The 71,908-nt window shown below is 35.4% G+C and overlaps 5 protein-coding genes and 3 pseudogenes across 8 annotated transcripts in view; 4 read left to right on the top strand and 4 right to left on the bottom strand.

The window, feature by feature from the left end:
- The window catches only part of LOC143583929 (pheophytinase, chloroplastic-like), a 3,799-nt gene extending 360 nt beyond the window's left edge, over positions 1-3,439 (top strand). Inside the window, exons 1-5 of the mRNA XM_077066104.1 lie at positions 1-408; positions 895-1,121; positions 1,209-1,400; positions 1,534-1,690; positions 3,109-3,439. The exon at positions 1-408 is cut by the window's left edge and continues 360 nt beyond it. Of these exons, the coding sequence (XP_076922219.1) occupies positions 1-408; positions 895-1,121; positions 1,209-1,400; positions 1,534-1,690; positions 3,109-3,345 (1,221 nt within the window). The 3' untranslated portion in view covers positions 3,346-3,439. The remainder of the gene's footprint in view (positions 409-894; positions 1,122-1,208; positions 1,401-1,533; positions 1,691-3,108) is intronic.
- Positions 3,440-21,787: 18,348 nt separating this feature from the next.
- Positions 21,788-25,617, top strand: LOC143583928 (uncharacterized). 2 transcript variants are annotated; one of them, XM_077066102.1, is made up of 3 exons: positions 21,788-22,249; positions 22,798-22,923; positions 23,973-25,617. In XM_077066102.1, the coding sequence occupies exons 1-3, from the start codon at positions 21,863-21,865 to the stop codon at positions 25,395-25,397; spliced, it is 1,938 nt and encodes a 645-aa protein (XP_076922217.1). In that variant the 5' UTR covers positions 21,788-21,862; the 3' UTR covers positions 25,398-25,617. The 2 variants fall into 2 exon arrangements, with proteins under 2 accessions (XP_076922217.1, XP_076922218.1); XM_077066103.1 differs by lacking the exon at positions 21,788-22,249 and adding an exon at positions 22,624-22,718 and having other exon boundaries at positions 22,749-22,923; positions 23,973-25,612.
- Positions 25,618-27,962: 2,345 nt separating this feature from the next.
- Positions 27,963-29,510, bottom strand: LOC143583935 (OVARIAN TUMOR DOMAIN-containing deubiquitinating enzyme 2-like; annotated as a pseudogene). Its single transcript, XR_013144268.1, has 7 exons — positions 29,431-29,510; positions 29,197-29,242; positions 28,645-28,753; positions 28,463-28,553; positions 28,280-28,342; positions 28,033-28,183; positions 27,963-27,988 (listed from the first exon to the last, which is right to left on the bottom strand). The product of XR_013144268.1 is annotated as an OVARIAN TUMOR DOMAIN-containing deubiquitinating enzyme 2-like (transcript).
- A 2,272-nt stretch (positions 29,511-31,782) lies between these two features.
- On the bottom strand, positions 31,783-34,841 carry LOC143583941 (reactive Intermediate Deaminase A, chloroplastic-like; annotated as a pseudogene). The gene is made up of 6 exons (XR_013144269.1): positions 34,619-34,841; positions 32,585-32,700; positions 32,447-32,491; positions 32,247-32,320; positions 32,108-32,158; positions 31,783-32,017 (listed from the first exon to the last, which is right to left on the bottom strand). The product of XR_013144269.1 is annotated as a reactive Intermediate Deaminase A, chloroplastic-like (transcript).
- A 1,834-nt stretch (positions 34,842-36,675) lies between these two features.
- Positions 36,676-37,089, bottom strand: LOC143583940 (protein translation factor SUI1 homolog 2 pseudogene; annotated as a pseudogene).
- Positions 37,090-46,677: 9,588 nt separating this feature from the next.
- On the top strand, positions 46,678-48,350 carry LOC143583939 (CASP-like protein 2D1). The gene is made up of 3 exons (XM_077066113.1): positions 46,678-47,081; positions 47,190-47,301; positions 48,059-48,350. Exons 1-3 carry the CDS (start codon positions 46,918-46,920, stop codon positions 48,317-48,319), a joined length of 537 nt encoding a protein of 178 aa, XP_076922228.1. The 5' UTR covers positions 46,678-46,917; the 3' UTR covers positions 48,320-48,350.
- Positions 48,351-52,066: 3,716 nt separating this feature from the next.
- Positions 52,067-55,320, top strand: LOC143583927 (autophagy-related protein 8C-like). The gene is made up of 6 exons (XM_077066101.1): positions 52,067-52,159; positions 52,305-52,362; positions 53,995-54,050; positions 54,135-54,187; positions 54,301-54,419; positions 55,134-55,320. Exons 2-6 carry the CDS (start codon positions 52,326-52,328, stop codon positions 55,226-55,228), a joined length of 360 nt encoding a protein of 119 aa, XP_076922216.1. The 5' UTR covers positions 52,067-52,159; positions 52,305-52,325; the 3' UTR covers positions 55,229-55,320.
- A 1,558-nt stretch (positions 55,321-56,878) lies between these two features.
- LOC143583926 (uncharacterized) lies at positions 56,879-65,264 on the bottom strand. The gene is made up of 10 exons (XM_077066100.1): positions 64,872-65,264; positions 64,164-64,251; positions 63,999-64,077; positions 63,878-63,923; positions 63,691-63,789; positions 63,528-63,596; positions 63,080-63,422; positions 62,040-62,185; positions 59,681-61,329; positions 56,879-57,077 (listed from the first exon to the last, which is right to left on the bottom strand). The coding sequence occupies exons 1-9, from the start codon at positions 65,241-65,243 to the stop codon at positions 59,809-59,811; spliced, it is 2,763 nt and encodes a 920-aa protein (XP_076922215.1). The 5' UTR covers positions 65,244-65,264; the 3' UTR covers positions 56,879-57,077; positions 59,681-59,808.
- Between the last annotated feature and the right edge of the window lie 6,644 nt (positions 65,265-71,908).

Raw genomic sequence — 71,908 nt, 5'->3', positions numbered from 1 at the left:
AAGGTTATAATACCGGGATTACCTAATGATTCAAATGGTGATATTACCGCTCCTGTAAGCACGGGTCAATGGGAATGGAAACCAAAATTCAACATCCATTATGAACGTTCGGGGTCAAAAAACACAAACGCACCCCAGGTTCTGTTTCTTCCCGGGTTCGGTGTCGGGTCGTTTCATTATGAAAAGCAGTTGAAGGATCTTGGTCAAGATTATGGAGTATGGGCCATTGACTTTCTTGGTCAAGGTATGTCTTTAGCACACGAGGATCCTACACGTAAGCAACAACAGGATGATAGTCAAGTTGATGATCCGTTTTGGGGATTTGGAGATGAAACCGAACCGTGGGCGGATAATCTTGTTTATTCTATTGACTTGTGGCAAGAACAAGTGGCATATTTTATACAAGAGGTATGCATAATGTAAATATTACACAAGGCCGTCTCTATGAATTTGTATACCTCGGCCGAGCCGAAATAAAAAGGCTCATAGGGCCTAACGAGTAACAAAATATATAAGCTAATATTTTTATACGACATTAACATTATAATAATAAAAATTGCAAAAATATAGTAATAAAATCAAATACAATAAAAATTCTCATTTTTTTTATTATTGATTTTGTCATTTTCGTTTGGGCCCAATAACCTATATTTTATCCAATGAATTATGAATAAAAAAAATTTGTGCCCGATAATTTTAAGAGGGATCAAAATCCAATTATAATACATAAGAATTTTTTTTAATATATATATATATATATATATATATATATAATTTTGGCCCCCAAAAAAAGTGCGTCAGCCGAGGGCGCGGCTCGCACACCCTCAAGGCTGGCCTTGATATCACACAAAGTATTGATTTTTTTTAAGTTTAATTTGTATGAATATTTCACAGGTTATCAAGGAACCGATTTACATTGTAGGGAATTCACTTGGTGGATATGTTGCACTTTACTTCGCAGCGTGTAATCCTCATTTAGTAAAAGGTGTTACGTTACTTAACGCAACACCATTTTGGGGGTTTTTCCCAAACCCTGAAAGAAACCCGAGACTTTCAGAAATATTCCCATCGGCTGGGACATTTCCACTTCCTTTACGTGTCAGAAAAATCATAGAAATTGTGTAAGTTATGCTGATGTTATAATAATCTATAATAAGAAAAATGATAATAAGTCGACTAATTTGTTTTCTTTATTTGTATGTTTATAGTTGGAAGAAGATAAGGGATCCAAGTAGTATTAGGGAGATATTGAAGCAAGTTTACGCGGATCATTCAACAAATGTAGATAAAGTATTCACTCGTATACTTGAAATAACCAAACATCCAGCCGCTTTAGCATCGTTTGCATCAATAATGTTGGCTCCTCAAGGAAAAATGTCTTTTGGGGAAGCTTTATCTAGGTATATATTTTGTAGCATATGTTCATCTTCTTACTATTTAATGGCACTTATTGTTGTAATTATTATTATTATTATTATTATTATTATTTTATTTTTTTTTATTTTTTTATAATTTTTGTGTGTGTAATGTTAGATGTAAAGCTCAAGATGTACCGATATGCCTTATGTATGGAAAAGAAGACCCTTGGGTGAGACCTGTGTGGGGTCTACAAGTGAAGAAGCAGTTGCCTGAAGCTCCTTATTATCAAATAAGCCCCGCGGGCCATTGTCCTCACGATGAAGTTCCCGAGGTAAGTAACGTAACGTTTGCTTGACGTCTTGTTATTTTTGTCTTTAACGAGGTTATTTTCTTGCATTTGCAATTTAATCATGGTGTGCAGCATGTGTTTATGATCCATGACCATAATCCCTTGTGAATATGCCTGTAAACGAACCGAACATTCAGTGAACTGGTCGGTTATGTTCATGTATTTAATAACCAAACGAACACGAACAAGTTTTTTGGTTCATTAGTTAAATGAACGAACATGATTACATGTCTCGTTCTTCATTTGTGTTCATGAACATCCATTTACGTTTGTTAACATTCGTTCATCTACGTTTGTTTATGTTTGTTCGTTTAGGTATTCATTAAAACTTATAGGCCTGTTACAATTTATTTTAGTTTTGGGAAATTAAAATATCACCAATTATAGTTTAATCTAGTTCTATTAATTTGTGAGGTCCAGCATATGGTCATCTATGTTAAGTTAGTTCAATCGTTTGAGTTTGTTTACATAATCGAACCGTTCGTTTATACTATCAATGAATGCACATAAAGGAATGCGAACACATTCATTTTCTTGACGAACGAACATGAATAAGAAACTCCTTTCGTTTAATTGTTCATGCTTAATCTTTTGTTCAGTCAAAGTCGAATCAACGAACACGAACATGCCCCATTCGTGTTCTCTCGGTTCGTTTACAAGCATACTCGTGAACAACACCTTTTTATAGACACATGAAATATATTAACGGTTGCAATTTTATCTTTTAAGACATTTAGTTTTGAATGGATTGATTTTGGTTGTTTTAATCTCAAATGAGTTAAATTCTTTTGGGGATTAACCTTCTAAATCATTTTATTCAAATATTTAGATTTAAATTATTATTGAAATAAAAATTTTTTGCAGTCATAATTATTGAAATTGTAGGCCAGTTACAGTTAATTAGAGTTTTATGAAATTAAAATTATAATTTAGTCTAGTTTTATTAATTTGTGAGGTCCAACATACAGATATCCGTTCATCTATGTTAAGTTATGTTCTATCGTTTGTGTTCCTTTACGTTGGTTAAGCGTTCATTTATACTATTAACAAACGGACATATATAGATACGAACACCATTTTCTTAACGAACGAACACGGACAAGAAACTCCGTTCGTTTAGTTGTTCGTGTTCGATCGTTTGTCTGGTCTAAGTTAAACCAACGAACACAAACATTCCTCGTTCGTGTTCGTTCAACTCGTTTACATTGTAAACACCACCTTTTTATAGACACAATAATGAAATATATTAACCTTCTAAATCATTTAATTCAAATTTTTAGATTACTATTGTAATAAAATTGTTTTAGCAGTCATAATCTATGCATTAATTATTTATCAACATCTATAAATAAAAAAGTTATTTACACATAACTCATTGTAATGTCTTTTATATAATGTAGGTAGTGAATTATCTCCTACGCGGATGGATAAAAAACTTGGAGTCGAAAGGTTTTGTGGCATTGCCATTGGTTGATGAAAGTGGTCGGTTTGATGTGGCTAAGAATTTGGAATATATGAGAGACGGGAAGAAGAGATCGGTGAAGGTACAGTTTTACGGGTCCGAGACATCAGTTTGGAGCAGGTTGACTTCTTATTTCAACAGTCGATTTCAAGATGTCAATATTAAGTTCATGTGATGGATCTTGTTAAAGCACATATATGCATATAGTGTGAAATACTCATGTGTATTATTCATATTTTAGATGTATATAAATTAGAGATTTTTTATTTTATTATTATTGTTGTTATTTTTTTTGCAAGTAGGCTGTATATACCTACTAAAAATTAAAACCAATTTAAAATATACATACTTGTGAATTTAAACGAAAAAATAGTTTGTTACTAGATAAACTCGTTAAAGTTTGTTGACGCGAAAGTTTTTATTCGAATCAGTTGAAAATAGTTGCGCTAGTAGACAACACACTATTGTTTCTCATGATAAAACTATCGTAGCAGTAGCTGCGCATATATGAGTTTTTTAAGAACTGGGTCGAGATGGACATAGTTCCTGGTAGGACCGGGTTTTTGGCTAGTTCGGTTATGATTTTTGATCAAGTAGAGGTGGAATAGGTTCCGGTTCCGATTTCGGTTTCGTAAAACATATATAGAGAGCGAATATAGGTAGTAAAACCTATATAAATTTATTATTGTTGTTATTTTATTATTTTTATTATTATTACTTTATACTTTTAAAGAAACAAAATCAAATATATTTTATTCTTAACATGAAAACAGTGAGAAACAATTTGCTGTCATTATTAGGTTTATTTTTATAGGTGTTTACTGCTATTTTTTGTTTGTATTTGCTAATTTTCGATTATAAGACGTTAAAAATATTTGTTGATTTATATTTTGTTGTTATTATTTGATTTTTTCTTTTGCTGTTAAAAGTATTTGCTGGGATTTGCTGTTATTATTTAGTTGATTTTGATTCTTTTAATGTAATTTTTAGGTTTTTTTCTTTGTTATTATAAATAATTATTTATGTAGATCGCTATTATAGTTAGTATTGTTTCTTACGTTTTTATTATTTTTTTTAAATTGGTATTAGTTCTTACGTTCTCGTATAGTCATATTAACATTAAAATGTACATAAACATTTTAATACTTTTAAATTCAAATGATATATTATACTACATGCCAAACTTTATAATAGGCCCAAATGGTCAATGCACATTTAAATGCGTTATTAATAGGTTTTAAAGCCCAACTTAATGACCAGACAGCCCACGTATATCTTTATTGTTTTTTCCATCAATATTAAATCAACAAATAACATGATTTCCCTAAAATAATTAAATCTACATTTAAAAATAATAATTAATAAAAACCTACACAAAAATTAGTGTACTTTTAAATCAAAGTATTTATGAAGTATTCAAAAAGGGTTTATAATCATAAAATATATATTATAATTGGCAATTACTCTAAATTAATGGCGTTTTGATTTTGCTAACTTCAATTGTTATACCAAAATAACTAAAATCAGTGTAATGAAGCACGCTCAACTTTTACAGAGTTACATTGACGACGATACTAACAAAACTAAAGACTCTGATCGAAAATCTAACACTCTGACCCATATCTTGTATACAACATTCAGATGACGTTGTAAGAATGTTCACTTGATATGTAATTGTGCCTTTGTGGTCATGAAAATATATGTTCTTTTTTTGTATAAACTGTTGATTACATATCTAAAATCTTTTTTAACATGTCTTATAAATGTAATGAAATAATATTTAACCAAATATAACACATGTTTTCAATCATTTGCTAACCAAATCCCGTTCAAAATCTCAAAATATACAAGACATTTTGTTTGTAATTTGGTAATAAAGTTATTTAAATTAGATTTTAATAGTATAATCTACTAATATTTGCGTATAACATGTAAAAGGACTCGAAGCTTATTGGCAAACCTGAAAATTGAAATCGTAACGAGTATGAGATTACCATTAAATAATTCTCGGGTAAAGCATTAGGTGATATCATGTTCGATTACTTGAAATATACTCTCATTTACCCAAAGCATACACGCTAATCTATATAAAATCTAAAAAAACATATCTAAAAATCTAAATGATTAAATTTAACAAACTAAGTGAATAACTAATATAACAAGTACAAAATCGAGTATAATCCACATATTCTAGGGCTGACTCTTGACACGTGCAAGGGGTGCAGCCATAGAGGAACCACTAACGTCACGGACCTAGGGGTGCAAACGAGCCTAGCTGCTCGCGAGCTATTCAAGACCGGCTCGTGAAAAGCTCGATAGAGCCAAGCTTAAACGAGCCCGAGCTTCACTTCAAGCTCGAACATTCTCGCAGACCTAAACGAGTCTGCCAATTGTATAATTTTCATAATTTATATACATATATCTTTACCCGTGTTTATATATATATATAATAATTAATAAATAAACAAAATAACTTAATAATATATATTATTTTTATGGGAAAAATATAAAAATAGTTAGAATATATATATATATATATATATATATATATATATATATAAATTAATTAATAAATAGTAAATAAGTCATACTCAAGTTAAAAAACTACTCACAAGCCAAGCTTTGTTTAAGTTAAACAAGCTTGGGCCTAATTTGTTTGCACCCCATCCTCAGAAATTAGAGGTTTATATTTTTTACTCATATTAGGACGGCCTTGTAATATTCGACACAATTTTACTGACTAAATAAATACAAGCCGTCCAAACTCCAAACTCTCACTATCATGCCACTAGAAAGAGGAAGTGCATAGGATTCAATGAAACCTAACTAAAATAATAAATACATTTGTATATAATAATAATAATAATAATAATAAATTGAATATGACTCAATGTAGAGTACTCATTTTACAAGTGAGAGGTAGGGGGTTCACGCTTCAAACCTCACTATCACCAATTTATATGGGAGATATGAGGATGACCCTGACTTGCCAGGGTTCGAGTCCTGATCTCACCCGGTTTTATCGGCTCCTCGCTGTCGTGCCATTTGGCGGGCGTAGTGGTCGGGTTTTATCCGGTGAGTCCCTCAATAGGTGGACCGCTAGGATTTCCGTCTGTCTGGACTAGTGGCCGGTTCGGGCTACCTTTAACCAATGGGGGCCGCGTACAGAGTACGCGGCGTTACTTAGTTGGTCGAAAAAAAATAAATAATAATAATAATAATAAATATGCAAATGTATTATTATCTAATTATAAATTGAGTATCCAATGGGGAACACAACATGGCTACATGTTTCTGGTATAAACGTAGCAGGATCCTCGTGGGGGTCTACGTGGGTCCCATGCATCTGCATATACCGACGTTACTTTTTGTCCTTTTTTTCTTTCTCTTTTATTTTTATTGTTTTTTTATTTAGCCAAAGATAAATTTAAATATATTCAGAAACTTTAATATTTGGGTTAATTTAACATTTTTATTTTTAAATACAAACCTAAAGCGAAACCAGATAAAGATACTTAAATGAATCGAATTTATCGAATGTTCACGGACGTAAATGAATGAAAGTGACGTGTGTTCACAACTCTCTTCTTAATATGAGATACCCATATCTTGCCTTTGGGGGCATCGTACACCGTCTGGTGAGGCCCAGGAAACTCAGGCTCGAAGGACTCGAGCATGAACTTCTTGACGATGTACTGATAAAGGTCGACGGAAAGAGCACACTGGCACTCGCCAGCAGTACTCTTATCGTCCGTGTCAGACGTGGACGTCGGGTTCTCGGAATACACGTCGGACTCTTCAACAGTAACTTCAGGATCGTGAATGGAATACATGTTTTAGATGTAAAGAAGGAACGATTTTAGGAGAATGCTCGACAAAAGTTAGAGTATTCGCCGGAAATCGCTTAGAAGAAGAAGTGAAAGTGAGTTGAGATGCATCCTCTCCCCCCTTTATATACTCATCGCAATGAATGCGATGAATTTAATGCGGGGGAGAGAGAGAAAAGCGCAGGCACAATGAGACGACGACACGTGGAAAGCAAGCTGGCAACAGCTGTCGACAGGACGCGTGCCGTAAAATTCGCGCCCACGCGCCCTAAAACTCGCGCCCACGCGCCTGAAAAAGCGTCTGGATTGACCATATACTGTCACGTCACCATAACTTCCTGCACGTCTTGAAACTGTCAGAAGAAACCGTCGGAAGACGCTAACGTCCCTTCAACAGTTTGGACTGTTCTTATCCTTTCACCAACTCTTCGAATTTCAAAAAGATTCAAAAATAAGAGGGAATATACCCCCTCACCTTGGGAAGCAAAAAACCATAAGACAAGCGCGGGTACAGTGTCAAGGCGAAACCCTTCACATACTTAGCACTTGCAGGGAATTGAAGCCAAGAAGGATCTTATGGGCCATGCTTGCGGAAAGGGTAATAACACCTTCGCATGGTGGGAACGTTGAGAACCAGCTTGTGTGAAACTTCAAGGCGGAATTGGTGTTTTAATATAACTGATCACTATGTCCAAAACTACAAAAACCTCGTGAATAGCCTACACAAATAAAACTCAACGCTCCCAACTTGCGAAGAGGTTAAACACCTACCCGCATCATAACCAAAGATCAGGCAGAAAAGTCGGGAATTTCTGCAAGTGACATTAGGAAAACTGCGGGAAGAATCCCCACGGAAAACCTTAAAAAACAAAAACCTCTTTAAAAACCCCTTGCTTAAAGTCCAAAAGTTCACCTCATTAACAATTCATGAGAAGAACAATGGACTGGGGGGACTTGAAGAGGTAGGTCCCTGCAAAGCCCAGTTGGACCCGCAAGACACACCTTGATGAGGTACGTCTGCGCAAAGACCAACTGGTTCCGCAGGACCCACTTTGCTCAGAGAGATGAAGACCTTACATGCAGTAAGCCAGCTGTTCACGCAGGAAAGCTGTAACACCCCGACCAAAGGCGGATTATACATCGGGGCGCCACATATTGTTTCATTACTCGTGACACTATTGGGTGTCAATATTTAATAAATACATTCATTCGCGCACGCGCAAAGTAAAAGTAAGATAACATAAATCATCATAAATCAATATATTATAAATCATAATATTCGAACAGCAATAACTTGTCTTGATACATTTTAATCTAGGTCCAAAATAAAGAAAACTTCCTATGTGTCCACAAGCTCCAAAACAGCTACTGCAACCCTGAACATGTGTTAAAATAAACGTCAAACACTTGCGTGTTGGTGAGAAATCAAGTTTAATACAATACATAGATAACCATAAATCTGCGCGCAACATGTGTATGTCTGGTTTTCAACAAGGGTGTAATCTGATCGGGACCAACTCTAAGATTCATAAGACTGCCAGTGCTCACAATTGAGCTCACAAACAAGACAAACTGTGCATGTGTAAACAAAAGAGAAAATCATAAACGATAGTTCTCCCGTGTTCATCTAATGGTACCATGAAAACTGCGGAATAGACCGACAAGACGGTTAATGATCCACACATACAAATAAACAGCCAAGTCTACGTCCTCAACACATGGGATACTGCGCGACTAAAGTTCATAAACAGTTTAAGACTCTAAGTTTGTATGAACACATGAACATCCCAAAACATTAAAAGCAAAAAGGGATTAGGTACGAGATTACTCACTTGATAAACGATGCGGTGTAAGATAAAGCAAGAACCAACTTTAAACAAGCACAAGTTAACCTATAAATAAGATTATTGTTTTAATGATTTGTTTTAAGTCTTGATTATAAGTTAGCATAATTAATAAGTAAATTATTATATATAATATATATATATTACCGGAAAAGCAGGGCAGAACAGGGAGGAAGACGGAGGCAGAGAGGAAGACGGCAGAGAGAGCAAGGAGCAAGAGAACAGGAGAGATTAAGTGTTTTGTGTGTGTAGTGTTAAAACATTATTATTATTTATAGGAAAACCCTAGGAGACATAATCCCTAGAAAAGGGGAAAAGATCTTTAACAGGATCAAGCAAAAGATATCAAAAAGCATAAGAATCCAAAAGCAAAAGATATGGAAAGATATGGCAGCTGCAGAGGCAAGATAAAGCTGTCAGGGAACAGTAAAAAAAGGCATGGGCGGTTCAGATAAAGGTGCAGGTCAGGCATGGAAAAAGCAGATCTCCAAAGATAATGTCATTCACTTTTTCTGCCAACCAATGGGGTTGGTGCGCATGCTGCGCCAAAAGTGGTTTTTCAGACATAAAGCAGATTAGGTCAACAGCTCAAAAGATAAGACAACACAAAAGCAAACGGCTAGATTAAACAGAAGAAAACTCAAAGGGTTTAGCGCGAGAAGGCTGACACAAAAGGTCAAGAGAGCGCGAGCGCGGAGGCAGACAGAACTAACCTTAACGAGTCGCGGAAAGAACTACATTTCTAAGCGCGCCGCGGGAAGAATCACATTTCTTAGCGCGCCGCGGGAGGAACTAAAATTCCTAGCGCGCCGCGGGAAGAACTATAATTCTTCGCGCGTCGAGGGATGAACTACGATTCTTAGCGCGCTGCGAGAAGAACTACAAATCCTTAGCGCGTCGCGGGAAGAACTACCGTCCTTCGCGCGCTGCGAGAAGAATTACAATTCTTAGCGCGCTGCGAGAAGAGTTCGTCTCGCGTATCGCTGAAACAGGTGGTCTTCACGCAGGATTCCTTGTAAGGGGTCTGGCGCGTGGAGCTGCGCAGACAACCTTAGGCGGGAAGGAACAAAGGACAAGCAAAGAGTTAGAAGAAAAAGAGGGAAACCAGGCGTAAGGGCGGGATGGCGACAAGAGGGAAAAGAAGGCGGAAAGAGAGAAGGAGAGGGACGGGACGGCGGAAGGAAAAAGAGAGAAAGAGGCGGGAAGGAAAATATATATTATTATTAAAAGTAAAATATAAGTATAAATAAATATTAAATCATAAAAGAAAGAGATCGGATAAGAGAAACGGGTACCTGGGTCGGGTCGGATCAGGGCAGATGTTACAGTCTCCCCTACTTTAAGAAATTTCGTCCCGAAATTTATCTCGAAGTAGGTTGCGCAGAGAACAGGTGCGGGTACTTGATCTTCATTTGATCTTCCCTTTCCCATGTAAACTCGGCTCCGCGCTTGGACTCCCAGCGAATTTTAACAATAGGGATACGACTGCGCTTGGTTTGCTTTACCTCGCGATCCATAATCTCAACAGGCTTTTCAACGAAATGCATAGTTTCATCAACTTGAACTTCATCAAGTGGAATGTGAAGGTTCTCGTCAGCTAAACACTTCTTGAGATTGGATACATGGAACGTTGGATGCACATTACTGAGCGCGGGCGGCAGGTCAAGTCTGTAGGCAACTTTTCCCACACGCGCGAGAATCTTAAATGGTCCAACATAACGAGGAGCAAGCTTACCTTTCTTCCCAAAGCGGACAACACCCTTCCAAGGCGACACTTTGAGGAGAACAAGATCACCAACTTGAAATTCGAGAGGCTTTCGTCTGCGATCTGCGTAACTCTTCTGTCGGCTTCTAGCAGTCAGCAGATGATCACGGATCTTGGCGATTTTATCGGTTGTCTCTTGAACAAGTTCGGGTCTTGTGATTTGAGTTTCACCCACTTCGTTCCAACAAATCGGGGAGCGGCACTTACGACCGTAAAGTGCTTCAAATGGGGCCATACCGATACTGGAATGATAGCTGTTATTATAAGAGAACTCGATCAAAGGCAGGTGTGAATCCCAATTACCTCCAAAATCAAGAACACAAGATCGGAGCATATCCTCAAGAGTTTGAATAGTTCGCTCAGACTGTCCGTCAGTCTGAGGATGATATGCCGTACTCATGTCCAAGCGAGTTCCTAGCGCAGATTGGAGAGATTTCCAAAAGCGGGATATAAAACGGCCATCGCGATCGGATATGATGCTCAAAGGAGTGCCATGGCGGCAGACAATTTCCTTGACATAAAGCTGCGCGAGTTGCTCAACACGGTAGTTTTCACGAATGGGCAGGAAGTGAGCAGACTTAGTCAAACGATCCACTATTACCCAAATGCTATCATGTTTGCTTGCTGTCAAAGGTAACTTGGTAATAAAGTCCATCGCTACACATTCCCATTTCCACGTAGGAATTTCTGGTTGTTCGAGCAAACCAGATGGGCGTTGGTGTTCAGCTTTTACTTTAGAACAAGTCAGACATTTAGCTACGAACACAGCAATATCCTTCTTCATACCGGGCCACCAATAAGTTATGCGCAAATCCTTGTACATCTTATCAGCGCCGGGATGAATAGAATATCGAGATTTATGCGCTTCACTCAGGATATCAGCGCGAAGATTCTCATCAAAGGGAATCCAGATGCGATTGAGATAGCAGAGAATTTCACTCAGATTAGGGACAAAATGTGCTTCCGCGCCACACGCTAACTCGGCGCGAAGGTTACCATTACTGATGGATGCGCGCTGCGCGTCACGAATACGCGATTCAAGGTTGCTTCGAATCGGCGCAAAGTGAAGATGCGTGCGCGGCAAGATACAGTTAAGCTGGCAGGGTTTTCGGCTGAGCGCATCGGCTACCACATTAGCCTTACCAGGATGATACCGGATCTCACAATCGTAATCGCTGATGAGTTCGTTCCATCGGCGTTGCCTCATGTTGAGTTCCTTTTGATCAAAGATATGCTGAAGGCTTTTATGGTCAGTGTAGAGGATGCACTTAGTGCCATAAAGGTAGTGTCTCCAGATCTTCAAGGCAAAAACAACTGCACCAAGTTCGAGGTCGTGAGTTGTATAATTCTTTTCATGAACCTTGAGTTGCCTTGATGCGTAAGCGATAACCTTGCCTCGTTGCATAAGAACACAACCGAGACCTTGGTTGGAGGCATCGCAGTACACGACAAAATCATCATTACCCTCAGGTAACGCAAGGACAGGAGCTTCACACAACAATCGCTTGAGCGATAGAAAGGCTTCTTCTTGCTTCGAGCCCCAAATATATGGTTTACCTTTGTGCGTTAGAGCTGTTAAAGGCAATGCGATCTTCGAGAAGTTCGAAATGAAGCGCCGGTAATAACCAGCTAAGCCCAGAAAGGAACGGATCTCAGAAGGAGAGGATGGCGTGATCCAGTTCTTGATTGCTTCAATTTTGGATGGGTCGACATGAATACCCATCTTGTTTACAACATGACCAAGAAACTGTACTTCATCCGACCAAAATTCACACTTGGAAAGCTTAGCATAGAGTTGCTCGGTTCGAAGCTTTTACAACACCAACCGAAGATGTTGCTCATGCTCGGCCTTGGTCTTAGAATACACCAGAACATCATCGATAAACACAATCACGAATTTATCCAAGAAAGGCCTACACACCCGATTCATTAGATCCATGAAAACGGCGGGTGCGTTGGTTAAACCGAAGGACATGACCAAGAATTCAAAATGGCCATAACGAGTCCGAAAAGCAGTCTTCGGAACATCTTCATCGCGGATGCGCAACTGGTGATAGCCAGAGCGGAGATCAATCTTCGAGAAACAGGAGGCACCTTGGAGTTGATCAAAGAGGTCGTCAATACGCGGTAAGGGATACCGGTTTTTAATGGTGAGTTTGTTCAACTCGCGGTAATCAATACACATGCGAAACGATCCATCTTTCTTTTTAACGAACACCGGAGCACCCCAAGGCGAAGAGCTAGGGCGAATGAATCCTTTAGCAGTCAACTCTTGAAGTTGGCTTGCCAATTCTTGCATCTCAGCGGGTGCAAGACGGTAAGGAGATTTAGCTACGGGGGAAGCACCAGGGACAAGATCAATACGGAACTCGACTTCACGAGCGGGAGGGATACCAGGAAGATCATCAGGAAAAACTTCAGGGAAATCACGCACAACAGGGATATCGCGAAGCTTCTTCTCTTCAGCAGGTTTAACCACATGGGCTAGAAATGCAATACACTTCTTCCGCATGAGCCTTCGGGCTTCGGCGCAAGACATAAGTTTAAGACCGCAGGAGGGTTTCTCGCCGTAAATATGAAGATCACCATTTTCTCGAGGTATGCGAACCATCTTCTTGGAGCAAATAACTTCGGCGCGATTATTCGAGAGCCAGTCCATACCAATGATAACATCAAAGCTTCCAAGAGGCATGGGGATGAGGTCGATTAGAAAATCGTTTTCGTTAAGGTTAAGCGTGCAATCTTTAATCACTGAGTTAATTAAAACAGTTTCACCATTAGCCAATTCAACTGAAAAATCTTCTTTTAAATCGCTGCGCGGTCGCGCAAGCTTCTGCTCGAAGGCGCGAGAGATAAAACTTCGATCGGCGCCAGTATCAAAAAGTACAGAAGCATAAAATCCGTTAAGCAAAAATGTACCATTAACTACGTCATTATTCGCTTGCGCTTGGTGCGCGGTTATGTTAAAAGCTCGTCCACGCGTTACTTGGTTTGAAATCTGGTTCACCGGATTCGCTTGCGTAATCTGAACTTGTAGCCTTGGGCACGCGTTCCTGAAATGACTGGGATCACCGCAGTTAAAGCACGATCTGGGTCGTGGGTTTTGGTAGGTTAGTTGTGGGTTCTGCGGGTAGACTGGTGGTGTTGGCGCAATTGGATTGGCGAGAAGGACTCTACAGTTTTCTGCAAGGTGACCAGCGCGGCCACATCGGGTACAAAGTCGACATGGGACTTGAGGTGGGTGGTGGAGTCTACAGGTTGGGCAAAAGGGATGGTTTCCTGTGTAAGGTTTCTTAGTTGGCGGGGCAGGGAGTGCTGGATTGGTTAAGGCATAGTTGTGGACTACAGGAGGTGTTGGGTAAGCTGACAGAGGGTTAGGCGCGTAAACTGGAGGTTGATAAATGGGTTGCTGGGCAATGGGCGGGTTGGTAAGCGCATAGGCTTTGCGCCTGCGCTTGAGGTTGTTACGGTTTGAGGGTTCAGGTTTGGTTTCTGTTGGTTCAGGGGCAGTCTTGGTGAGTTTGGTCTTCTCAGCTCCCCGCAGGAACAGGGTTCCTGCTCTGACATGGTTGTCGCTGAGCACAGCGGCCAACTTGATGGCGTCAGAGAGGGTTGCTGGGTTTCTGGCCCATACAGAATCTTGAATTTCCATGGGGAGACCCCCAAGGAATTTCTCGATTGCTCGGCGTGAAGGGGTAACAAGGTGAGGGACCAGTAAGCTTAGCTCGTGGAAGCGCGTCGCGTACTCGCGCGCTTCACCGCTGTATTGCTTCAAGTTCCATAATTCTTCCTCCAGGCGCTTTACTTCGTTGGGGGGGGCAGAATTCTCGCGTCAAGAGATCCTTAAATTCCTCCCAGAGTATGCTGGAAGCAGCTTCTGCGCCACGCACATGGGCTACTTCATTCCACCATGTAAGCGCTCTAGATTCCAGGACACTGGAAGCATATAGGGTTCGTCTGTCATGAGGGCATTGGGTATGGAGGAAAGTGTTTTCAATCTTTTCGAGCCATTGGAGCATCACGGTGGCTCCTTCAAGACCTGTGAACTTTGGAGGGTTACCCGCGTTAAAGGATTTAATGTTGTAACTGGAGGTATTGTTTTGGCTCAAGGCTTGGGCTATCGCGGCGGCCATTTCCTGGGAACGTTGCTGTCTACGCATGCGCGAGGCTTCTCTTCTCTGAAATCGGCGAGATAGCGGAGGCATTCTATAAAAGTTTTAATTTTAGTTAATATCTTGGTTTTAGCGCAAAGTATAACTTTATAAAGCTTGGTTTCGCAGAGTTAGATACTATCAAAAGTTAAAGTAAAATAAATGACTTTAAATGCAGACTTAATTAAGGTAACAAATTCGAATCAAGAATCGACAATTCATGTATCACCATGACTTTCCGAATTTTCAATTTAAAATGTACGAGCAAACGAGTATTGGGGATTGACGATTCATGTATCACCATGACTTTTCAATCTTCAATATAAAACACACAAGAAAATGAGTATTGGAGGTTGACAATTCATGCATCACCATGACTTTTCAAGCCTCCAACCTCAGAACATAATCGTAAATGGAAATTGAAAATCAACTATTCATGTATCACCATGACTTTTCGGATTTTCAAACCCAACAAACGAATATGTAAGAAAATCAATAAAAATCGAAATTCAACAAAAATCGAAATATCGCGAAATAAAACATAAAATCATATACTGCGCAAGCGCGAGCATATTCATAAATAACGAGTAATTAACAATAAGCGTGCAAACATGAGATTTCTCTCATGCGCGAGAAGGGACTCTTAGGTATTCTAGGCCGTTACGTCTAACCACCTATCCTAAAGTCAACGAGCTCTGATACCAATCTGTAACACCCCGACCAAAGGCGGATTATACATCGGGGCGCCACATATTGTTTCATTACTCGTGACACTATTGGGTGTCAATATTTAATAAATACATTCATTCGCGCACGCGCAAAGTAAAAGTAAGATAACATAAATCATCATAAATCAATATATTATAAATCATAATATTCGAATAGCAATAACTTGTCTTGATACATTTTAATCTAGGTCCAAAATAAAGAAAACTTCCTATGTGTCCACAAGCTCCAAAACAGCTACTGCAACCCTGAACATGTGTTAAAATAAACGTCAAACACTTGCGTGTTGGTGAGAAATCAAGTTTAATACAATACATAGATAACCATAAATCTGCGCGCAACATGTGTATGTCTGGTTTTCAACAAGGGTGTAATCTGATCGGGACCAACTCTAAGATTCATAAGACTGCCAGTGCTCACAATTGAGCTCACAAACAAGACAAACTGTGCATGTGTAAACAAAAGAGAAAATCATAAACGATAGTTCTCCCGTGTTCATCTAATGGTACCATGAAAACTGCGGAATAGACCGACAAGACGGTTAATGATCCACACATACAAATAAACAGCCAAGTCTACGTCCTCAACACATGGGATACTGCGCGACTAAAGTTCATAAACAGTTTAAGACTCTAAGTTTGTATGAACACATGAACATCCCAAAACATTAAAAGCAAAAAGGGATTAGGTACGAGATTACTCACTTGATAAACGATGCGGTGTAAGATAAAGCAAGAACCAACTTTAAACAAACACAAGTTAACCTATAAATAAGATTATTGTTTTAATGATTTGTTTTAAGTCTTGATTATAAGTTAGCATAATTAATAAGTAAATTATTATATATAATATATATATATTACTGGAAAAGCAGGGCAGAACAGGGAGGAAGACGGAGGCAGAGAGGAAGACGGCAGAGAGAGCAAGGAGCAAGAGAACAGGAGAGATTAAGTGTTTTGTGTGTGTAGTGTTAAAACATTATTATTATTTATAGGAAAACCCTAGGAGACATAATCCCTAGAAAAGGGGAAAAGATCTTTAACAGGATCAAGCAAAAGATATCAAAAAGCATAAGAATCCAAAAGCAAAAGATATGGAAAGATATGGCAGCTGCAGAGGCAAGATAAAGCTGTCAGGGAACAGTAAAAAAAGGCATGGGCGGTTCAGATAAAGGTGCAGGTCAGGCATGGAAAAAGCAGATCTCCAAAGATAATGTCATTCACTTTTTCTGCCAACCAATGGGGTTGGTGTGCATGCTGCGCCAAAAGTGCTTTTCAGACATAAAGCAGATTAGGTCAACAGCTCAAAAGATAAGACAACACAAAAGCAAACGGCTAGATTAAACAGAAGAAAACTCAAAGGGTTTAGCGCGAGAAGGCTGACACAAAAGGTCAAGAGAGCGCGAGCGCGAAGGCAGACAGAACTAACCTTAACGCGTCGCGGAAAGAACTACATTTCTAAGCGCGCCGCGGGAAGAATCACATTTCTTAGCGCGCCGCGGGAGGAACTAAAATTCCTAGCGCGCCGCGGGAAGAACTATAATTCTTCGCGCGTCGAGGGATGAACTACGATTCTTAGCGCGCTGCGAGAAGAACTACAAATCCTTAGCGCGTCGCGGGAAGAACTACCGTCTTTCGCGCGCTGCGAGAAGAATTACAATTCTTAGCGCGCTGCGAGAAGAGTTCGTCTCGCGTATCGCTGAAACAGGTGGTCTTCACGCAGGATTCCTTGTAAGGGGTCTGGCGCGTGGAGCTGCGCAGACAACCTTAGGCGGGAAGGAACAAAGGACAAGCAAAGAGTTAGAAGAAAAAGAGGGAAACCAGGCGTAAGGGTGGGATGGCGACAAGAGGGAAAAGAAGGCGGAAAGAGAGAAGGAGAGGGACGGGACGGCGGAAGGAAAAAGAGAGAAAGAGGCGGGAAGGAAAATATATATTATTATTAAAAGTAAAATATAAGTATAAATAAATATTAAATCATAAAAGAAAGAGATCGGATAAGAGAAACGGGTACCTGGGTCGGGTCGGATCAGGGCAGATGTTACAAAAGCCTCCCTTGGTACAGTACCCGGCCTGTTCCCGCAGCTATGGGTACAAGCCAAGAAGGAAGGCTACCCGCACTAACAGTAAGGCTACACGCATAAGGCACTAACTCTTCAGCAATGTCACCTGAAGAAGGAATGAGCAAGGCGGGAATATTCCCGCTCAAAAGAGCCAGTCCGTACGCTTCTGGAAGATCTTTTGTACTATACCTGCCAAGGTATGGACAAAATAGACAAGATCTGACCAAAGCAGGCCATGAACCAATCACAGGGTGACAGCTCACTGACAATAGTACGAGGAGGAGCACGCTCCAGTACAAAATGTCACTATCAGCCGCTGCCTACCCACCAACTCCCATCGTGGCACGTACATAGCCTGTAGTTGGTGGAAAAGGAATATTATACAACTGGCCGTACCTGCTTGGAAACCTACATTCGGCTATAAATACTCCAACACCTTGGAACGGTATCATCATCATATATCATCTGATATTATCTTATATTCTCTAGCTATTTCTCTTAATATACACTTATATTCAGAGCAACCTAGTCTGATTCTCACGCCGGAGGGTGGTCACAAGGAGGAACCCCCCCTTCTCAGTGACGAGCTCACGGTGTCTGTTTTGCAGGACATCAGAAGAATAATCATCTTTGCCGGACCTAACCCTCGTGGGAAACATCTATTTAACCCTAAGATTATCCGTAATCTGCCGGGGTCACTTAGTGTTTCATCAGCAGGTGAAGCGATTAGCAGCACAAAAAGATTAGATCCCGGGCTGGACAGAGGAATAAGAAGAAAGCTATGAGAACCATTTATGTGTTTCAATCTTTGTCGTTAGCCTCGAAATCAAACTTATATGATGCCTATTTTTACGTCATTGTGAAAGAATCAGATGGAGAGAAGTCATAAGTGCATGATATGAGGATACCTATTCTGTTTATATTTACTCATTTTACAATGTCATGTGCTATGTTTACTTTTTAGAATAAATAATTTAATATTTTCTATATATTATTTACCATAGGGTTTTCATTTGCCACCGTTGTTATCGCTAGGGGTGTTCACGTCCTGTTTTCGTGTGGTTTCTATGTTAAATTGTGAACCAAGTTGTAGAATTTTTAAACTTAACCAAACCAAATCTTATAAATAATGGTTTGGTTCCGGTTTGATTTTCACGGTTTTGACTCCTTAGGTTTTTACACGACGTATCCAAAAAGATTTCGTAATTTACCAAGTTGTTAAAACATGCTTTCAAGTGTCCCAATATAAGCTGTTAAAAAAGTAGCAATGCTATTCAAGCTCCAAAATTTATAGAAAAACAAACTGCAGTGTCATAACTAAAACTAAAAAAAGTGCGAAAAGTGGAATTAAATTGATGTGCAATTGGGCTTAGCATATTTTTCTAATCACTGTATGTATATATTTCAAATATAGTTCATACAAAATTTTAATTTATTAGGTCTAATAATATACATGCATCATTTCGTTACTAAATTTCACAAGTAATGTTTACGACTTAAATAGACAACACCAACAAGGCGATACGATATATCATCAGCGGGTTAATTAACTAACAAAACAAGTATCATGTTGTAATTGTTGTCACCGCCGCATCGCGCGGGTACCTACTAGTATATTCAGAAATTTTATTATTCGGGTTAATTTAACATTTTTATTTTTAAATACAAACCTCAACAATATTATAATTGAAATGATTGGAGTTAAATGTTTATGATTTAATTGCTAGTATAAATAAAATAAGATCATTTTAATGGGTTGTTTGTACTTTTAAAATAAAATTTAATTATAACAAATAAATATAAAAGTGGAAAAAAAAGGTTGGAACAAAATCATGGAGTTAAAAGTATTTTTGGTAAAATATCTTTTTTATATCAAAGTGTTATATTATCATGTTACTATGGATTGTTCTTTCTTCGTGATTAGTTGGTTAACGTTTATCTTCCGTCACACACCTGTGATAAGATGAAATTGTAGTTGTTCTTTTTATAAAGTTAAATTTATAATCTTCTTGTTTTGAACTAATATCATGACTAGGGTTGTTTTTAAGATTTCAGATGCTCAGAGCTAGTACTTGAAAGTGGGCTTTATATATAATCTTTTTTACATAGATTCCGGGTACCCCGGAACAAAGAGTAATTGTGCTATGTTTATTTATGGTTAACGGTCTATTTCAGTATTTTGTGTAATAGGGGTTAAATGTGTGCTGGTTTTTTTTTTTTTAATTATTATTTTTGGTTTGAAATGGACAATTACTAATAAGCAAATTATTTAAAATTCTTGAAAGTTTCAGGCTTAAAGCGGGGTCATCCATCCCCGATCCCCCGCCCCATCTAGTAACATGGCCCTAATTTTAACGTGTCCACGGTAAATCTCGTGGACTAACAAGTTTCTATAACTTATTAAAAGTGACGAGATTATGAAAATAACAGGAGGAACAAAACTAGACTACTTAAGCATGAAACATAATAGTACTTCAAAGGTTTCTATATTAATTAATATTATATAGCATTTATTATGTTGAAGTTATGAAGTAGTGGTACACTTTATAATCGTTAGATACGTTGATAACTACGATTTATTGAAATATAAATTTTATAGAAGGGAATATTGTTTATTTTGCATGCCCATTCTCATTCATGTGTAACATATAAATACATGAATACAAACAATGATTTAGCCAAAATCTCGGGACTAATTGAGGCAACTAAATCATTTACAATAATCTATTCTAGTACAATAATATAGTCTAATATTTTATTTAACTAAAATTACATCTTTCCCATTGCATAAATTGATGTATTGAATTACGATGAAACAACAAACTGTAGTAAATGATGGCTACATATAATTATCGATATCAATATTAACTATATCATTTTAAATATAAGAATTATAATTGACTTCTTGAATCATATTTAAAAAAAAACCCATATATTTATATAAGCAAGAGTGTAAAAAAGCACATAGCCTAACACAAGAACTCTAACCAGCTAAGAAAGAAAGAAATAATGATAATGGTAATAATAATAATAACAATAATAAAGTAAAAAATATTTAATAACAAATACTAAAATATAAAAGTGTTGGTGAAAACATACTAATAATAATAATAAAATAATAATATAATAGATACAAAATATTAAAAAATGGTGTAATAAACATAAAAAAATAAAATATAAAGTTTGAAAAGTATAAGAGAATGACAACTCTGTATAAAGATAAAGTGAAGTTCTAAAACACTATTTTATCAAAACTTTTGCTCCCATTAAACCCATAATCCTATATCTCAAGAATTTATATCCTTAAAGAAATACAAGTCCAACAAATCATGTTTAGTTCTTTCATCACATGTCAATTTGGTCTATCTTTACCCCCCCTCTCCCCTTTATGGTAAGGTTTCCACTAGTCTAACAAGAGTTGCATATCTCATAACTCATATTCACATGTCCGAACCATCTCTTATATCATCCGATATACCAATCACCCATAATCTTTCTAAAAAGCATAATTCTTATTCAATCCATCCTTGTATGCCCACACATCGACCTTAGCATTCTCATCTCTGCTACCTCCAACCTAATGCTCATGTCTTCTTGATAACAACCTTATGCTCCGTATACCATTGCGGGTCTAACATAACATATAAACTTCTCCATTTAGTTAAGTTGCAAACCTCTTATCACACAAAACCCTTGCAACTACTCTTCATCTACGCTATCCTATCTAAATGCGACGGGTTTATACATTGTTATCTATATCACATTCGCTTTATACAAATGATACTAATTACTTGAACTTCATTAACTGAAAACCACTTTACCTTCGACGATGATCAAAACATCTTCATCCTCGCTCACCCCACTAAAACTACAATAAAAATACTCAATTTTAGATCAACTAAACTCTTAAAAACACCCATATTAATAAGCCCATTTATTTAATAGTAGTAATCCAAACAATAATCCCAAAACTCTCATTTATTCATCAAGGTTGATGATAAGTCATTCAAGAACCAAAAAGCAAACATAATTGTACTTCAAATATTTAATATTCAAAACTTACACTAAACCCCTCAAACTTCACACTATATACCCACACTTACACACACACACTTTAATAGTGTATAACAATATGTATAATGATAATACCATGTGTGATACTACTATATTCATGTGAGAGAAAAAAAATCGTCACTTTCCCAAGAAAACTTGTGTGCTCTCTATATTCAATAATAATAATAATAATAATAATAATAATAATAATAATAATAAGTTTTTAAATAAAGGGTTTTTACAAATGACTAAATCTTGCCGAAAAACATGAAGATAACCGGAAAACCAGATCTACCGGCCACTACATCACCCAAGATTCAAACTTTAAACCCGGGTTCGGATCTTTTTCAAAAACCCATTTCGAAAAACCAATCGGGTCGGAAAACCCGGAACTCCGGCGGCGGTGTACGGCTGAGACGCGACGGCGTTACGGCGGCCGGAAAAAGGATTTTACGGCCGGAGACGCCGTTGCTCCGGTGGAAGTTTGGTGAGGGTAAGGAGGAGGATTTGGAGGGAAAATATGGCCGGAAAAGTGGCCGGAAAATGGTGACGGCGAGGCAGTTGGCTGCCGGAATGTGGCGGTTGCAGCCGCCGGAAGTTGGCGGTTCCGGCGAGGTTTGTAATGGTGCTAAGAATAATGGGTTTTTGTCACAGGTAAAGAAATTATAATCCTTTTTGTGTTTATAGTTTATTAATTTGTTAGTTATTGATCTTCAATTACAATTTTCAAACCCTAATTAAAGATCTGTTAAATTAGTTTTTTTTTTATAACTTCAATATGTTAACCCAAATTCAATCTCTTTTGGGTTTTTCTAATCTTGAAACAAGATTAAATCTGTAAATGAAAGAAGTAAATAACAATACAATACTAAATTAGGGTGGTTATTATTATTATTATTTTAACTTCAATATGTTAACCCAAATTCAATTCCTTTTGGGGTTTTTTTTCAAATCTTGATACAAGATAAAATCTTTTTGATTTCTTGTATTGTTTCTTCAAATCTATAAATAAGATAAGTAAATAACCATACAATACTAAATTTGGGTGATTTGTGAAAAGTCAACGTTTGACTCTTTAGTAAAGAAGTTGCTTGTTTGAGAAGAAAATTGGAAAAAAGTATCAGTTTAGATTTGAATCTTGATGTTGAGTTAGAATATCAAATGAATCTTGATGTTGACTTTGAATGATTTATAACTTGCAGCCCGTGATCGAGCATTCGGGTATTCATTCGCCTGCCCGACACAATAGAAAATCATTTGATATGCATAAAGAAGTGCCACAAAGCCCGAATTCTGTTACCGGATTAAGAAATAAGTTTGCTCACAAGGTAAACTTATCGAATACTATGATAATCTTAGTACTGTCCTTCTAAGCAGTTAATGCGGAAAAATATCGAATATCGGTCGAGGACCGATATTTGAGATATTGGTTATCACGGTGGGATATCGGTAATTTTAGTATCATGCAAGTTGAAAAATAAGGTTTAAAACACTGATATCGGGAATATCGGTGATATATCAGTGAAATAACGGTCAAATATTGCCCCGATATTCTGGCCGATATTTCACACGAAGACCGATAACGAGATACCACTGATATTGACTGCATATAGTGTCCTTTGACTTTAAATGTCAAACTTGTATTTGCCAAAAAATATGCTTTTTTTTGGGGTACATTTATCAAAACAAATTATTTTATTATATGAAGTGATCAAATTTCTTTGGGAGATTGAATACTTGCATGTAATATTATTAGAAATTAAAAGTATGGGCATAAATTGAAAGTGACAGTTATAATGTACAATAACTGTTGGACTGTTGGTCATAATATGTTTCGGTTATTTAATGTTTTTTTTACGTGTTTTGTTTTCGACCTGTAGTTTGGATTATGAAGGAAACTGGTATAAAAGGATATAACTAAAATAGTATGGTGTTATGTTTTGGTCCCGGTTAGAGGTGTTTGGATGTGCGTTTTTAAAAACCAATATCAGATAGTCTGTTAACTGAAGTTTATGTATCTGTCGGGTAATCTACTCACGCATCCAAACGACCATAGGATATGCGAAATTTAGTCTGATTTGTGTTTTTTAACTCGCCGTCTTTTTTTGCCAAGAAAATTGCATTGTACTTAATTTTTTTATTAAAAATCCTCAAATCTCGCAAAAATTTCCTTAAAAGACCAATAAAGTTTATCAAAGTTTTTGTTTTTTAGGTAAAATTACAAAAAAAATAAATAAAAAAAATACTAATTTCTTGCCTGTATTTGTATTGCTTTAAAGTTATGATTTTTTTGTTCTTGGAAACAATCTTTCTTTTTCTTGAATTAAAATTAACGCCCAATGACGATAATCGAATCATATTTTGTTATGCTTTGTAGCTTGAACCAACATTCCATTTTTCCAACTCTGCCATGGAGGGCGCAACAAAGTGGGACCCATGTCTACGAAAACCTTCAGAAGATGCAAAACGAATCTATGGTGAATCAAAGCTTCTAGAAGAAAAAGTGTCGGTGCTCGAATCAGAACTCAAGTCGGCCAGGGCCCGCATTCTCGATCTTGAAACCGAGAGACGAGCTTCAAAAAAGAAACTCGAACAGTTTTTAAAAAAGTTAAATGAAGAACGCGCCACGTGGCGGAGCCGAGAGCACGAAAAGATCCGTGCGGTTATTGATGATATAAAATCCGAATTAAACCGGGAAAGAAAAGGCCGACAGAGATTGGAGATGGTGAATTCGAAGTTAGTTAACGAGTTAGCGGATGTGAAATTATCAGCCAAGAGGTATATGCAAGAATATGAAAAGGAAAGAAAAGCAAGAGAGTTAACGGAGGAAGTATGCGATGAATTAGCTAAAGAAATAGGCGAAGATCGAGCCGAAGTCGAAGCGTTAAAACGGGAATCTTTAAAAATGAGGGAAGAAGTCGACGACGAAAGAAAAATGTTACAAATGGCGGAAGTTTGGCGGGAAGAGCGTGTTCAGTTGAAGCTCGTGGATGCAAAAGTAACGCTCGAGGAAAAATATTCTCAAATGAATAAACTAATACGGGATCTCGAAACTTTCCTGAATTCGAAAAGATCCGATCTTGATGAAGAAGACGTTAAAAGAGCCGAAACCCTTAAACAGTTTGCTGATTCGGTGAGTATTCAAGAAATTCACGAGTTTAAATACGAGCCCACGGACCCGGATGACATATTTTCGGTTTTTGAAGAGGTTAACGCGAAAGACAGTCAACGGTTCGATAAAAACGGTGATATTGTTGAAGACGATGACGATGAAGAAGAAGATGATGAAAGCGGGTGGGAAACGGTGAGTCATATGGAAGATCACGGGTCGAATTATTCGCCCAACGAGAGCGATCCGTCTGTCACGAGAAGCACGCGACCAGAGTGGGAAGAAACCGGCGGGACCCCGGTAACCGAAATAACCGAAATCTTTTCGGCAACGAATAATAATAATAAGAATCCGAAAAAAGGGTCTTCGATTTCTCGGTTATGGAGGTCGTCTTACTCGAGTAACGGTGAAAACTGCAAGGTGATATCGATGGAGGGGCGGTTATCAAACGAGACGCATCTTTCGACCGGGACCCACCTGTCACCGGGCGGGAGCTCGGGGGTGAGCGCGTCTGAATGGAGTTGCTCACCTGGGTCCGGGAGTAACGTGCATTATAATACGAAAGGGATGAAAGGGTGCATCGAATGGCCACGTGGCGTGACGCAGAAGAACAGTTTGAAAGCGAAGTTGATGGAAGCGAGGATGGAGAGTCAAAAGGTACAGTTGCGCCAAGTGTTGAAGCAGAAGATATGACGGTAGTAATAAGTAAAACATGAGCGCGTGTTTGGTCAAAAGGCGGGGTTTTGAGTCGACAAGTGTATAAACAACATGTATTATGATTTGATGCGGGTGCTCGGAATCTTGAACATACATTTTTCAGGGATTAATAATATGATTAGATTAAATTTTATGTAATGTTCAAGAAGATGCAGACATTGTTTACTGTTGTAGGATTATATAAATGCAATGCGACATATCGAATGGAAACTGTTTTAGTTTAGCGGTTTAGCCTCTTCTTCGTGTTATATACACAACCGAACATGACCTGTTTAGCTAAACTTGTTCATATTATTATTATTATTATTATTATTATTATTATTAATACTACGACTACTACTACTATAACTATAATTGTAAAGTTTGGTGCCGCTTGGCCATCTATTGGTCCAAGAGGCACCACACAGTTGGTCACATCAACTTTCATGATTTTGTATTATTATAGTTCCGATATCGTAACGAACATAACTGAATTCACGTCAACAACGTTCGGGTTTTACCAATGCCCAAGTTTTACCGATTCACCGTTGTAGCGCTCAGGACTGACAACGCTCAGTTTTACCAACGCCGGGGTTTTTATTGATTTTTTTAATTCTGGTACTGTAGCGAACCTATCCAAAACTAACCGAATTCGCATTGACTTACCGCCGCGACGCGCGGCACCTACAATGTCCGGGTTTTTCTGACTCACCAGCAAAACACGGGGACTGCAACACTCGGGTTTAACTGACTGAATAACGTTGCTTTAAATATTTAGATTTTTATATGTTAATTTTGACGAATTTATATATTTTGGATTTTAATGATTGGGTTTTACCAACGTTGGGTATACCGTAATTGAAACTGACCAAATTCGTGTCGACTCGCCATCGTAACGCTTGTGTTTTCCAAACGTATAAACGCCATTTTTAAATAGGGTACATTATGGGTATGGAACATGATTTTACAACCGAATATGAGACTGAGATAATCCTATTCATCACGACTAGTTACCATCCCAACATCCCTAACAAGGAGCCACACGGTTTGCATTATAGAACACCTTTATAGCACATAGGACATTAGCTCGAGACATGTATTTGTTTTAAAATTTTGATCTTATTAACACTTGGTTTTTGGTAGCGTATCATCGTCAATCGTTTATTCGATGATAGTTGTTCGAACTAGGAAGAGTTTCATGGACTCAGATTAAAAATGAATATTGAATAATTAAAAGACTTCATATTGAATAATTATGACCAAAGTCCAAAGCTTTCTCAAAATTTTAAGATTAACAAAACATGAACATATGTAACCATGATGCATTCTTTATTTATGTCACAACGGTATATATCGTGCAAATAGGTGGCAATCATGGCCCGCTATTTAAATAATTGGTTAATTTTGGGAAAAATAGATTGTAAAGAGGTAAACTGTCGTAAAACTTGTTAATTTAAAAAAGGGGTTTAAATGGGTTAGCATCGCCCATGACAATTATTTGTCTCCACCACAAACCCATTGTTTCCACCACTCCAACACCGACGCCTTTAATTCGAAATTTAGTTATTCGTTGTAACCGAGGGTGTGCATTATTCCGGAATCTTATTCACCGAGTAAAACTTTTATTTTCAGTTATCGTTCGAAAATATTTCATGGGAGTGTTCTCAAAATATGTTTTTGGACTATCGAAATTGATAATGTCTGAATTTTAAATAGGACGGGGTCGGGTCAGTTTTTGGTCAAATATGTTAATGCAGTTAGTTCTGGGTCGAACCACTGAACACCCTTAGCTAAACGGGCCATGCACGGGTCTACCTAGCGGGTTCGTGGGTTGACATGTTTATGCACATTCATTTTTTTTCTTGGTAAAGTTGCAATTTAGAATAATATGTAAAAAGACCAAATAAAACAACTTTTTAGGGTTCATGTGCGTGACGCAATCTTTTGGATTCATCTTTAAGTTTCGGATTTGGCCCGTAAACAAGGCCCATTAATAACTAGGCGTGAAGTTGGTTCAAGTGGCATAAACAAGGTCACTTAAGAAACTAGAAATCCGAAAGATTTTCAAAGCGAACTACAAACTATTTAAAACTTGTAAGAAGATCAATGATGGCTCAGTTTGTAGCTAAAAAGAAGACGGTATCGTATAGACGAAACCAACGATTTCGCCCTTAAATTACAGTCAATAGTACAACAATTAAAAAGACAAAACTTATTAGGTACCAAACACAACAACAATTAAATGACAATTGATTCTTAATTTCTTCATTTATGTTCTTGAAAGTTGACATGTCCTGTTGCTTGTGCATGTTCCACAGCTTCCTATAAATTTTCAAAAAAAAAATAATAAAAATAAAAAAATATTATTCTCATTTTAATGGTTTTATAACAAAAAATCAATACTTTTATTATTTTAGTAACTTTTTTAACAAATGATTAAAAGTAAAACATAACCTGAGTCGACTCGTTCATAAATAAATATCTAACCTTTTGACCAATAACGCCTATCTGGCAAACCCCGCAACGCAACGTGAAACTGGCAATATCCGCATAACTCCTTTCCTAAAACATGTCAAAACCGTTATTTTCTTCACAAAATAATAAAAAAATATATAAAAAAATAAAAATTGACCTTTTTTTTTATAAACTACACATTTTTTATACCTTTGTTGATCCTTTACAAGATTTAAAGCAAGTGATTCATATGTCCCGATCGTCCTATCAGGATTTACACCAAAAATCGTTTGATCAAACTCTTCAGGCGCTCCGTCAGCAGGTGACATCTATAGCGACATTAGCATTATACAAAACATAAATTTCCTAATATTTATAACTATTTACAGTAATGAAATTTTAATAATAAAAATATAAACACATACAGCTAAAGCTTCATAATGCAGTCCATCATATATCAACATAACTCTTTCTCCATATTTCTTTTCCTGTTAAACAATAATAATAATAATAATAATAATAATAATAATAATAATAATAATAATAATAATGGGAGTTATTTATTTTTTTCGCCAAAACACGAGTATTTGACATGAATGCTGACTGACCTGTCCATACAAGTCACATCTTGGGTTTGAATATCATACGCTGCAATTTCACGACTGTAATAATCTGCTAATATTGAAAGCTCTATTGCGCCTTCATAAGAGTTTTATATATGTATTTAAGTCATAATACCGTAACCAACGATAAAATGTGATACACGAAGGGGTAGAAACTAGAAACATACCTCCCCATTTCTCCGGGTTGAGAATCCAAGCACAATATTCTTCATTCGGTTTTCCAAGAAACGCTTCGGAATATTTCGTTGGTTTACTGGCTACTGTAACAGCTATAACCTTTAAAAAACATAGTAAAAAATAGTTAACACCATAGCTTATTTAATATTTAGAAGAGTGAACTGCGGTTTCGTCCCAGTGGTGTGCCCAAATCTGCAGTTTTAGTCCAATAGTTTCAAATTTGCGATTTTCGTCTCTGTGGTTTTATTTCACTTGCCATTAAACCCGAATTCATTAACCCCGTTAAGTCTGGTCGTTAAAACATCAGCATGCCCCTCACGTGAGGGGCATGCTGATGTTTTAACGACCAAACTTAACGGGGTTAATGAATTCAGGTTTAATTGCGAGTGAAATGAAACCATATGGACAAAAGTCGCAAATTTGGAACTATTGGACTAAAACAGCAGATTTGGACAAAACACAGAGACGAAAACCGCAGTTTACTCTATTTAGAAAATAGAATACAAATTGAAAATAAATAAATAAAAACGATCGAATTTAACCTGTCGTAATTCTGGAACTTTATTTTTGTCATGGTCCATGACATACCTGCAAGAATATAAACAGCCAAAAATAGATACAAAAATCAGTAGTCTGCAACTCTGCAAAAATAAACAAATAATACGAAAAACGATTGTGTTGTGGTTTAGAGCTTTATCCAACGGAGTTAAAGAGGCAACTATTATCCGAAGGAATCACACGTCTAACTATACTACCTTCCATCTTGTAATATTCACCTGAAACCATCAGCTTTATGCAGGTTAAATGATTTACTCAGGCAACGAAGCCTGTTAACGAACTCAGCAAACACGAACATATAATTGAACAATATTTTTTGTTCATGTTCGATTGTTCGTTAATTAAGATAACAGGCATGTTTGTGTTCGTTCATTTAACTGAACACGAAAATATAATCAAACAACTTTTTTTGCTCGTGTTTATTCATTAAGAAAACAGCCATGTTCGTGTTCGTTCGTTTAAACCTAAACGAAGGCTTCTTGAACGTAAACGAACACGAACACGAATAGACAATCAGACATAAACAATTAAACAAACAAAAACAAATACAAACTCCTGCATATAATCACGATGATTAATATTTTTCAATAAAAAAAAAACCAAGTGAACATAAACGCACACACACATATACGAACGAATGTTATTAAACGAACAAAACGTGTGTTCATGTGCGTTTAACTAAATGAACAAAGAAAATTTGATCATGTTTTTTTTTCGTTTATTAAATAAATGAACTTCCAACCGAACAGTTCATAAATTGTTCAGTTCGTTTACCGGCCTACATGCAAGTATGCAACAACCTTTTTTTCACAAATTTACAACCAACTTACACATATGCTTAATATAATTCTTGAATATGTATTAAAGTAGCATAACTGGTCAATTACTTGTTGTAAAAGAATACACTTTACCACAAGAAACATAAAGGGTAAGATGGGAAAACAAAACAAAAGGTACTAAATTAATTAAGTCTTGTGTAAGCATCAAGTTATCAACTTTAATCAAACAAACATCATTACTAATTAAAAATAATAAACTAAATATTTTAGATATGTGGGATAAAGGGTACCTGTGAATTGATTCAATATATTGAATGGAAGAAGTTGGATGAAAATTTGAGAATATGAAAATTTGATTTGAGTGTTTAAAGAGAATTTGATTGCTTTCCAAGAAACACAAGCAAGCAGTATTGATATTAATCTATTATTATTATTATTATTATTATTATTATTAATGTTAAAAGAGAACTGTCGTTTTCGTCCTGTGGTATATTTAAATTTGCTATAATCCGAAAGTTTAAAATTTGTTATATTCGTGTTTAAGAATTCATTTACGTTGCAGTTTTCGTCCATAAGGTTTTGTTTTCATTGCGCTTTCCGTCCCTGCGGTTTGATAAAATATGCTATTTCAGTCCAAAATATGTTAACGAAAACAACGAAAATTGCAATGAAAATGAAACCTTAGCTCAGGACTCGAATTGACAACCTCGTAAGGCCTGACTCAAATTATTCATTGCCATAATCCACCAAAAGTGATACAAGTGAGGATCGACCTTAAGTCTCCATCGAAGAACCCAAGCCTCCTACCACTAGGCTAAAGTGATGGACTGAGGCGTCGGTTAAATGATAATTGATAAGTACAAATTTTTTATATGAAAATATATTATGTGATTCTAGACTTATAGTAATATTATTAATCTTTTAAAAATCGCACACATCCGATTCTCTATTTATATAATTTCATTAATAAACTCATTTTTCTTTAAACTTTTGTAAATTTTTTAAACACCACACACATCAATTCTCTATATTACAAACACTTATTTTATTGTTTTTTTCTCGATTTTATACACTCACAAAAGTATATAGATTGATGAATGGTAGCTCTATGAGGGTGGTCACTATTGGTTTCATCAAAACTTTATTCATTTTAGAGGGTCCCGGGGGGGGGGGGGGGGGGGTAGATGTTTTCTTTGTTTTATACGTTATATTATAGAGAAAATATAAGTTTAGGTTTCATTGTGAGTGCTCTAACATGTACATAAGCAATGAAATATCTTTACAACTTTCTTATATGAACAATATGTTATATTGTAAAAACCATTTTATTATAAAGAACAAACTATTAGTTTAACTGAACCATCTTTTCCAATAAGAGTGAGGGGGTGGAATGTGGATGCAGGACCGCATCGGCAAGGCAACATGGGTGAAGTAGTACTGCGCAGGAAAACCACCCGAGCAACCAAATTATAGAACCATCTTTTCTAATAAGAGCAAAGGGAATAGATGCGGGGGCAAGGCAGCATGGGTAACATGGCAGTGAGGTAGTACCGGTTGTGGCGGGATGGGTGCTGATATTGCAGCAGTGCCGGTTGTGGACGCAGTATCAAATATCAAACCCCTTCGATAACTGAATTAAGCCAATAAAAAAAGTAAGAAAAACTATAAACGAAAACATGGGTTATAGGTTCGATTTTAGCGTACAGCCAAACCGAACCAAGCTGATTATTTTTTTAAAGTTATTTCATCTAGAATATTTTTTAATATCTCCATGTCCAGACTACAGTCCTGTCAAAATAAGTACATTTTATTACAAACATGTTGCAACAATGCTCATGTTTGATTTTATTACGGCAACATCGTCCGTGTTTTCCGTGCCTAAACAACTTGAGACAAGACAAGATCCACTACAATAGAGAACACGAAAGAAACTACAATACTGCAATGCATTCAATCTCGATCTTTGCATCCAACGGTAATGCTGCAACTTGGTACGTTGAACGAGCAGGTGCTGGTGCAGGGAAATCTGAAAACAACCATTTTCGATTTTTCTCCACGTCAAAACGAAAGAATATTCAATCATTAAGAATTATTTTAAGACTTAATAAAAACTCACATTTCGCATAGATCTCATTAACCTTCTTAAAAGTCTTTCAAATCTGCCAACCTGCAAACCAAAAAGACCATTAAAAACAATGTTCAACATTTTTTTCTAAGAATTAAAGATGACGACGACAATAGATTTGCATGATTACATGATGGTAGTTTTAACCACTGAAGAATAGCTAGCACCGCTTGCTTTCAATATCTCTCCTATATTCTTCATAACCTGATAATGCAAGCAAAGTTCAGATAACAAAACAAATATAAACAAATATTAAAATTCAAAACGTCTCGCCGTTACAATTTTTTTTTTTCCAACAGATTTTAAGTAACTTGCATATGTATAAATTACCTGTTCTGTTTGGTCCTCCACGCTGTCGGAAACAAACTTTCCAGTCTGCACAAGTACCAAAACATGGAGTATTTATCAGTGAAGGGTAAATATATGATTAAAGAAACATTTATTGATTATTCAGAAAATGTAATTAACCTCTGGAATAAGACCAAGAACACCAGATAGAAATACAGTGTTATTGGACTTTATGGCTTGTGAATATGGACCCAAAGCAGCTGGAGCCTTGTCGGTTTTAACAGCCTCCTTTATACCTGCATTGAATATGAACAAACTTAATATTCTAATCACACCTATGCTTAATGCCTTAATATCTCCTCAAAGATTTTCTCTATTTCATTCTTTGAAACAAGCCTTCTGTCGATTACAATCCTATTAAGATGAAAACTCACAAACAACTAGTCACACCTATGCTCTTTTCTTTGAAGACTTTGGAGCAATAAGTTTGTCGAGTCTAGAATATGAAACATCAAGTCCGTGTAAAATACAAAGTTGTATTTTTTCATTTCCAATTAAAGTCCATTTGCTTGGTTAACGATAGCAAAAGTGAAACCTTATTCTTCAACATATTCAAGCACAACCATAACCGATGGACATAAAGGAACAAAACCAGAAAGAGTTTTATAACGTGAATTTTAACGTGTATCTCCGGGCCTTGTAATAAATAGCTTTTTATTCAACCCCACTCCTGGTAGCAAAGTTATTTTCCAAATGCTTTTTACTTGTGCAAAGTTTATCTTGTTGTTTGCATGATGCACAAACGACATTTCTTAAACACGCTACTGTTTAAAAAAATCTCCAAACGTCCATACATTTGTTCGCCACTCCACAACAAGTTGAATTTGGTGAGCAAAACAATGTATATAGAATGTCAAAACATTTTATTTTAAGATTAAAGCTCTTAATCCGTCAAACTCAATTGACATATTACACCCGACATATTACTTGCATCATCATAACATTGTTAGCCAAACTAAGTTCATGTTGGGCAAATAAATATCATCAATGGCATATTTGAGAGTTAATGCAGACATCTCCACGACATGAACAAGCCCAATAACCGTTCCTTAACTACCACGTATCAAATAACCATAACCGTTTTTACCTTTTCAAATACTTCACTTAATTCATCAACTAATAAAAAGAAAAAATCATCACCAAAATCTTCAAAAACTTGTTTTGGTACCTCCTGGCATTATAATGTTTGATATTTTTGTAGATTTATAGGACATGTCATTTAGTTACTCTTAGGGGCGTTCATCGAATCGAATAACGAATTTTCAAGTTAATCTAATCGAATAATTTATTTTTTTGCTGGTATTCGCATCCATTCGTATTCGTTTAAAAATTGGATTATTTGATTCGTATTCGTATTATATCCCATATTCGAAATTCGATTCTATTCGTATTTGAAACTCGAATTCGAATCGAATTCAAATAAATTCGAATGGATTCAAGTTCACCTATGTCAAAAACTTTAAAAACCATAATCATCAAAGTAAAACACATAAATATAAGTTTAAAGTAGCTACAATATCACATGATAATAAGTTCAAAATTAAGTATTGGCAAAATTAAGAAATATCAGTATGGGTTATTGGGATTAATTATTATGTTTTGGACATTTATTATTTACGGATTTGAACAAAATTAATAAATTAAATATATATTAATATACTATATAATTTGAATTCGAATTTCGAATCGAATCGAATAAAAAATCATGAATTCGTATTCGATTCGTATTTGATTACTATAGTCGAATACGAACCGAATCGAATTCGAATATTCATATTCGAATTCGAATCAAGACGAATTTCGAATGTTTCGAATTCGAATCAAATTTTGAACAGGTTTGTTACCATTTTTTTCTTTTTATAACAGGCATATCAATAAACAAATAGCAGAAGAAGCTCTAGCTAGTAGATAGAAGAAACCATTACAACAACAAAGAAGCTCTAGTTAATTTAATTTGTATTTACATTACCTATAAAGTATAAATTCAATCAACTATATATACATTATTAAACATAGAGCTCGAAAACCTAATTCGGAACAGAAGGTAACAACTTCTAAACGTTACACGACTTAATATTCAATCAACGAATTATAAAACAAATAGCAATGGAACTTGCAAATTAATTGAATAAGCACGAAGAGTTAGTTACTCACTAGCGTCAGTAGAAACGGCTAGGCAGGTGAATTGATTAGATCGGTGAGGATGATACGTTACGGAAGATGTACGGAAAGTGAAAGTGATCGGAGATCGGTGGCGGAGTGTGGCCGGAATATTGCAGGATATTGTTACGGCGGAAATGGATGACGTCATTGTTGTAGTAGTAGTAGTGGTGGTGGCGGCTAGTGTTGGGTGCGCCGCTAACCTGTAATTAAAGCGAGAGGGATGTGTTGACAATGCCTTATAATAATAATAATAATAATAATAATAACAAAACAGGTGACGGTGGGCTTGGGCTACCAAAGAAGCCGTCATTTTGTAATCACGGGTGTGTATGATCACATCTTGTTATTGGGTTATCTGAGTGGCTGGACTTTATTCATTAGCTATTAAGAAAACAATTGTATTAAGTTTTTTTTAAAAAGTATATTGTTTACTATGTATCTTTCGTGTTGTCAAACGTGGTGCAAGTTGTTTGGGCGGGCGGGTGCACCAAGAACGTGGTTGTGTTGAACCTGCACTAGTTGGGTCGTCAGTGAAAAAACACTAGCTCAACTAGTAATAGTTAACCTTATATCTCAGCTGGTGAGTTTTCTTCAGGGTCGACATCAACCTAATCCGTAAAATAGAACATCGTGACTCGTTACGAGAAGGGAAATGGGGGGTGTCTTATCGTAACCATCATTCGGTATGTCAATCAGTAAAATGTATTGAGAGTAATTGAATCCTTTAACTATTAGTCAAGTGTCCTATTTATAGCCCAAGAGATAGATAAGATTTGGACATGTTGTCATCATCAGTGAAACCTTTCATTCCTCTTGGGTGAGCACGTACGAGACCTCTAATTGGTCGTGACAACTGGTGGATAACGATGCATGTCGCCTGAAGGTGCAATGTTAGTGTCCTCTTATAGGTTTGTCGTGCGTTCGTTGTTCTTTTTGTACCATCTCTCCATAAGGATCTTCACACTGTGATTGGCTTCAGATGTAATCGTTGCGTACTGTTTGTATCCTCCACGGGTGGCAGTCCTTGTGCACGCGGGACTGTGTTCGCGGGCTTCAGGTGTTTTACTGAGAGTTCATCTTTGGGGGTGGATGGGTTTAGGACCCTATCTCTACACCCGACTATTTTAATTTTACTAACGGTATTTGGTTTTTTGAGAACCCTTTTCAGTGATTAAACCAGCTTGAGAAAGAAAAAAAAAGATTATATAAAATATTAATTTTAGATTACAAGCAAGTATCAAGTAAGATTTCACATGTAACAAAACTATTTGATTAGAAGACTAGAACAATTAGACTGTTTCTGTTTCTTATATATCAATGGTTGGGAGATTATTCTAGGGGGTGCAAACGAGTCTTGATAAGCTACTCAAGCTCAAATCAATAAAAAACTAGAAACAGGCGAGTTGTATTGAACCCGAGCCTAAAATAAAACTAGTTTAGTGATCGATCTTGAGCGTGTAAGGAAAGCTTGTTTAAGCTTAATGAGCCATGTGCGTTTTTAAGTTTAATTTATGTTAGACTACCATGTATTAGTCTTCGCACCAACACAACCAAGCTTGAGCCAAGCTATGGCTTGTTTAGATACTACATGAACCGGAACCAAGCCTGGACTCCTTTAAAGTTTTTCTCAAAATAGTAATTAAAAACAAAACATATAAAAGTTAAATAATAAGTAATACATGAGCGAGACCGTGCTTGAAAAGAATTCACTAGTCAAGCTCGTGCTAAAACAGCTCAAAACAAGCTAGACTCGAGCTCAAGAAACACCACTCGAAACAAGCAAAGCTCTCGTTATGATAGGAGCTTTAGAAAAACAGCTTGCCGAGCACAAGTTCTCGTAAGTCCACAAAAGCCAGGCTCAAGCCTAATCGAGTCCGGGCTTGGCTAGCTTACACTCATTATTTTATTTCTTCTCACAAATGGATCAAATGGTAAGCTTTTATTTCATTATAACCAAACAAACTTATGAACATCATCCATGAACACATGATATCAATCACTTAAAAGATCTTAAAACCAACACAAAACATAAACACAAACCGAAATCTTCAAAAACCATGAATCTTAATCTGATCTTTCTTCACAATGCCCGCACGAGTCAAGAACGCCGACACGTTCTTGCGTTAATAGCCTTGAAGTTGAATCACTTTACCAAGCTCTTTATCTTGAACAACCGTACCATTGCAGCAAAACTCTTTCTTCAAGTCTTTTAATATTTTTTCGTAACTGAGTTCCTTTTTCAGACCCTGGACCGTCGTTAAGCTTTTTCGACCGTTTCGTTGTTGTATGCGGATATGAACATACTCTTTCACCCCGGCACCGCCACCACCTGTCTCTTGCTCAACGTCGGCGAATGGATCGAAAGACGATGGGATTTGTACTTCTATGTCAACCATGAACTTTGTTTGAATGTTGTTGATGATTTGCTATTCATAAACATAAATTCAAATAATTAGCCTAAATATTTTTAGCAATTTATTGATCCGATTAAAATAAATCGCATATTCGCCTAAATATTTTTAGCTTGTTGTCCGTTCGCATGCAACTTTATTATAATCGCTTTATAAAAAAAGTTATTATATATAAAATTTTATTCCAATTAATACGGATTATTCCCTGATTAATTGCTAGTCGGCAATCAACTAATGTTCGATTAATCGCTATTTGGTTAAAATCGTTCAAAATTGAAAATTTTATATATAAAATTTGATATGTGTGTATGTATAATTGAAAAATTACATATAAAATCAAATCCGATTAATATCGGCTAATCCTTATTATCGCTAGCCCTTACCTCACCACTCGGCTAAAAATAACGCCTAGACGCCGATTAATCCCCAGTTAATTGCTAGTCGGTACACTGGCGACAATTAATAGCTATTTGGTTAAAATCAGTCAAAATTGAAAATTTATATATGAATCCCGGTTAATTGCTAGTCGGTAACCGGCGAAAATTAATAGATATTTGGTTAAAATCGGTCAAAATTGAAAATTTGGTATACATATGTAAATTTGAAAAAGTACATATAAAATCAAATCCGATTAATCTCGAATAATTCTATTATCGCTAGTCCCTATCCCACTTGACTAGCGCCCTAGCGAATTCTAGGACCCGTGTTTTTGTACTTGCATAAAATAACATATCGCATCGGTAGAGCACTGATTAGCGATTAATCACTAATTTAAATTTATTATGTGATATTAATTGTCGTTTAATCCCGATTTTCGCTTTTAACAAATATATCTTCTGTAGTTATGTTCATGTAACAAATTTTTTTTTAAAAAAGTAGCCTATGCACATCTTCCACTTTTACCAAATCACTAATAATCAAACCAATAAAAACAATAAAAGATTCCACAATTCAACATAAAAACATACTATAAAAATAATAATATTGAGAAGATTGGAACTAACCGATGAACTCATATTCTCTTAATATGAAAAAAAAATAATAATAATAATAATAATAATGCAAAAAGATTTGATGAATATGTGACTTTGAGAAATTAATATGATGGATGTGGGTTTTTATAGAGAGAACCGGGTTATTTCTATGGCGGTGGGTTAAAGGTATTCGGGTCGGGTTATGACAGCTCATAGTATTTTCCAGAGGTTACGAGTCATCATAATCTATAATATATATAAACGAAGATCCAAAAATCCTATGTGTCGCGATGTGGTCGCTCCCTCTTTTTTTGGAGTCACCAGATTTGCTTGATTTTTAAATGAAGGCTTCTCATGCATTTGACCCGAATTCATGGGTATGGGTCTTACCAAACCCAGATATTCCTTAAAGGGGTTATAACATCTCATTAAATTAAAAATTATTCTCACCAAATTATTGATGTGAAAATCCTATAAAATAGGATATACTAAAAATTAATATATGATTTATTTTAAAAATATATATATATTATTTATAATTAAAAAACCGATTTATAGTAAAAAATAAATAAATAAACGGGTTTTGGATCTCATCATACCCATATATCTTTTAAACCGGGTTATAACATCTCATTTATTTGTGAAACAATTTATCATCAAACCATAAGTATATTATTAACTTTCATTAAATAAAAAAATAAAATAAATATTAAAAACAAATAATATAAAATAACCCCGTAATACGGGGAATAAAAACTAGTATAATAATAATATAGAAGAGTTATGATTTGTTACGATTTCTTTATATTAACCAATGACTTACGATTTGTATTATTATTATTTTACAATATAATTTTGACTATTTCTTGTGATGTCATGAAATGTTTTTTTTTTTAAATGAAACTTGTTTAATTATCAAGCATGAGAACGAGCTTTGTATGGAGAGCTCGTTGAGTTTGAGGTTTGTGTGCTTTTAAGTTTTACATTCTTTTGGACTTATTTGTATTACTTTTACACTGGGTTATCAAGCTAGAGCTAGTTTTGGCTTGTTTAAAGTTTTTCTTCAAATATGTAAGAAGCTAAAAATCATTAAGATTGTATATATGTTAATTAATTAATAAAGTTGAGCCTGAGTATGAGCCCGAGCTTGAAAAACAAGTCACGAACTGAGATCGAGATTTAGAAAAAGAGCTCGAAATGAACCGAGCTCGAGCTATCGTAAGTCAAAATGAGCCAAGCTCGAGATCGACACGTTTACACCCCTTAAAACGACTTGCTTATAATTGGTCACCCAAAGGTTAATCTTGAATTGTTAATAGAGTTAAGGGTTTATTTTGTTATTTTTATTTTAGTTAATTGAATTATAATAAGTTTTGCCAAAGTTCTGTCCTTGAGAAGAAGTTTAGTAATTGGTTTGGAGATCGAGCAAGTTTAGTAAGACTATACATAGGGGTCTAGGTAAGTGTTTTTGTGTGTCAAAGTGTCTCTACTCCTTGTAAATTGGTTTGTTAAGTTCGCTTGATTATATGAAAAGAGTCAAAGGTTGTCACCTCAATATCTCGTGTTTGTTTATGTAATCTGATTGTTTGATATGTCTGGACCAACACCCGTATCACCACTATGTCGAGAGTTCGGATTCATATCATCCACGTACATAACTTTAATCATCTTAACCCAAAAGCTATGATTATCTAAAACAAACCTTCACTGCCACTTTTGTTTTAAATGATTTAAAAAAATGTGAGTTGTGAGAGGAAAAAATATTGGGGACCAATTTGTAAGTATACCGTATACCTTATATTAAAGTACAACTCCTAGCTAAGAGCATTCCCAACACATTCCTTAAATTTCTGTGAGGAGAGTTTGTAAATTATAAGGTGTGGTTTTGCGTGGTTGTTAGTGTAATTATATGGTGGAGAGAGAAACTCTGGTGTTTTTTTGTAAATTTAGGGAAACTTTGTTTGTGCGTATTTATTTTTTAATATTTGTTGAATTGGTTGTGAGTAGATGAAAAAGAAAACTGTAATGATAAATGTATAAAAAATATTATTTAATTAAGCATAAGAGAAAAATGTAGTGTTTTGTAGTGTAATTATAGAGATAAGGATGTGAGACGGGCTGAGAATGCTCTAAAGTTATGGTTAGACTTCTTCAAAATGTACCACAGCCCACGGGAGTATTATGGTTTACAAATTTAGCACACATTATCATCTACACATGAAGCACACCATCCTTTCAAGAAGTCTCATGGAAATGGAATATAAAAATATGAGGTTAAAAAACTACCATGTTAGGCTAACGATTATGCTTTGTGAAACATTACTAATGGTGCTGAGGTGACATAGATAATCTTATTGAAACAATGCACCCGCTCATCCCCAGACCACTAATGGCAGGATCCTAATGGCCCTACCCACGCACACCACACCTAATTAGATTTTTTGTTTTAATTTCTATTTTAATCTAGCAAATATAATCAAATGGAATTGTTGAGAATAATAAAGAATGAAGTATAGATAGTTTGAATGGTCCAGACTCCAGAGTGGTGAATAGTTGAATATAACGCATAGCCTTATCATTGGTTGTAAAACCCTTGCTAGGCATTGATTAATCTTCGATTAATCCCAGTTCATCCCGATTAATCCATAGTCTTTACTCCACCAGTCGACTAGAGACTACTAGATAGTACAACATTGACCCTTTATCCAATGGGGTTTTCTTGAACGAACTTTCTTCATGTTTGTTCATTTATTAAATGAACGAATATAAACAAATTTTCCGTCAAACGATTCACGGACTATTCGTTAAATGTTTTGTTCATTTACAGCTCTATGTGTGCTCTTTTTCTGTTCTATTTATTTCCTCATATTGCCAAAATCCCTTCTCTTTTCTTTAATCTCGAGCCCTTCTCTTTCGGTCCACTAGCACAGTTCATCATGTCAAGCCCAATGATTAACTAGCCCAATCATTTGATTATTATAACTAGAGGTGAAAAAAAAACCCGAAACCGGACCCGATAAAAATACCTGAACCCGGTTTCTATACCCGGGTTTTTAATACGCAAACCCGTACCCGACGCTACCCGTAGGGTACGGATAGGGTATGCACTTCAGTACCAAAACCCGTACACCGGACCCGATTTGTACCGGTAATACCCGAAAACCCGAACCGGTTTCATACCCGAACCGGGTTTTACAGATACCCATAACTAGGTTTTTCAAATATCCGATATTACCCGAATAATACACGGAAAAATAATCCTAAAAGGTGTAACCTCATAAAAATCCAATATATATCCGAAAATACCTGACAAAAACCCAAAAATAGGGGTTTTCAATACCCGGAAATAGGGTATTCAAACCGGTTTTAGAATACACGGTTCTATACCCGATCCGAACCCGATACATAGGGTATGATTTTTAGAGACAATACTCGGACCCGAACCCGGCCCGGTTATTGCACCCGATTGTCCAATAGCCGGTCATACCCGAACTCGGTTCCATACTCAAATTTGGGTATTTGAAAAACCCGATTTTTACGCCTCTAATTATAACTCAATTAACTCATTACTGATTACTTGCGTTCTATTTCAAAAGCAAGCAATCTTACAATTAAATATCAAATTAATATATTTATTTACTCTATTTATATAAATTGTTATGGCATACGTTTGTTATTGAATAAATTTAAAGAGATTAATATGATAAGCACATTAATGTTATAAGAGCCAAATTGAAAAAACTCTAAAAAATAAAAACACGACCAATGTTGGTTTCTTTATCCTCGCAGCGGATCATCCCTATGGCAATCAAAGACGACACTACGGTCTCACCAAGAGTTTTGGCACTACATTCCGTCTACCCGGTTATGAAACATGCAAAATAAGGTCCGTATACTCAACGATACTAAAGTATTGTATTCATCCTGGATTAAGTTTTTCAAGCTTCATGCACGAGGTTACAAAGTCCTTAATCACATTAACAGAACTCCGTCACAAGATAAAGACCATGTGACTTACAATTATTTTATTTATTATATTATCATAATACCCTTAAGTAATTTGTTTTTCACATGGTTGTTTTGTAAGTTAAAAAAATTAGAAAGTTAACAAATATATATATATATATATATAAGTAATAGTGTGCATAATACAAGATATTGAACAAATCACTATTGGTAGCAAAACTGCGATACACCAATAAATGAATATTGCCATTTTAATGAAAACATTGATGATAGGAAATATGGTGACAAGTGCTAAACATAGTTATGGTAGTTGGGATATTAAAGACTACTTATGACTTTATTAGCAATTTATGATTGACTATTTGAGAACCATAAATTCTAAAGTTAACGATCAAATATTTGACTAAAAGGTCTATAAGGTGTAGAAGTCACTTACCTCTTGTTCTTGAGTTTTTTAATCAAGGAAATAAAAGAATAGGAAAGGAGAGGGAATAATAAAAAAGGGAGGGAATGGAATAAAATTATTTTTAATTAGGTGTGTTTTTGCGTTTGAAGAAAATTAGAGGAAAGGAAATGATAACTATGTTAAAAAATATTAATCCTTAGTAATCATCCCATTTTTGGGAGGATAACTTATTAGGAAAATACATTAATTTAATCCATCCTAACTCCTCATACTCCTTTCCTTTCCATCCTAAAAAAAACTCAAGAACATCCATATTTTAATTATCCTTAGTTTTCCTTTCATTTCCCTCATTTAAAAAAAAACTCAAGAACAGGGCGTTAGCCTATGTGTAGTGGACAATAAATCTGGGCGACAAGGGGCGGAAACACCGCCCCGTGAGCGACAAAAGGGGCAAGGGGTTTTTGTCGCCTATGTGGGTTTGGGATTTAATAATATTATATTAGTATGTGTTTGTGTGATATATATATATATATATATATATATATATATATATATATATGGGCTACAACACCATAACCCCCTAAAACAAAAATCATTCTTTGCTGATTGGGCGCCACATGACACAAAACGCTCCATTTTGTAGCACCTCCAAGCTAATATATATCAGTCTCAGCTTGGTGTGCACGGTTCGGTTATTAGCCTAAACCAAAAGCGCACTGAAGTCATTGGTTAATCTATTTTATTAACCATTTGATTTTCAGTTAATCGGTTAGTTTGTCGGTTCGGTTAATTTTGGTTAGTAACCAAGCCAAGCCGGAACTAAAATTTTTGCTTCAAAATAAACAAAATTGAGGTGTAAATACGTAAGGTACAAAATTAATAAATACATAAAATGAAGATATAGATATGAAATAGATGTATAAAAGTCAGAATTATATGAAAATATGATAGTTCGATTAATCTTGGTTAAGCGGGCATATACAAAAATGACGATAACCGATTTCTCGATTCGTTTCGGTTTGATATTATTGGTTTTCGATGATTGGTCACCCGCACTTAGCCCTCAGGCCACTCTCATGTTCACACTAGTTACTGGTTAGTGTTGTGCCACCTCAAGAGGGTTCTTTTGGCCACCTAATTTCATTATGTTTATTTAGAGGTGACAATTTTGATCCAAACCCTTTCAAATGAGTCAATTTGAGTTGTTTTAAAAGTTAAATGAGTTGGTTTGGGTAAAAGGTTTTAAATAAATGGGTCAAAATGAGTCATTTGAAATTCCATCCTTTTATTTTCGGGTCAAAATGGGTCGACAAGTTCAAAGAAATGGGTCGATGTGGGTTAGTGTCCTAAGGAAATGCGACAGGTTTCGGATCGGAACGGGTTTTCGTACAAGACACGTTTCGGCACGAAACGGGTTTCATATCGGAACGGGCTCGTTTCAGGTTTCAAGTTAACACGAGTTTTCACCCGTGACGTGTTGGGTTTTGGTTTCTTTTGTTTCTTTCTGGTCGATTCTGGACTCGTTTTTTAAGTTTTGTTTTTGTTCGGTTTGAATTCTTTTAGTTTCGTTTTGATTTATTTTTTCGATTTCGATTGATGTGGTCCGGTTTTGGCTTTTTGTTTCTTTGTTTCATTTTCGTCGATTCTTTCGGTTTCGGTTCGATTCTAGATGTATTTTTTTTATGGAACGAGGACAACGTATGAAACATTTTAGTGTTTTTACTTTTTTGGTTTATGATTTATATTTTGAGTTATAATTTTTTATTATTATTTTTGAATATTTTTTTGAGTGTTTTTTATCTTAATAGAAAACCCCTCAAAAAGATAATTAAAAAAAAACAACTTAAAATATAAGTAAAAAACGAAAAATCTAAAAAAACAAAAATGTTTCCGCCGTTATTCTCGTAAAAAAAAAAAAAAAAAACCCGGTTTGCCCCTAACATATTTTGACCCAAACCAAAACAACCATTTTTTTAATTGACTCGTTTTGACCCAAACTCATTTTAACTCATACCCGTTTTGACCCATGACTCGTTCGACCCAACCCAACCCAACCCATTTGCCACCTTTATGTTTATTGCACTTTTTACCACCCTCAAACCACTTAACTTGTTTGAGATATTATAAATTACACGACTATATATATTATTAGATTATTATTATACAATTACTGTGTAAAACCATTTGACGATCATAGGAAACACATGGTTATGTTCGGTGTGTAAATGAAATCATGAGTTATGACCCTGAATACTGTACTTTCTAATATTGTCATTTTTTATATATAAAAATAGCATAATTCGGGATTATCCACTTTCAAGTGTATTCGAATACGCTTCTTGCCAGAAGTTATCATCCACCAAATCTTTGGTGAATTGTGTCTTAACAGCAGGTTATGAATAACGAAACCAACGTACTCTCAATAATCATAATCGGTTGCTAGTGCCTTATAACGTGGCATCGTTTTAGTTTGTGACATCATAGGCTATTAAATGAACTAAACCGATTGTTCACGATCACATTTTTGTGTGTGTTGAACCATCGGTTTTATCATACAATAATACGAGTATATGATTATTAGTCTATGACTCTGTGTCATATGGTAGAGCGATAAAAGATACCTTACATTTTGGTGTTTTAACAATGGCTATCTATTTTTCATTTGGAGCAACAAGCCATATGTGGGGCAACAATATCCGATATAAGAATGAAATAATACACGGACGTGTTTATCATATGCAAGCATACACCGTATATTACCTGTATTTATCGGTAAAAACGGGTTATGATGATATGTGAGTTAAAGGTGATGCAAGACTACTCATCGTGTAAACAATGCATTCACGAACTTATTAACGTGAATGTGTTGATGATAGAGTGATAGACGAGTGAAAGTAGATACGTTACCTGCGTCCTGACTAGTGACAAGTGGTGATTTTATTTTTCTTACATTGCTATATGGAGCAATTTTTTTTCTTTAAAACAACTACTTTGGTATTTGTTTTTAAAAGTATGTTACAAGTAAACATCCATATCAAAATTATATGGGAGTACACACTAATAAAAGAAATATTAACATTTTATTGAAAAACTTTAATACCAAGAAAGATGGTGCCAAATACCAAACATAGTAATTGTAGTTGTGATATTAAAGACTCCTTGTTAGCTAACACTCAATAATGTACTCTCCTACGGGATGTAGTAATAAGAAACATATTTTTTTAATAGAGACTTGGGTTTAATTCTTTTAAATAATATTACGAGGAGAACATGAGCGACTCAATGAAGGAAGATCGAGATTTTTGTGATCTTCAGTTTGATCATGAGGGCGCCCAGGTTTTTACCAGCAGTGGACCTTCAGGCATGTGGGTTTTCTCCGATACTAAAGATAACTTGGAGGCGCTTAAGTGCTCCATACGGCTAGCGGTAGAGGTGCACAAAAAACCTGAACCCAAAACCGTACCCGAAATAAAAACCTGAAACCGGTTTTTTTATACCCATTTTTTTATTTCGGGTATGCATTTCGGTACTAAAACCCGAACCCGGGTATAAAACCTGAAACAAAAAATTTGTATGGTACGGATGGGGTATGCATTTAGGTACTAAAACCCGAACCCGAACCAGACCCGATTTGTACTCGATAATACCCGAAAACCCTAACCGGTTCCATACCCGGAACCGAGTTTTTCCAATACCGAAACAGGGTATTTCAAATACCCGAAAAATACCTTAAAAATACCCTTAAAAAGTGCAACATTTTAAAAAATCCAATCTATGCCCGAAAAAACCCGAAAATAGGGTTTTTTAATACCTGAAAATAGGGTATTCAAATACCCTGTTTTAGAATACCCGGTTCTATGCCCGACTCGAACCCGAACCACATATGCATAGGGTATGGTTTTTAGATACAATATCCGGACCCGAACCCGACCCGGGTATTACCAACACCCGATTTTTCAATACCCGGTAATACTCGAACCAGGTTCGATACCCGAAACCGGGTATTTGAAAACCCTGACTTGTGCATCTCTAGCTAGCGGGCTAGGTTGGGCTAGCTGACGATTGCCTTTTATCGTTAAATCATCACGCACAAAGTATTTAAACAATTCTTTATTTATTGACCGTTAAAAAAACTAAGAGTGAGTGTTCAATTAAAAGGTCATACATACCCCTATGAATATACAACTATCAAAACATATTATACAAGTTTAGATATAGAAAATACAAAAAGTACACCTCTCACAAGCACCATTTACATCATCCTTAAGTCACCTCCACTAACACACTACTTACTCATTTTCTGCCACTTGGACTCCATTATCTTTCTTGCACTTTTAACCAACCTCAAGCCATGCTTTTTATCCCCAAAACACCCTACAAATTTCCCAATTTCTTTCATTCATTCACACCCATTGTTCTTGAAAACAAACTCACCACATAAACAAACCATCTTGGACTCTTGTCAAACTCAAAAGTCAAAATCTTGATCATATTATATTATTATTATTAGTTTCTTGTTGCAGATTTTGAAAGATGATGATTCTTGGTGAAAATGTGAGCATACTTAAAGTTATAGATTCTTCACTAAGGTTGATTGTGATTCCTCTAAGTATTGCTTCTTTGTGGTTGACTTTGACCAATCATCAAGAAAATGATATCTATGGCAGATTAGAGTTTAGTAACCTCAAGGGTCTAAAGTAATCAACTTTTTATCTTTTTAACATGTTTTAAATAATACCCATCAAGATTTTTTAAAAATTTTAATTTTTTAATTTATTTTAATTTTTTATGTGCTTTTTTGACAGATTCTTTGCCAGCATTAGTGCCATTTCTGCAGGGTATGCTTTGATTACTGTTGTTTCTTCGTGGGTCAAGAATTTGATGAACAAAGCTTGGATCTTTTTTGTATGTGATCAGGTTTGTTTCTTATGTCATTTATATATTTTATTGTAGTAGTTTTACATTATTTTTATAATTATTAGGGTGACGCATATCTTGTTGTCCGCTTATCTGATTCTCTGCTGTAATAACTGATTTTTGTTAATAAAAAGATCAACCTTTGGCTTCTGAAAAGAAAAATTATATTATAACTCTTTTTTTAATGTTAATAAAATCACTTTTATTTAACAATAAATAGTTCTTATTTATGGAAAACCTATGACAAGTAGGTAGGTAAGATATACATAATCGGTTCGGTCTTCGGTTTAATCAGTTTTGACATTAGTATAAACTAGAGACCGAACCGATACATACAGTACTGGACCGGTATATACCATCCGTAAGTATGTTACATCCCCCCTATGAGGTTGTAGTTCTCTTTTAGGTACACAAAAATATTTTTTGTTGGACCAACTTGACTCGACTCGTTTTTAAACTTTAAGTGACCTCACCAGGCGCTACTAGAAAATTGACCATTAATGACAGAATATTCACTGACACATGGGTTTAGTTGTTACTACCAACATAAGCTCGACGAAATAGCCCAAATATAAGAAAACATATTTTTAAATGTCCATCGGTAATACCTGACAGACTTGTAAAGCCCAATATAAAATAAAACTTTGTCCACGTCGGTCAGTGACTCGTCTGTTGCTAGAGGTCCTCTTATTTATATTTTCGTGTAACTTTTCGGGTGTTTTACAATAATTTGATTATATTGAATTTATGATTTAAGGTGGTTGCATATTTGATGGTGGCATGTGTGGGTAGCATTGGAGATATAGTGTATTTGGTTTACAAAGGCAACCAAAAGGTGACATGGAGTGAAGCATGTTCTTCATATGGAAGGTTTTGTGGAAGATTAAACCTCACTTTGGTTCTTCATTTTATTGCTTTGTTTTGTTTCATTGCCCTATCAATAATTTCATCATTTAGGGTTTTCACTAGATTTGAACCTCCTCGCTCTTCCAAAGAAGTCGAAGATGAAACGACCTAGATTATGCATTGACGGGTTGTACTATACGATCAAATAGTTTCACAGACACACATGGTTGATTCTGATTGTCTATTTTTCTATCGATCAAGTCTACGAAACCCGAATGTTTGCTTGATTTTTAATTATTAGATGTCAAATGTCATTTTTTTATCTTGAATATGCAACATAGTTGTGAGTTGTGACCACTTAGTTGTTTATTTTGGTCCCTACATAAAGATAATGCATCTATTTTGCTTAGAATGCAAGTGTGGTATCATGTGTACATTTGATTTTTAATAATGCCTTATTATTTCATTTCTATATGTCACTTTTTTTATTGTTTTGATTTTAGAATGTAGAGTTTCTTTTACCAAAAAGAAAAAAAAGTTGTATTGTATAGTTTGAAAAGTGATGTAATGTTTATATAATATTTTTATTAATGTTTGATAAAATAGTAAAACCTTAATAAATGAATGCTTACGAATTAGAAAAAAATATTACTGTCGTTTTTAATGTGATGTAGCGGTAGGAAACTTAGTTTCTCAATAAAGACCTAAGTTCGATTTCTACGAAAAAAGTTGTATTGTATATTACTGTCATGAGGGCGTTCGGGTTTTACCACCAGTGGGTATTCGGGCGGCCAATAACTAGAGATAACTTGAAGGTGCTTAAGAGTTTTGTTCGACTGGGTTGGACCAGTTAGAGGTGACTTAGTGTCATTGGGTCATCCTGTATGAAGTAACTAGGCAATTCTTTGTTTGTTAGCTGTTAAAAAAATTATTATTATTTACTTGATGAGGTTGTTTTTTCTTTTCTTTTCTTTTTTTAAGGGGGGACGGGGCACCACGTGATGGATCACCCATCACGCGTGGTGGGTTTTTCAACACCGCCAGCACTACCTTGTCACGCGAAATGGAGAGGCTTTGCGTGATGGTCATCACGTTGTTGATACCGAGATTGTGAACGTTGGGGTTTTTTTTGACCGTTGGGAGGGGGTGGTTATGACCATTGGGGGGGAGCCGTCGCCGGAAGTGATGGGTCACCGGAAAAAAAAACAGGGAAGAAGGAGTGCTGCGTTTTGTTAGTATTATTATTATGTTTTAAATACAATTTACACATTTAACCCCTTAACTTTCACATTTCTTTTGAACAAAATTTAGAATAATTTACGAATTAAACCTTGAACTTTTGAATTATAAAAATGATATAAAAGTCGGCTAAGTTGGCGGAAACGTGACGAGGCCTATATCAACCATTTTTTGTCGGTTTTTATTTATTTATCTTTGTAACATTTAATCTTGCAAAAAAAAAAACAAAACAAAAACAAAAAAATTTCATCACACACCACCACCTCTAGTAAAAAACCATCACATGTGGATTTGGGGTTGGTGATGTGACACCATTTGATTGGGTGGAGTGTGTGATGAAAAATTTCATCACATCCACCACCCCTCCCCTAGGGCTGTAAATGAATCGATCGAACACGAACAAGGCCTTGTTTATGTTCGTTCGTTAAGAAAATATTGTGTTCACGAACGGTTCACGAACACTTACCGAACGAGATTTTATGTTCGTGTTCGTTCATTAAGAAAATTAATGTGTTCACGAACACAAACAAACACAAATAGAATCGGTAGAGGCTAGAGAATAAGATTGATGTATTCATCAATGTGAATATTGAAAGCCCGTAAATGAATCGAATGAACACGAACAATGGCATATTCGTGTTCGTTCATTTAACTTTATAATTAATCGAACAAATATTTATGTTCATGTGCGTTTATTTAAAATTTGACATTTGTGTTCGTTTGTTTAAAATCTAAACAAACATAACTAAACAAAGATAAACGAACATAAATAAACATATGAACTAATGTGAATGAATATAAACAAACATAAGCAAACTTATATCTGAAAACACATAAATGAACACAAACTAACAAATATAAAACCTTTAAGCAGATGGCATATCCAGATAATATTTAATTATTTTCTCTTAATACATAAACGAACGTTCATGAACATAAATGAACGAACGGAACATGTGTTCATGTTCGTTCATTTAGTGAAACGAACACAAATTTTGTGTTCATGTTCAATCGTTTATTAAATAAACGAACATAAACGAACTTCCTACCGAACGGTTCACGAACAATTTACCGAACGTTCGGTTCATTTACAGGTCTACCTCCCCCCCTAATAATAAAAATACCTATAAAGTAATGTGATGTAATTATTGTGTTTGCCCATTAAGGGAATAAGAAAATGACATTTGTCGTTTTCTTTGTTTTCTTATGATCAAACATGAAAGAGACGAATGGTGACAACATTAATTTATTATATGAAGTCTTGTTATAATCAATCGTAGGATATTAAATTAAAATAATAACATTTAAAAAATAAAATCATTATTGCAAGAAACTACAAGTTCTACCATTATAAAAAAAAAACTTATTATTTCACTTCAACTTCTATTATGAAGAATAAGCAATTGGATGCTATAATGATAATTTAGGGTGAAGAATAACTAGTCAAAACTCGAATATGAAATTACTATTATATAACGTTCCTCTTCGCTCCGAAAAGACGAATATATGAACACGAAGTCTAGACGATAATTTGTTTACTATATTTAGCAATCATGCCAAAGAGGCAAAGAGATTGTCTAGGTCATAATTGGTAATGCTTCAATTATGATGCGTAATCGATAAGGATTGGTGATAATGATATGACTATGAAGTGTCTGAAACATGATGGACCAAACGATTTTCCAAAAGTAACTAACTACCGAAAGAAAAGTATATGTATAGATGCTCAATACAATATAATGAAGTCACAACGAGAGTCTCTTAGAGGGCCTGATTATGGCAAATATGACGAAAAAATAAGTATATGTATAGATGCTCAATACAATATAATACCGATTCAAGTTCGTGTTGACTAGCCACCGCGACAGTGCAACGTCTGTTTTTTTTCTTTTTTACTTATATATGTAAATATGACGAAATTATTTTTTTTTGTCTAGTTCTAGTACCGTAATGTACCTATCGATACCAACCAAATTCATGCCAACTCACCTCTGCGACGCCCGTATTTTACCAGCTAAATAAACACTAATTTAAATACGTTATTTTTGCTCGTATCAAAACCTATACGAATGTCTCTACCACTCCGAGCATTCACTATTTTATTTTTCATATTTAGTGACACTTTACCTAACTAATACTGACCAAATTCGTATCGCTTCGATCATAAATAAGTCGTACGTGTGCCAATACTAATTTAGCCTTTTACATATTCAATTTTTTTTACTTACCATGTGTACTATAATAAACTTAATCGATACTTACTGAATTTGCGTTTGGTTACTTAGTTTATATTATTTAAAGGTGCAAAACCGGGTGTTATTCGGGAGTTGAACCGGGTAGGAACCAGTTCCGGGTATGGTCAACAAAAGTTAAAACTGGGTCGGATAGGAACCGGTTTCGGGTATAGTCGGGTACTTGGCCAGCTTTTGACCAGATCTTTCTTGTTTCAGGTAGAATGGGGTCGAGTTTTGACCGGGTAAAGGCGAAACCAGTTTCAGCAGATTCGATTTTGGGTACACGTACAAGAAGAAACCCAATACCATGTCATACATACGGGTCAGGTAATAGTAGAAACCAGTTTTGGGTCGAGTCTAGAACGGGTATTACCGTATTAATGGATATATAATGGGCCAGAAAAAAAGGCCCATAGAGACGAAGATATTATTATTATTATTATTATCAAAACGGTAGCGTATCACTATAACCCAGTTTCCTCTTTTCTATACGCTGTTGCCCTAATCCACAAACAAACAAACAAATATCTTCTCCTTCGGTACGATTTTCTTTCAATTTATTATTTAAGTTTCATTTGCAATTCCAGTTGATTTATACGATTTAATGTAATTTAATTAATCAAATCCTTGATCTGATCTGTGCTTATTGATTATTATTATTATTGATTTTTATTTTTTTTGCAGTTGTTTTGTCGATCGATCGCCATGGCCAAAAGCTCATTCAAACTCGAACATCCTCTCGGTATTATTATTATTATTATTATTATTATTATTATTATTATTATTATTTGAATCTGAGATCGTATCTGTGTGTTTTAAGTTATAACCTAATTTAGATATTTTTAATCATGTTATTATTATTATTATTATTATTAGATGAATAAGATCTAGGCGGTGAATTTAATTCTAATGTGATGATTATGATTTATGATTAGTTAATTACTTCAGTTTTAGTTTTGTTAATATATGTAGGCCATATTTGTCTTTTTAAATATGTTTGTAGCCTGTAATATTGAAACATATGAAGTTATACAGCTTAAGGAAATAATGCTTTTAACTGTTGTAAGAACCGGTCTAGGTCGGCGAGTACTCAGGTGCTCGTTAGGGTACCGAGGTGAGTTTCTTCAACTCGGCCAACATTATTTGGAATCGGTCGAACTCGGAAAGCTCGTTCAAGTCGGATTTAGTTATAATCTAGATCCACATTCGTTATTATGTGTTTCAGGTTATCGTAATTTAAAGATGATTAAATCATGTTATGATTTATGGTTAGTTGATTGCCTTGATTATTGTTCTGTTAACTATAGATTTTTATGGTGGATTTTGATTATTAACTTAGGGTTTACGTACATGAATGTCTATCTGTTCTTTAAATATGTTTGTAACCTGTAATATTAAGTCATGTAAAGTTATGCAGCTTAGAAAATAATGTTTTTCATTTTGTGTACTTTATCTGAAATCCGAAACTTGAACATTCTCTTAACCGAGATTGTTATTGTGTGTTTTAAGCTATCGTAATTCAGAGCGTTCGAAATCATAACTTTTGATTAGTTGATTTTATAGGTTTTCATGATAACTTTTGATTGTTAGGTTATTTAGGGTTTATGTAAATGAAGGCCATATATGTCTTTTTATCATATTTGTAACTATTAATATTGAGTTATGTGAAGGTATGCGGCTTAGGAAATAATGCTCTTTAATTTTGTGTACTTAATCTGCAATATTAGACGTTTTTGAGATCTTGTTTTTTAAAAGAGACACAAGGTAATGGCCTTGGTGTTTTTGTCTAAACACGGCAACAAAAGTCCAAAAAGCACGGGTGAGGTGCGCTTTTGTGACATAAAATGCGCTTTGAGGCCCACATTTTTTTACACGGATCATATTATGCTTTAAAATGTTGCACCACGTGCTTTTTAGGTTGTATATGTAAGTAATATGTATACTAAGTTCTATGTGATGCTAATTTATAGCTAAATGGTGGATATAGCATGCTTTGCGCTTCGGTTTTAGACTCTCGTTTTTGTGTGTTTTTTGGATTTTTGAAACCAAGTTTGAGATTGCTTATCTGCTTTTTATGTTTGATATCGTGTTATTGAGGATGTTTGGCTGTTTGGGATTGGTTATCCAAACTGTTTATCATGTGTGATTTGTGAGTTAAGTAAGCAGTTTGAAGTTGGTTACTGTAAGCTACTTATTTAAAAAAGGAACAAGAAGATAAACCGTTTAATAAGTAATCCCAAACACTCTTAATGATCTAATGTTTTGCTTGATTTAATTGCATAAGAAATAACTTATTATTACTATGGTATGATTCATTATACAATCGGAAATATGTGACACATCGTATCTTATATATATGTGAATTTGTTTTCAGAAAGGCGCCAAGCTGAAGCTGCTCGTATCAGGGAGAAATATCCCGACAGAATTCCGGTAATAAATTTGATTCTGTGTTTTTATTTATATGCTTACATGTATAGATTTGTATTGTTTTTTCACTCTTGTTCTGCTTTACAGGTTATTGTGGAGAAGGCTGAACGAAGTGACATACCTGACATAGACAAGAAAAAGTTTGTCACTGTTTTGTTGTTTATGATATTGATTTAATTGTTACGTGCTTTTCACCGATATCATATGTTGTTTTTAAGTTATAATATATTTTTTTAATAAATGATGGATGCAGATATCTGGTACCTGCTGATCTTTCTGTTGGACAATTTGTATATGTGGTTAGAAAGAGGATTAAGCTCAGTGCTGAGAAGGCTATCTTTATCTTTGTCAAGAACATTCTCCCACCTACTGGTTAGTACACAATCTTTAGTGCAATAGTTACTCGTTGCAAACTGGGCAAGTTGAAATGGTTCAGGTCGGAGGTCGTGTTAGTTATCGAGTAGAGGCTACATCAGATGTCAACAAGAACTATGGCTTATTGTTGATATCTACACATTGCAAGTCAAGAATCTTGATTTCTTGACTACAAACATGAATATGGGGCCGGAAGAGGAAGACAAACAAGGTATAAGCGCGTGTCTGTTTGTTCTCGAAAAGTGCAAGTTAGTATTGAGATTTACAAATTACAAATTTGAGGATGCAACATGACTGCTATATGCTGAATACGAAATCGGAACACATTCGTAAGCACTTATGGAATGTCAACAAGACATGTTGATACAAATTTTGGTCGACAAAAACTCAAAACAACATAGTTTTTGTCGATCCATTTGTGCTCACAACTGTGTTTAGTTTTGTCATTAGTGCATAGTAATCGTTACCTGTCCTCCATTTTGTATGATCCAATGTTAACTTTCATCATTTCGGATCAAACACCCCACACTTATATCTTGTTTGTTTCCCTGCTTCATATTCTCGTTTGTGGTAAAAAAAAACTAGGATTCTAGACTTGTGACTGTGAGTCTCCGACCCATAACAGTCGACATGAATGCACCTTGTATTTTTTAATCGAAATTTCATTGTAATTTACAAAACTCATACTTATTTATTCGATGTGATTGTTAGCTGCGATGATGTCTGCAATCTACGAGGAAAACAAAGATGAAGATGGTTTTCTTTACATGACATACAGTGGCGAGAACACATTCGGATTGGTCTGAGGGTATGATGTTTGGAAGACATGAAGAATCTGTTAATGTAAATATGGCTATAAGATGACATGGAATGTGTACATTCTTCCTTCGAAATCATGTCCTGCTTTTTTCGGTTTCACTGTGAACGGTTTCTTAGTATTTTACGAATTAATAGTCTTTGTATGCGTGAAATCACACTGGGGATTATCGTGTTTGTCTGTTGCTTATCTAATCGTTCATCTTTAATTAATTGACTTAGTATGTAAGTTTCTTCCGGTCCGGTTCGGCTATTTGGATAGTCAAATAAGCAATAATTTTTTTTTCGGTCCGGTTTGGCTGTTCTAGTCGGCAATCGGATTGTATTAAAAAAATAATCAAACAAAATATCATATATCTAAAGAATGTGTGAACGTCAGTAAAAATGCATAACTAAATTACAATGCATCTAAAATTTTTTCTCCATGGGTTTTTACTTTTTGAAGCTCAATCATAACATTATCGAGTTTAACATCTTAAGCAAGTCATTCACAATGAAACAAATTATCGTTTAAAATGGGCATTAAATTCACATTTTAATCATGTATTGGATTAAAAATTGAATAAAGATCGATTGGTTGGATATTGGGCTAAAAAATTGAGTATTAAATTCAAATTTAATTGATTTGTTGTTTATATTACATTTATATAATTATAATTAATAATTATAAAAATCATCATTTTTTTTATTATGGTTGGTCTCTTTCATAGGATCGTTATCAAAATTCTACAGGGTCAAAAGTCAAAATTTAACAGAGGTTGGTCGGATTTTATCACAATAATAGCACCGAAAAAAAAAATTCACATGAGATGGGGGACCCCCTCTACCTTAAGAGTAGGTCCGTCAACTCTTAATTACGTCAAAAATTCGTTACTAGTTCTTTACGAGACGAGTATAGGAATCAAAGAACCAGCAACATTAACAATATAACATGGTATACGAATCAAAACACCAGTTTTTAAAATGACATTGAATACCCTTTTGTCTAAGCGAACCAAGAACATTAAGGGACCGTCTCGTTATGTCATATAATTAAAAAACAAATCGTTACATGTATGGACCTCAAAATGGTCAAATCGGCTCTTCGGATTAGGCGACTCAAATCAATTTAGCATGTTCCTTTTGGTAATATAGGCGTGTTTAGGTTTAAAATCTAATATTAAACTAAATTATGTTCATAATTTAGACAGAATTACAAATTTTGTCCTTTAAATATATGCGATTTATGAATCAGATCTTTTAAAAATTTAATTTGTAGGCGGCGTCCTTTATATGACAAAATACATTCGCCTTTTGTCTGTCTTTTACACTAACTGTCATCCAAAAACTCAGTTAAATTCAAACATACCAAGACTTAACGGGGATTTTGTTATATTTTATTTAGTTTCTTTTTCTAATAATATATTTAATTTGTTTTTTTAATTATAAATACTTAAATAGTATGCATAAAAAAACTTAAATGCCCTCACATGTCAGTTTGTCAAAAGGACGAAAATCATACACATGACATGTAAAGGACACCGTCTGCAAATAAACCTTTTAAAGAACATAATCCATAAATTGCATATGCTTAAAAGACAAAATTTGTAAATCTGTCTATAATTTATAAATATGAATAAACAACCAGAACCAGTCTATTCGACGGTCCATTAACAGGCGAGTCGTAAAAACGTCAAACATAAACACACGACTCGCTTTAAAAACTTATACATATATCAAAGATTAACCAAGATATATATATTTAACTATAGCAGAAATATAATTTCATCTATCTCATAAACCAACACTACCAAGATTTTCATTTTCTGTACATAATAAAACAACGAACCACAACACGAACTCACTCGCTCAACCCAGCGCCCCGACTGTCACAACGTCAAGATCCACTAACGGAGTTTTACCGTCAGAGAGTGAACTAACAGGATCGGAATCATTAGTTATAATCAAACCATAAAACAAAGTTTCAAAACCATGAAAACATTTACGAGTAATTAAATGCGGAAGCGTAAAACCATAGCAAACAATGTTACGTCACGCAGGACGACTTAAAACCCATTGATAATAGTTTAAAATAAGTTTTGCATAATTAAAAGTGTTTCAAGCAATGCATGTTCCTAAACCGCGCGCCCGCCTCGGCTACCTGAGAATAACATACTAAAAGTGTCAACACAAGGTTGGTGAGTTCACAAGTTTATATAAAAATAAAGCGTTTAGCGTTTGCGTTCAGCGTTTTGCGTTACAGCGTTTTGCGTTACAGATAGTGTTATGTCAATTATATATCTATAGGTAGCTAGCCTATAAAACAAGTATCACTAAGTGTTCAACACCGAAGCTGACTGTTTATCATTTGCCTTGCCACCAGGTCATCCAGACCATGGTATGTGTTTAGCCAAGATTACACCCACTTGACCTCCAGTCGAGTTTAGCGTTGGGTGGGGTTTGTCAAACCCAGTAGTACTACTCAACAATGACTCGCTATTATCCAATATTAAACGGTTCGATGTGAATGAAGGACTTTAGTTATTGCGTTTGTCACTTAGTCTTTACAAGTGATATATAATCTATATTAACAAAATCTTAAATGCGTTTCGGAGTATGTTATCTCCTCCAAGTGAAAAGCGTTTAAAAAGTTTAAAAGGGGAAAGTGAAACTCACTGTTTGCGAAGTATTCCCAAAATAATTCACCAAGATGCGCGTCACAGAAAAACTCTCTCTAGCGTTCTAAAACAATAAAGAGATTCTTCTAAGTGTCGGAATATTATCAAGTCTCTAGACCCGGCACATAATACCTATGCACATAACATGTTTCGTGTTTCGTTTGTGAATCGTGTGACTCTAACCAATGTATTTGTGATACGTTACATGTGTAAGCAATTATATACATGTCATGTATTCATAAAGTACATCACTAGCAATTTACTCCACGTAAGGGCAATTTGGTCAACACATAACAATTAACTATCCGTTATTCCCCATGAGGGCAATTTGGTCAAATCATGACAATCAATTAGCAATTATTCCCCGCAAGGGCAATTTGGTCAAAACATAACAATTATATAGCAAGTATCATGTTTCATGCATTTTCACAAAATTCAGCAGCTAGTTTCACCGAGACAGAATTCTACCTGAAAAACTAGTCTATTTCACCGATCATAGCATCACAATTAATTTACCAAAAATCATCACAAAAGCATATATGTCTTAGGTTTCCAGAACATATTTTATTATATTTTTATTCCACATAGGTTTCTCACAATCAACAAATCATTACAGCAAACTCATAACAGTCAAATTCATGCGCAACAGAATGTTATTTGAAATTCCCGTTAAACGAGAAATCCAATAAATGCAAGACCACTTGGGTTAGGTTCCTAACTCAATAAGCCAACTTCCAGAAGTGGAACCAACCCAATTGGTCTCGTAGTTCATGAGATATAACATTTACAAAACAACCTAACAGCAGGTCTAACAGCTCAGCTTTGCACAACGTTTTTATAAAATCATAAAAGTTAACCTTTACTTTTATCAATAATCTCAACCAATTCTCACATTTACACTTCGTTACAGTCAATTAAACATCAATAACACAATCTGTCCAGAAACTGTTTGCATCCAAACTCAACATATTAACTATCTATGGATCATCATACATTCATATAACACTCTAGACTCCATAATCACTATCCATGCACATCAATTACACATTACATACATGATTAGGGTTTTTGTTTGAACTCAAATCAAAGACACAAGCAATTAACATGTAACAATATCCAATCTAGTTCTCAAATCATCATCAAATCAACAACAATTATATTAATTACATACACACATAAAATCGGCTTTTAGGGTTTTCAATTAACCCATTAAACATCAAAATCAAGTATAGAGGATGCATAGGATAGTCGATTATACCTTCCTAGCACCTTAATCTTCAATCAAGAGCTTGAGATTGAGTGTATGTATGTGTATATAGGTGACGGCAGCCAAGGAGCCAAGGGGGGGTGGGTTTCCGATCGGGATTGTGTGGGGAATAATAATAATAAGTTAGGGTTTATTATTAATATTTATAAAAATACCATGTTACACTTTGGCCCCTCCACTTCTAAGTATTACTTATCTTGCTTAACTAACTTGTTTACATCTTGAGTTAGTGTTTATAACGATGTTATCACACAACACATAAGTCTAACACACAATTATCACATAATTACTGTTTTGACGTTTTTCGTTTATTCACCAATCGTTTGCGTCAACTCGTTCGCGTTTCGGTGCAATTCCCGAAAGACTACACATGTAGTAAGTGTTAAGCGTCATTTAAACCCTAGTTTAAATGTAATGAGGTGTGCGTTATAGATTCAGTGATCTTAAGTTTGAATTGACGGGGTTGAGTTAACGGAGTTAACCTGAAATTGACGATTGTCACACCGACCCGACCCAACCCGACCAGGTTCATGAACCTTACCCATTACACTTTTTCTACACGCCCCCGGTTATCGTTTTCCACCCCATAATAACCTCAAAATCAAAACATAGGGGCTACAAATCATGTACCTTGAGTTTTTAACTTTTACAGCTGCAAAGCTAAATCAGGCTGTTGAGAATCAACCAACATACCGGTAGATTTTCTCACGGGTGACCCGAGAGACTGGTACCCGATGTTAAGATCCGGGGGTCGGGATTCTTGTCTTGGTCTTGGTTGTTGTTGCATTTGAGGTGGGACCCCCCTCCAACCGGACTGCACTTGAAACCGTGAAAGATCGACGGTTGCTACCATTTGAGGAAACCCGACGTGTTTGTTTTGAAGTTGATATTCGTTGACCGGTTGTTGGAATGAGTTGAACTCGCCACGGAAACGTGTTACTTGAGGCTGCTGGCGGTCACGGGTCGGGTTGTATAAAGAATCAGCTGATATTTGTTGCTTGCGGTGGGGGTTTCGGTTTTCCAGTAACGGCGGTTTAATGAAGCCTCCTGCACCGCCTAATGACATCCATGCCTGAGCAGCCGTTAAAGCGACATTGTTTGAATCGTCTCGTTTTGACCCGAAACCAAAACTGTTTGTATTATTTTGTTGTTGTTGTTGACTTTCTTGGGCTAACATTTTCATCATTTGAACCGGGTCGCTAAGGCCTTGCAGGCCCCGAGTCATATTATTATTATTATTATTATTATTATTATTATTATTATCCATCACAACCATTCTGTTACAATCCAGACCAACTGGTTTACTTGGTAACGCAGGGGCAAATCTGTCATTTTTACTGCCCGGATTCTTAAAAGAGTCTTTACTAAGGCCTTGCAGGTCCCGCCTAGGGGACATAATATTATTATTACTATTATTTTCCATCTTAACGATTCTGTTACAATCCAGACCAACTTGTTGACTCGGTATCCCAGGGGCAAATCTGTCATTGTTACTGCCCGGATTCTTAAAAGAGCCCAAAGACGCAAGCTTTCCGTTTCTAGAAACAGGTTTTGATGGAGCATCGGAAGCATTAGAAACCGGTCTTTTTGAAACAAAATCAGCAGCAGAAGTTACATGTAACGGAGGTGGATGATTAAGTTCCGCTCGGGCCTGTTCAACTCGGGCCTGTTCAACTCGGGCCTGTTCGACTCGTGGTGGGCCCGTGTTTTCGGGCCTTGTAAAGTTCCTGGATAGTGAGTTCTGATGCATAAGATGAGAACCAGGAAAGAAAGAAGTTCTTGGGCTCAGGTTCGGGTTCGGGCTCGGATCTTTGCGGCGTTGTCTAGGAGATTCTTGCTTTACAAGAACTGCAGGGTTAAAACGGTCATTTACCTCTTTAACGTCCACATGGATTTTAGGTGTTTGTGAAGCCTTTTGGATGTTTTTAACATCAGAAGGAATCTTGAAATGTGCAAGAAAATTTGGTTCTTTTAAGGTGCAGTTTTCGGGAAGTAGTACAGGAGTTGGAAGTGGTTCGTATTCACCGACCCAACCGGGCCCAAATTTGACACCTTCAGGTAAAGCTTGCTCGATTGTGTGAGATGCGATTTTCCAAGCAACGGGCCCGAGAGTTGCAGCAAAACAGGCCAAGCTTCGAGCATAGGAATGATCTACATGGAGCCCAACCTGATTTCCAAAGATTGAATAACAAGAGTCAATTAATCAGTTATAATATAACGAGTTGTATAATAAGATAATGTTCGGGTGCCACATAGGTAAATGTTGTTTTTGTTACAAACCGCCAACTCAGCATGCCAAATCAGATTTTAAACCAACTTACGAAAACCTTTAATTCTCCTCCAGTGGTTATTACCCGTTTCAAACCGCCACCTCATCACTTACTATTCCCTTTATTTAATCTATATCTTTTATAATTAATTATTTTATATTTTGTACGTATTAAATAATTAAAAAAACATAAAAAATGTTACTAAAGCGCGCACACACACACATTAAAATAAAACTTACAACATGCAATATTTAAAAAAAACACACCTAATATAATAAACAAAAATAAAAGCATACTTAAACCTAAATAATAACCAATGTGAATCAAGAGGCCGTATGCTTCGGCTTTCTTTCATTTTTTTTCTTTTCTTAATGAAAAAAATTAATAACTACTTAATGTATACTTTGTTAAATATAAAACTAATATGAATGGGGCCCATCTCAAGTGTTTGTAGTTGTTTGTGTTTACAAACTTTGTAAGAAGTGTTTGTAAATTCAAACACGTGCCACATCACCCCATTGGAGAAGCTCTACCTACATAGACTCCACATAGGCATTACTTTGCAGATGTGGATGACACATAGATTAATATTACTATTTCGACTTACAGGAATGAACTGCTTGCTTTCACCATCGAATGTTGAAAGAACAGAGTCCAACTCGGCTACTGGTTCAAGAGGTATGCTGTATGTTGCCCGTCGGTTTTCATCAAGTACAGATGGTTTCCTTCCAAGTTTAGACGTGCATACTTTCTCTGAAAAAGAACAGTTTAGTATAAATATATGTAGGCATAATGAATATAGCTTTACGAATGAGGACTTCAAATAACAGCTTTAACATAAGCGCATAACAGAAACGAACTAAATTATTTGAATATAAAAAACATTAGTTTAAGAAATGATACATTTTTAAACAATATTTGGAAAGTAACTATTAATCTATTATACATGTACATAAACACTACATAACAAATAAGACGCTCCGATGAAAATGTCATTTGCTGCTAAAATCATGTAACTTGATTGCTAAGATAAGTAGTAATATAATGTAAGTTGGTATCTATTTAATGTATAATTTCAAATTGGTTAATAAAAGAGGTAAAACACGTAAAGTTGATTTCTTTTCTATGCAGTCGATATCGGTGACATATCGGTTATCGGTCCCTTGGTAAAGTATTAGTAAAAATATCGGTATCGATAATATCGACGATATTGACCAATATTTGACATATCCCGATATAATTGTTTTAAGTCTTAATTATTAATTTTTAGTGTTCAATGTTAGTGTTTTAAGTCTTGACCAGTTTCTACTTGCTACAATTGTTAGTGTTTTGCAAGTTGCAAAAGGTTAATTTGTTCATGCTAGGAGATTATACTGAATTATTAGAGTTAAATTGCTATATATATATATGAATTTTACATGATATTAAAATTACCAATATCCCATCGCGATAACCAATATCTCAAATATCCGTCCTTGACCGATATCCGATATTTTTCCGCATTAACTGCTTAGTTTCTATAATGAAAGTAAGACTTGAAGAGGTTTTGAAGATTAAAAGTGAAGCTTTAGCATGCAAAACATAACTCTCGAATCTAATGCAAACAATCTTTAAAAACATGACAAAAATTAAAGTAAAAACGGGTACCTGGTAGTAGTTCTTGATCTTTATCAAGATTATTATCATTATTATCACCTAATGACGAATTCTCAGCAATCAAGACTTCACCACTAATTTGTCGGGCCGGTGTCTGAGCAGACGAACCATTTGGAAATTCCCCTGTCCGAACGGTTGCATCAGAAAAGGTTTCAGTCCCAACTGGTTCCGGGTCCGGTGTAGTAGTCCGGGCCATTGACTTCTTCAACTGTTTCTTAGGCATTGAAAAACTTGGTGTCGTATTGTGTTCGGATTTGAGTTCTTTTTCAGACTGATCGGTATTAGCCCGTAATCTCTGGAACTTTAGTTTCGCCAGTTCTTGAATAGAGCTTGCCTTACCAAATTATTAGAGCGGTGAGATCAATAAACCGAATAACATTTGCTAAAATACACATAAAAATAATTAAATAATTAAATTTTAAACATCCAAAGTTAATACCTGTTTATAATAAACGGTATCCGGTGCATTATATTGCATTGCATTTGAGCAAATCAGAAACACATCACTCTGCATTCAAGATACACCATTAAACATATATTATGACATTACCGAAGAAGATAATAGTCATCGAACATAATCATATGCAGCATTAAGTACTAACCTCAAATTCTTTCAAAGATAAATACAATCCTTTTGCTAGCTTCTTCCTCACAGTCGCGAAGTCCATCGGATGCTTGATCACATCATGATAGTCCGGAAGCTAAGAGTAAACAACAAATTGCCAAATATATGATTATAAATTCAAAATCAAAATATCAAGAAAACGATACTAAGTAAGTCAAAGCTACCTCGTCGGGATCAACTGGCGCGGCATACACTCCGTAAATATCTTTTCTGTCATAATTAATCCACATCAACATTAGCATAAGTCATTAACTCCAAATAATAATATTAAACCAATTAACTCACTTTTGAAGTTTATCGAGAATCAACTCGAGAGTCTTTTTGTCCGGCATAGGCACTCTCTTCGGATGATCCGAAGCCGTCCCTAATTAATATCCCAATCAACAAATTAGAGTAAATGTAGAACCACAACCAGAACCAGAAGCATTAGCATAACCATTTTTAACTAACCGCAATCAAAATCCAACCCGCCCGCTTCTTCTTCCTCCTCCTCTTCTTCATTTTCTTCTTCCTCTTCATCCAATTTTCGCGTTCTAATCTGTCGAAATGTAACACATTAAAACAACCAAACAACTATACCGCAAAAAGCAAGGTAAAAAGGTAAAGAACAACACTACCACAAAAGTATTCAAACACATAATTACAAATTACACAAAACATAAAGAGACCTACACAAATAAGTAAGCAGAGTGTGTCACACGTAAACAAGAGAGAGAATATAATATAGAGTGGCAGAGAGAGAATATATTTTAGATTCTGCGTGAGAGAGATATTGTGTTGGAGTTAGTTATGACATTTAGTTGACTTTCCGTTACACTCCACAAATTACTTCACTTGGTCACTAAATTCACTTATTAAGTTGTTAGCTGTTATTGTTACATAATATACACAACATATACTGTGACAATAGCAGCTAACAAATTAGTTAGTTGTTAGCTGCTATTGTTACATAATATACTAACTAATTTGTTAGCTGCTATTGTTAGCTGCTATTGTCACATAATATGTTGTGTATATTATGTAACAAAAGCAGCTAACAACTAACAATCCATTAGCTGCTATTGTTGCATCATGCTACAATAATATGGTGCAACAATAGCATCTAACAAAACTAACTTAATTAACTTCCAGATCGAATTAACAAACTACCTCATCGACTCCGTCATCTTTCCGATAAACCTTCCGTTTCTTCATCCGCTTCCGTCCGTACTCCTCGTCCTCATCGGACGAAAAAGAGTTTTCCGATGAGGACGAGGGAGAAACCGACTGCATCGGCGCGTGCGACGACACGCGCCGATGCACGTCGTCATCAAACAACAGCATCCTCAGCTTCTTCTCTCTCCTACTATCATAAAACTTAACGTCGTCAACGTAATCATCTATATCGAAGTTATACCTCACGTTCCTCCGCCGCCGTGTGCTCCGGCGGTCCGGTGACGGCGGCGGTGAAGGAGTGAGGTGAGACGTCCGGTGAGCTCGATCTGTGTTCGCCGGACGTCCGCGTCGCTTCTTCCTCTCGATCTGTGACATATTAATGATTGTTTTTAATTGCATACTTCTCTTTCTTTCTTCGTTGACAGTGTTGTTGTGTGTTTTGTGGTTAGGTTTGGTTTTCTCTCTCTTCTTTTTACTACTCTCTAGTTGCAAAGAGTATTATTATTATTATTATTATTATTATTATTATTATTATTTGTGTCTTGACTTCCGAGCCTGTGTCCGAGGCTGTGTGGATTGGAGTGTGGTACAGAAGGGTTTTTTGTCTTTTAGTTGAAAAAAGAGTTTGAATTTTAACCGAGAATAATTAATGTGACTTGAATTTCTATTTTTAATATTTTTTTCAAGGTTCAACAACTTGCATTTATTGTTTTTTTTTATTTTTAGGTGAAACTATTTTGTATATAAGGTTCCCGCGTTTTTATGATTGAACCGATGTGAAAATCGAATCGAAACCGAATCGGTTAAAACCGATTATGTAGAAACCGGTTTGGAACCGATTGAAACTACAGATTCGGAACTGGTTTATAATTTTCTCCACAAAAACCGGTTTCAAACCGGTTAACCAAATCAAAACCGGTCAAAACCCGAACCGAAACCGATTGTAACATGGTAAGAAATTGGTTTCAACCCGAACCGAAACCGATCATAAACCGGTTTTGACTTTTGTTGACCAAACCGAAATGGTTTTAACCTGAACCGGTTTTGAGTTTTAAACCGGTTTGTGCACCTCTAGTTGGAATGGTTGTGTAACTTAAGTATTTCAAAGTTTTTGGTTTGGAGTTTGTTAAAGTCCATGAACGTTTTGGTATAATGGAGAAGTTTTGACTTAGTTATAACGATGTGTGAAGTCACAAAGTCAATGCTTAGGAGGTGATCGTGTTAAATATTTGTAATTTTCAGATAAAATCGCAAAATTACATTGTTAAGCGAATAAACGGTAGTGACCGGGGTCACTACTGGTAGGTATGAGATCGGTGTCGTACCGGTATCAAAAATCCCGTTCACGAAAATCACAAATTCTAGGTACCGGTACCGAAATATTTTGTTCGATACCGGAATGGTACCGGTATTAAGTGTAAAAATGCGGAAAATATTTATACCGTACCGATCCAGAAACTCAAAATTTTGGCACCGGTATCGGATTTGCTCATCCATAACTGTTGGGTCCTTCTTATATTGCGCCTCTGCTTTGGTGTTTAGAACGATTCTGATAAATTTAGTAAGTTAGATGGAAGAGATAAAAGTTAGCGGTTGTCTTTTGGTTATGAATAGATCGAGATTGAATGGGTTGTATTGAGAATGTATGTGGCCTTGTAGTGTTTTAGTTCTTCTTTTGGAAGGTTGTGTCGGGTGCGTCTAGGTTATTGTCGCTCTAAAAAAATTATTATTTTAATAAAAACAATCAATTTTTTTTAAATGGTTAAAAACTTAAAGTGGTTTGGTTAAATTATAATTATGAAAAAAAATCACTAAGTAATAACTAAATCCAAATTATAAAGAGTTAAAGAACCATTAAATTTGAGTGATTTAAGTTAAACTTAGTTCCTTTTTCTTTTCCATTTTTTTTATAAATAAGTTGAAAACTTGAAATCATGGTTGTAGTTGATACTTGATAGGAAAAAATAAAAAAATAAAAAAGAATTTTATGTTAACTAATAACTACTGGTCTACTAACTTCTGATTCCACTGTTGCTACTACAGAAAACCTCAACCAACCCACCTCTTAATCAAGGGGACCATGAAAAATATTGATGTTTACTGCTTATCATTTTCCAAATAAATATGAACCATTTGACTATGGTATCTATAGATCTATTGATATGTACATACATATACATATGTATATAATCTTTGATTGGTGGCTGAAATATCTCTGAATTATTAGTATGAGATTCAAAATATTAGCTTTAATATATTTGTTGGTAGTTACTTTGCATGATAAAAAAAATATTGATGACAACTAAGAAATAAATATGGGTATAGGATTAAATTCCAGTTTATTTTATTTTAGTGGAATAGTCTATTAATGAAAGAAAAACTCTTAGGTTATGTGTAGTGGAGGTGCTTCAAAATTAACGACTTGCGTCATTTGACGTCCAGCAAAAAATAAGTTTTTGTTTTAAGGATATAAGACCAAGCGTAGTCGGGACGTTTTCCTGGCGTTTTGCCCTATAACGCCGGGGGCACACCGCCCCCTCCGGCGTTTTGGGGTTTTTCTTTTTCCGGCGTTTTGTATAAAACGCGAGAAGTGTCTCACTTTTCAAGGCCTGATTCACCAAATTAGCTTTCTCCAACATAGATTCATGAATTTTGACCGGATCTCTCACCGGAATGGCTCCAACATGTACGACTTGTACGAATTGAAATCAAACGATTGGGGGTCTTTGACTTTGGTCAGAATTGCAGAGATTGGCAAGGAAAATGATCTAGATTTCCAGGTGAGAGGTTGAGGATGAAGGTGTAAAAATGGCAGAATTTTTTTTTGGTTTTAGGGTGGGTGGGTTAAAAAGAAAGATACATATACAATTTTGTATTCAATTATTACTTAAATGAATTATTATATAAAAAAACAAAAATAATTAATAGTGACCGGGTGCCACGTGGCGGATAACGCCTGGGGGTGAGGCTTTATAACTACACCATGTTTTTGTAAAAAATCATAACTCTGACTGAGCGCCACGTGGCGCATAATGCCTGGTAGTTGGGCTTTATGACTACTCATGGTCTAATGGTGTTGTAGCCCATCACACACACACAAATATATATATATATATATATATGTATATATATTACACACACAACATATTAAAATAATAATATTTCCCACAAATTGACCCGGACAAAAATTTGTCGCCCCCCCCCCCCCCCAAATCGCCCCTTTTGTAGCCCGAGGGCAGTGTTCACAAAAAAAATACCCCCGTTGCCTTGTTTTGTCGCTCCACTATGGGCAGCCTTACAGCAACCTCACACGATTGAATTATGATACAAAGAAGAAAAGAATCATTGTATAATGTAATGAATAGCCGCTCAATTAGTCTGGGACACTTATCTCATCGAGCTTTTAAGTAAGGTATCCAAACAAAGTCGGAATGTCATGAAACTTTACATGTGGCTTCAAGACTTTGAAATATAAGGTTCTTATAAAATGAGTTTGAGAATATGAAATCAACTTAATAAAAAAATTATTTCACTAATGAATAACTTATACTTTAAATTAATTAATTAATACATTAAACAAAACTTGTTCCTTATCAATTGCATTTACTATATATCATCAATGAATGGAAATAAAATTAAAAAACATAAAAGGTATTTTTGTGGTTGGGATGCATTAATGACAGTGGTGAGATGTTAACAGGTGTTGTTGGTGGTGGGCCCACAGCCCACTAAAGTTTACTGATTCATTTGAGGTGTGGGTCCCACATGAATGCTATTGACCAACCACTAGACACCACGTAATAACACCGGTGATAAGACCTGCCGTTGTGCCGGACGTTATGGGCTATAACGCGGGGTACACCGCACCCCTGCGTTATATTGAATTTTATTTTGCGCGTTGTATCTAAAACGCGAGAATGGCACGCGGATCAAAAAAGTTACCGTTGGTTTGGAGCCGTTGGAGTTTAAAAAAAAATTAATTATATTTATACTATATAAACAAACTAAATTTATATTTTTTAACACATTCCTTCCAATCTACCAATTTACACAAATATTTATATCTTTTACACTAATAGTTCTATCATCATGCTTCCAAACAACAACCAAAATATTCTCGGTTTCGGTCAATATGCCCGTCAAGCCAACCAAAATCCACAACCGAACCAATCTACCGCCCCGACGCCAACCGTACCCGTCCCACAAATGTATGACCCGCAAATGGCCGCGTACTTTGCACTTCTACAAAACTCGAGATTTTATCAAACAAGCTATCCAAAGACGACCCGATAGTCCAATCTCTAAAAGCCAATCGACGAGCGAAAATTTTAGAAAAATATAAATGAGTTTTAGTTTTATTAGTATTATTTATGTTTTTTTTTATTTTAATTTATCCGAAGACGACCCGATAGTCCAATCTCTAAAAGCCAATTGACGAGCGAAAATTTTAGAAAAATATAAATGAGTTTTAGTTTTATTAGTATTATTTATGTTTTTTTTTATTTTAATTTGATGTATTTTTTTAAATGGATTATTATTTAAAAAAAACAAATAAAATTATAATGACTGGCCGCCACGTGATCCGTTTTGGGGGGGATTCGGATTACTATTATCAATTAGAAGAATTTATGGTTGTCTTAGTTGGACTACTACATTGAAGTATCCAGGCTCCGTTAAAAAAAACCAAGTGGTAATATATCTATTTCTATTTTATTTTATATCAAAAAGTATTCCTTTTTTTAAAGAAAAAATTTTTCAAACTATTATGTTAATCAATTGAGTAATATGCATGAATCCGTCAACCTTTTTTACGGAATGCATGAATTGAAAAAAATGGGGGGATAACAAAAAGAAGTGGTAATGGGAACATTTGTACTATAAGTGCAAATCAAAATCGGGCGGATCTTTACCCGGAGTAGAGCATAAACCTAAAAAGATTAAAGAGGCCCATTTAAGAACAAGAAAATGACATCGTGATTTGGATTGGATCTCGATGAAACAATCCATCAATGAGAAGTTAATTGGATAAGTTTAATGAATTCTTTTTTTTTTTACATTCGTTATATGGAAAGGAAGACAAACTCATATTTAGTGAAAAAAAATCCTTTTATTATAAGTTAGAAGGAACTTGCTATGAAAAAAGAAAAGGTATTGGAATATACACATTGATTTTTTTTGAACCGTATGCGTTAAAAAGCGCCTGTACGGTTCTTAAGGGATACAATTTGACCCTAATCAACCGACTTTATCGAGAAAGATTACTTTTTTTAGGTCAAGAGGTTGATAGCGAGACCACAGCATGTTTTTGTACAAAACCATAACTCTGACTGGGTGCCACGTGGCGCATAACCCCTGGATGTGAAGCTTTACGACTACACATGGTCTAAAAAGTCCAAAGTGATTTTTATAAAAAGAGACTTTTTTGTTTTCAAACTTTAAAGTTAAATGAAATTTAAGTATTAACTATTTTTATTAACAGTGTCTAAATGACGGTGGAGAGACAAGATTAAAGAAACAAGTGGTCTATACTCTATAGAATACAGAATTATAGATACTACCACTCATTGAATATGAGATCATAGGATATAATTTCTGTCAAATTAAGGATATTTATCATGTGAGAAATATGTTTAATTCGGATATGTTTAAAACGGATAGCGATATATCAAGACTTTTAGTTGGTTTAAATCGGTATAAAATAGGGTGCAAGGAAAGAAACACGAGATTGATTTCTGGCTATATCGTTAGCATATATAGCGTAGTGATGGGATCCGTTAATCGAGTTGTTCACGTGATTATTTTTATCTAGAAGCAACAAAACAGTGCAAAGTATAATATCGACTTGTTAATTGTTAAGGAAGATAATTGTGTACCTTAGAAATGAAGTTGGATTCGACAACCACAAAAGGAGTTGGGATATTATAGAATTACAACATTGTCTCTTTACTAAACCAATTGGGAAGCTCTAACAAGCATAACAAATTGGTATGGTTATGAGTGATAATGATGAGTTCTCGATCCGATCAATTAGAAGGGTAACTTGCCATCTCTTACCCGCATACTGATGAGTTCCCGATCATATCACTTAGATGTGTTACCATTTCTTATATAATTCGAATTCCAATGTATTTGCCAAATTGATCTAAATTTCGTTGACTAGAGAATATTAATGAGCAGCTTGCCAATAGGCCCAATACTAGAGAGGCTTGTCAAGAAATGAGTTAATATCAACACAAACAATGTGCAATCAATGGAGAGGTAACATAATCAAATGATCATCTATTGATCTCGTGTCACTTTGCAAAGTATTTATTATTACATGTTGGAGTGTATACAATGAGCTCTTACGTCTTGTTCTTGAGTTTTTTAACCAAGGAAAGAAAATGAAAGTAGACGTAAGGATAAGAAATGGGAGGGAAGGGAATGAAATTTTTTTTACTTAGGAGTGTTCTTTAGTTGGAAGGAAATTAGAGGAAAAGAAAAGATAACTATGTTAAAAAATAGTTATCCTTAGTAATCATCCCATTTTTTGGAGGATAACTTATTGAGAAAATACATTAATTTAATCCCTCCTAACTCCTCCTACTCATTTCCTTTTCATCGGAAAAAAAAACTCAATAATACTTATTTTTTAACTATCCTTAGTTTTCATATTCTTTCTCTCCTTTAAAAAAACTCAAGAACAGGGTGTTAATGACAAAATCCAGGAAATTATAATCCACAGGACAACTAAAGAGATAAAGGCGGATTGTTTAAACTCATAAGCCTTACTATAAATTTTATAGTTTATTATCTATTGATTCCAGTTTATTGCTATAATTATTGATATACTATAACTTCTTTGGCGTGAAAAAGATTTCCTTTTATTGGTTTTATTAAAGAGAAAACAAAAATAAAGTGCTAGAGTATGACAGTGGCCGCTAAATGGATCCGGCTTGCAGTCGAACACGACAACAACCCAAAATTATACAAAAATCCATACATGACATGGTCAAAATATCTTGTTACACGCGTAAACTTGAAAACGACACATGTATTCA

This window comes from Bidens hawaiensis, unplaced genomic scaffold (genome assembly GCF_021521415.1).
Source record: "Bidens hawaiensis isolate Kalapana, Puna unplaced genomic scaffold, B.hawaiensis_p1.1 tig00032733_1, whole genome shotgun sequence".
NCBI lineage: Eukaryota > Viridiplantae > Streptophyta > Magnoliopsida > Asterales > Asteraceae > Bidens > Bidens hawaiensis.
Note: the sequence above shows the minus strand (reverse complement) of the source record. Positions and strands in the feature narration are given on the sequence as shown.

Excerpts from the sequence above, each read along its gene's own strand:
- LOC143583928 (XM_077066102.1), top strand. The coding sequence starts at position 21,863 with ATGAAGATAACCGGAAAACCAGATCTACCGGCCACTACATCACCCAAG. Across the intron at positions 22,250-22,797 it reads ATAATGGGTTTTTGTCACAG|CCCGTGATCGAGCATTCGGG; the intron begins GTAAAGAAATTA and ends TATAACTTGCAG. Across the intron at positions 22,924-23,972 it reads GAAATAAGTTTGCTCACAAG|CTTGAACCAACATTCCATTT; the intron begins GTAAACTTATCG and ends TATGCTTTGTAG.
- LOC143583939 (XM_077066113.1), top strand. The coding sequence starts at position 46,918 with ATGATGATTCTTGGTGAAAATGTGAGCATACTTAAAGTTATAGATTCT. Across the intron at positions 47,082-47,189 it reads AGTAACCTCAAGGGTCTAAA|ATTCTTTGCCAGCATTAGTG; the intron begins GTAATCAACTTT and ends CTTTTTTGACAG. Across the intron at positions 47,302-48,058 it reads TCTTTTTTGTATGTGATCAG|GTGGTTGCATATTTGATGGT; the intron begins GTTTGTTTCTTA and ends TTATGATTTAAG.
- LOC143583927 (XM_077066101.1), top strand. The coding sequence starts at position 52,326 with ATGGCCAAAAGCTCATTCAAACTCGAACATCCTCTCG. Across the intron at positions 52,363-53,994 it reads CAAACTCGAACATCCTCTCG|AAAGGCGCCAAGCTGAAGCT; the intron begins GTATTATTATTA and ends ATTTGTTTTCAG. Across the intron at positions 54,188-54,300 it reads CCTGACATAGACAAGAAAAA|ATATCTGGTACCTGCTGATC; the intron begins GTTTGTCACTGT and ends TGATGGATGCAG.
- LOC143583926 (XM_077066100.1), bottom strand. The coding sequence starts at position 65,243 with ATGTCACAGATCGAGAGGAAGAAGCGACGCGGACGTCCGGCGAACACA. Across the intron at positions 63,924-63,998 it reads ATTCTCGATAAACTTCAAAA|AAAAGATATTTACGGAGTGT; the intron begins GTGAGTTAATTG and ends TAATTATGACAG. Across the intron at positions 63,790-63,877 it reads CGCCAGTTGATCCCGACGAG|CTTCCGGACTATCATGATGT; the intron begins GTAGCTTTGACT and ends GTTTACTCTTAG.